Source organism: Phyllobates terribilis, unplaced genomic scaffold (genome assembly GCF_046119375.1).
Source record: "Phyllobates terribilis strain yellow unplaced genomic scaffold, ASM4611937v1 Scaffold_373__1_contigs__length_1865987, whole genome shotgun sequence".
NCBI classification, from domain to species: domain Eukaryota; kingdom Metazoa; phylum Chordata; class Amphibia; order Anura; family Dendrobatidae; genus Phyllobates; species Phyllobates terribilis.
The window spans coordinates 371,046-443,134 of record NW_027363133.1 but is presented as its reverse complement, the minus strand read 5'-3'; positions in this window follow the sequence as shown (position 1 = coordinate 443,134).

The following is a 72,089-nucleotide window of genomic DNA, read 5'->3' as shown; positions in this document are numbered from 1 at the left end:
GTTGCATCCTGCCGACTACGCCAAATGTAATGCAGGTACCGGAATGCAAAGCACAGAGACACAAGGCGAGAACAGTCAGATGTTTGTAAACAGTTTTATACAACAGGTATACTGAAACAAGGGATTAGCAACAAGGGTAATGAACAGTGGTTTGAAACATCAGAAAAATACGAAATCTCTTAAAATAAGGCGCAGTCTCTTAAAATAAGGCGCAGTCTCTTAAAATAAGGCGCAGTCTCTTAAAGTAAGGTGATGCCCTCAAGCATGAGAAGCACCACACAAGTTCTTTAACCGTGAATTTGGCCCTAGCGGGGGTCACCGGTTATTCCCGCTAGGCCGTGAGTCTCTTTCCGGATGAATTCAATTAAATCACGTTGTGCTACTTTAGCCCCAACCGTCCCCCTCCCAACCTGAGTGCTTAAACCCAATTGTCCCCGGTACTGTGGGTGAGCAATGGAAGTGACGGCCCTGCTCACATATGCAGCTCCTCTCTTCTTGGCTGTTGGGGGCAGCCTTAAATAGGGGGGTCCAGGCCTCGTCTGTCGGTGGCTGACGTCGGGTTCCGCGAACTCACTCAGCACCGCGATCAGGTTCCTAGTATCCTCAGCAGGCACAGCACTCGAGTCACAACTGTGAGGGATCCGGAGCTCTTTTACCGGTGCCCGGCTGGAGCACCTCTCAGGCCTCTGGATTTGGCCTGTCACGCGGGGTTTCTCAGGACGCAGGGAGCACGTCTGCTCCTCTCTGCTGCTTGGCGCCAAAGACCCCTCAGGTTTGGCGCGCTGGCCCCTTATCTCTCTGAACTCCTTCCTGGAAGTCACCTGATTGGGTCCAGCATCTGAATCTGCCCTCCCTGCAACTTCCTTTGTATATTTTGGTTCTGCTTGACTGTCTCTGGCCAGTAGATGGCAGTCTCGCTCCATCCTTGAAACGTCATGTTGAAGTTCTTTTACAAGCTTTTTTGCTCGTTCTACACCTATGCGCTGTTGAGCAGTCACCTGCGAGACTATTGGAACGTTTCCACTAAACTTACAGTGGAGTCTCTATCATCATCCACAGGAGCGCCTCCGGTAATCTCTTGTCACAAACCCACGTGGAGGCAACCTGTCAGGCCAGGACAAGGTGTGCAACCATGGCTTTTGGATGAGCGGCAGACCATTGGTGGAGACCCTGTAAAACATTTTATTAAATCTTTACTAGAGTTGTGCCTGGATCTGCACAACCCACAAAGGTGAGCCTCTCCAGTTACCTTTTCAAAATTCTATATGTGATGTTATTTACTGCGCTCAGATAGCGCTCCTTTCTTTTCCCAGTTTTCATCTTTCTCACTGCCCAGATTTTCTCATTCTTTATAAAATTGATCCACAATTCTGGAGGGTCTACTGGGGTACCTGAATGACTTTGGAGATGTGTTCTCGAAAAAAGAGGGAGAGATATTACCTCCCCATCGTCCTTATGACCGCACTATTAATCTTAACTGTAATGCTAAATTACTAGTGTTGAGCGAGCATGCTCGACACTGCTCTGTACTCGCCCGAGCATCACGCTACTTGGGATGTTCGGCGAGCACCGAGCATTTCTGGGTTACTCGGGCGGGAGCTCGGGTGTCCGCCGTGCATGTTTGGAGCTCTTTACAGAGCCAATGAACATGCAGGGATTGCCAGCCAGTCACTGTAATGCCGCAGCCATGCTGTTTGTGGGCATTACAGTGATTGGCTGGCCGCACAGCGTCACCTCGAGTATTTAAAACCGGGCGCCACCATCTTGGACACAGTCGCTCCGGATCAGACAGTGTAGGGACAGCGCTGCTGATTTAGGGAGAGATATATCCTACGAAATAGTTAGTGTAGGGTCTGTAAAGGCTGCCAGATCAAACAAACAGTCCTTCTCAGGACTAATATCCATCCCAGATATCAGGCAGGCAGGCTGTATAGGAGAGGCTGGTTATACCAGCAAACGCTGCATTACAGTCCTGTGTGCTCCTGTTGCTGAAATTGCTGGACTTAGCTCCAGGTGTCGGGGGCCAGGAAAAATCCTACTTTTTTCATCTAAATCCTCTTTTTTTTTCCCTCCTTCACACTGTACAAATATCCGTCTTATTAACCTTTTGGTGCCCCCCTCTCCAAAAAAAAAAAAAAGAAGTGTGTCTCCTGATTGTTCAAACACAAATATATCTGTTGAAAATAGTCTGGTGTAGGCCAGAGAAACAGAAGTGTGGTTTTGCAGTTCCACGGTTCAAACCTTTGTGTTATCCACTTTTGGGCCGTTTGTATCTAAAAAAAAACTGTTTAAGTGTGTCGCTCACTGTTCAGCCGCAAATATATATATTTAAAAAAGCTTGGTATACACCAGTAAATTATAACTGTGGTTTTGCTGTTCCACGGTAAAAAATCTCTATTATCCTGCTTTTGGCATTTTTTGCCGTAAAAAAAAAATAATAGTGTCTCCTGATTGTTCAGACACAAATATATCTGTTGAAAATAGTCTGGTGTAGGCCCGAGAAATACAAGTGTGGTTTTGCAGTTCCACGGGTCAAATATCTGTATTATCCTGCTTTTTTGCATTTTTTGCTGTAAAGAAAAACAGTAGTGTCTCCTGATTGTTCAGACACAAATATATCTGTTGAAAATAGTCTGGTGTAGGCCCGAGAAATACAAGTGTGGTTTTGCAGTTCCACGGGTCAAATCTCTGTATTATCCAGCTTTTTTGCATTTTTTGACGTAAAGAAAAACAGTAGTGTCTCCTGATTGTTCAGACACAAATATATCTATTGAAAATAGTCTGGTGTAGGGTAGGGAAACAGAAGTGTAGTTTTGCAGTTCCACGGTTCAAACCTCTGTATTATCCACTTTTGGGCCTTTTATATCTAAAAAAAACAGTTTGAGTGTGTCGCTCACTGTTCAGCCGCAAATATATCTATTTAAAATTGTCTGGTATACTCCAGTAAACAATAACTGTGGTTTTGCCATTCCACGGTAAAAATCTCTATTATTCAGCTTTTGGTATTTTTTCCGTAAAGAAAAACAGTAATAGTTTCTCCCTGATTGTTCAGATTTTTTAAAACAGTCGGGTGTAGGCCAGAGAAATAGAACTGTGGTTTTCCTTTTCCACGGTTCTAATCTACTTTTTATTACCATTTTTCCATTGATAGTGAGAGTGTAAGCTATTTTACTTCCTTCACAATGGGCAAGGCGCGAGGCAAGGGACGTGGAACTGGACGTTCTTGTGATGGTGTGTGCAGAGGACGGGGCCATGGCCAAGGTGAAAATGTGCCACAACCAACAGCCACATCTTCTCGCTCCCACTTCTTGACCGAATTACTAGGGAAGCACAGAACAACACCAGTATTGCGAACTGATCAGTGTGAACAGAGGTTATTAATTGGATAGCAGATAATACTTCCAGTTACCTGGGCACCACCACCTCCGGTCTGTCTTCCACACGGTCAACTCTTAGTAGCCATGAATGTCGACCGCATACTCCTCCTCGCCCTGATGCTCCTTCCTCCCACCATGCCGAGTGTCGTCAGACAGCAACTGATCCCACACTTGGACACTCTGAAGAGCTGTTCACTGGTCCATTTCCAGATTTGTGCCCCTCGCCTGCTCCGCTTGAAGTGGTGGAAGATGAGATCCCATGTAGCGATGCCCAAATATTTGAACAGCCACGGCCACAGGAAGTCAACGCTGGAAATTTGTCACAAGAGGTGGACGATGACGAGACACAATTGCCAGGAAGTGAGGATTAGGATCGTGGTGCGCAAGTGGAAGAGGAGGAGGTGGTGGTTGATCTAGTAACTGACCTAATGTGGCAAGAGAATATGCAGAGCGAGGCCAGCAGCACACAGGGTGAGGGAGGCAGAGTACCCCAACAGGTAGGAAGAAGCAGTGTGGTGGCCGCACACAGAAGGCGGGCAACAGTTCCCCGTAACACTAACACGATGGACATTGCCAGTACAACCGGTAGGTCTTCCAGAGTCTGGAATTTTTTTAAAGACTCTGCTGATAACCCCAAAAAGGCCATTTGTACCACCTACCATGCCAGCATCAGCAGGGGTGACAAAACCACCAGCCTGACCACCAGCAGCATGATCAGGCACAAGGCAGCAAAGCACCCGACTTTGTGGGGCGAACCCCAGGGTCCACGACCAGTGTCAGCGGGTGTCACCACTGCTTCTTCAGCTGTTGTGCGTGCAATAGAACCTCCTGTTGTGTGTGCAAGGCAATCCCCTGTCCATACTGCATGCAAAGATGCCCCCTCCTCTCAGTCTTCACTTGTTATGGCAGTTTCTCAAGAAACAGCATCAACGTCCATGTCCCACCGCAGCGTTCAATTGTCCATATCCCAGACCTTTGAACGAAAGCAGAAATTCGCAGCTAACGCCCCACAGGCCACAGTGCTAAATTCGCACATTTCACGACTGCTTGCGTTGGAAATGCTGCCTTTTAAGCTGGTGGAGACGGAATCCTTCCGCAACCTTATGGCTGCGGCCGTCCCTCGGTACTCGGTTCCCAGCCGACACTATTTTGCCCGGTGTGCCATCCCTGCACTACACAAGCACGTGTCCCAAAACATCTGCCGTGCCCTCAACAACGCAGTTACTGGGAGAGTCCACCTGACAACGGACACGTGGACAAGTGCTTGTGGCCAGGGACGGTACATCTCCCTGACGGCACACTGGGTAAACATACTAGAAGCCGGGACCCAGTCGGACCTTGGGGCGGAACACATCCTCCCCACAGGATTGCGGGCCCTATGTCAGTCAGAGTTGCCCCCACAGTGTACAGCTCCTGTGCATCATCCTCCTTCTCCTCCTCATATTCAGTCTCCATCTCAGATATCACCACAACGGTTACAAGCTGGAAGCACTGCAGTACTGCCTCCGCCAAGCGGCAACAGGCTGTGCTAAAACTCATAAGCTTAGGTGAGAAACCTCACAGTGCTTGTGAGTTGTGGACAGCTGTGAAAGAGCAGGCAGATCTGTGGCTGAGACCGCTGAACCTACATCCAGGCATGGTTGTGTGTGACAATGGCCATAACCTGGTGGCGGCTCTGAGGCGAGGCAAGATCACACACGTACCATGCCTGGCTCATGTGCTTAACCTCGTGGTTCAGTGGTTTCATAAATCGTACCCCGAGTTGCCAGATCTGCTCATGAAAGTATGCCACCTGTCAGCTCATTTTCGACACTTGTAGACCCCCGCTACATGGAGAACTTTCACTCTCTTATTCCTGAGGTGGAGAGGTCTACAAAAATGGGGCAGTACCAGAAGTCCCTTGCTGCAGAACTGTTAAAAAAATTCCCATCTGAACACGCTAGAGGCAGAGGTCACAGTTCGTTGACCAACCAAGGCACACAAGCAAGAGAGAGGCAATTCCAATCCAGCAGAGGCAGGGGAATACTGTCAACATTCTGGGACAGTTTTCTGAGACCCGCCCAGCTTACAGGCCCTGAGGCGCGGGGTACTCTCACTAGGAGTGGAAAGTTTCAAAAGATGGTAAGGGAGTACCTTGCCGACCATACCAGCGTCCTCCGTGATTCCTCTGTGCCTTTTAATAATTGGGTATCCAAGCTGGACACTTGGAATGAACTCGCTCTGTATGCCTTGGAGGTCCTGGCCTGCCCTGCCACTAGTGTGTTATCAGAGGGTGTTTTTAGTGCCCCTGGGGAAATTATAACTGATAAGCACACTTGCCTGTCAACTGACAATGCTGACAAGCTGACCCTTATCAAAATGAGCAAGGGCTGGATTGGGCCAGACTTCTCATCACCACCAAATGACAGCAGAGTAACATAAAGTCAAATACACTGTGTTGTTTCGGGAGGTGTATTCACATGCAAAGCTTCACACCCACACATGGGTATACGCTTCCTCATATCGGCTGTTTTATGTTCTTCTCCATATCCTCAGCCTCCACCACCACTATACCACCAGGGTGACCGTGGTCCGTGTTGCCATTATTGAAAGTTCCTCCGTCCTTATTTTTGTCAGCTTTTGCTTGGAAGGCATAAGCAAAGACTGTGGGAGACCCACTCCCCAGTAATGGGAATAATATTTTTAAGATGCTGTACTGTATGGCTCTTGTAAGGGGCATTAAAAGCTTCTTGTTAAGCTACTGGGACCTCCACGTCTCTTCCAAGGGGCATTCAAACCGTCTTGTTAAGCTACTGTGACCTCCACTACTTTTCCAAGGGGCATTAAAACCGTCTTGTTAAGCTACTGGGACCTCCACGTCTCTTCTGAGGGGCATTAAAAGTGTCTTGTTATGCTACTGTGACCACCACTTTTCCGAGGGGCATTAAAAGCGTCTTGTTAAACCACTCTGAACTCCACAGCTCTTCCAAGGGGCATTGAAATGTTGTTTTTAATTAACTCTAACCTCAGCGACTCTTCGAACGGGCATTGCATTTCCTCCTAATTTTTGGCAGCTTTTGCTTGGAAGGCATAAGCAAATACTATGGGAGACACACTCCCCAATAATGGGAATAATGTTTGTAATATGCTGTACTGCATGGCTCTTGTAAGGGGCATTGCAAGTTCCTCCATCCTAATTTTTGGCAGCTTTTGCTTGGAAGGCATAAGCAAATACTATGGGAGACCCACTTCCCAATAATGGGAATAATGTTTGTAATATGCTGTGCTGCATGGCTCTTGTAAGGGGCATTGCAAATTCCTCCGTCCTAATTTTTGGCAGCTTTTTCTTGGAAGGCATAAGCAAAGACTATGGGAGACCCACTCCCCAATAATGGGAATAATGTTTTTAAGATGCTGTACTGTATGGCTCTTGTAAGGGGCATTAAAAGCGTCTTGTTAAGCTACTGAGACCTCCACGTCTCTTCCAAAGGGCAATCAAACTGTCTTGTTAAGCTACTGCGACCTCCACGTCTCTTCAAAGGGGCATTAAAAGAATCTTCTTAAGTCACTCTGAACTCCACAGCTCTTCCAAGGGGCATTGAAATGTTGTTTTTAATTACCTCTAACCTCCACGACTCTTCCAACGGTCATTGCATTTCCTCCTAATTTTAGTCAGCTTTTGCTTTTCAATGCAAAGGCGAAAACTAAGGGAGATCCACTTCCCAATAATGGGTAGAAGGTTTTTAGTATGCTGTAATCCAGGTCTGTTTCAAGGGGCATTGCAGTTCCTCATAATTTTTGGAAAGCCTTCCATTCACTGCTTAGGCCAACAGTGTACAGGAGACCCAGTTGCTATAAATGGAAAAAACGGTTTAGTTAAGGCCCTCTTACCTCCATGTCATTTTGAAAGGGGCATTGGAGTGCCTCAAAATTTTTGGTAGGCATTGCACTCACTGTATGCCCTATAACTGTGTAGCCGAACCGCTCCTTTTGTTACAGAAACATATCCTAAAAGACATATGTGGTTGACTGGCCTGATATTGATGTGAATGGTCCCTGTTCCTCCTGCTCTTTCTCTTTTGCCACTACCTCATCCATTATTTATCACCTGAAGCTTTGTTTTATTGGGAGTCATAGAACTGGGATAGTAGCAGGAAAACATCCAGCAATCCTCGGAGGAGGTAGGATATGCGCCAAAACGCTGATCTCCTCAGGCCTAGCCGCTACTACATACATGCGCTTGCATTCCAAGAAAACAAAGCAGATGCTAACTTCTACCATCATCATCATGCTCCTCACCTTGGCACTCTCAACTCCCCTGATGGAGAAGCCAGGGCCCACCAGAGGAGTCTGGTTCTCTGGTGGGCTCGTCCAATGCTGCCCTAAAGCAGGCCAGGCTAAGAAAAGTGGGTGGGGGGAAGTTGACAGTAAAAATAGGGGTGGCTTGGGACCGTTTATGGACACCCGGCTGCCCCCAAGCGGCTGGGGACAGTGTGTGGACACCCGGCCGCGGGGTGGCTGGGGACCAAGTATGGACACCCGGCCGCGGGGCGGCTGGGGACCGAGTATGGACACCCGGCCACCTCGTGGTGGCTGGGGACCGAGTGTGGACAACCGGCCGCCGGGCGGCTGGGGACTGAGTATGGATACCAGGCCGCCAACGCAGCCATGACGTGGTGGCCAGATTCCGCCTCCACATTCCTAAAAGGCCCAATTTCAAGTGCAAGCAAGCAGTATGGTATTGCAGCCTGGGGGTGGGTGGCAGGCTGCATATTTGCGCTTGCATTGCAAGGAATGGGGGAGGTACAATTGAACACTGCCCTGGGACAAGAACTTGTACGGGGATAGTTGGAAGTCTGCATCTTCTGATGCAGCAAGGATGACTTCTGATGGGCACACTTTTAGGCAGTGACCTGGGTGTCAGAGATGCTTCCAGGGGTCTTCCTCATGCTGTTCCCATGTCTTTTCAGCACTGTATGCATGTGTCACACAGCACATAGCCAGATAAGGTTGTAAAATGTTAAAATGACATTCCCGGTGAATGCATTTGTCACGGTTGAAAGCAATACAAAAGTGCAAAAACGCATAAAAAATGCTACTTGTGAACATAGCCCAAGGTGTGGAGGAGTATTTTTTTGGGGGTTATTTATTTTACCATATACACAAGTCTTTACCCTGGAAAGGAACTTCCTTAACATATTTCACAGGAAAGCAGGTTCAGTTTCGTTTTTGAACGTTTTATTGTGAGCCCTCAAATGTGACTTAATACCTCTGACCACGTTGTTGACAGCAGTGCCCTGGGTGTCAGAAATGCTTCCTGGGGCGATCCCCATGCTGTCCCCATGTCATTTGAGCACTGTCACTATCGTTTTGGGCTTTTAAAAGACTGCCGGGGTTGCTGCCGCAAAAATGCTCGGGTCTCCCATAGACTAACATTGGGCTCGTTGCTCGGATCGAGCACCCGAGTATCACGGCGAGCTCGGCCCGAGCTTCGAGCACTCGAGCATTTTAGTGCTCGCTCAACACTACAAATTACCTAAAGTTCGTCTGTATAATTTTCGGGTCCTGAACATACCACCAAGAAAGAATATGTGAATGAAAGTTTACAGAAGGGTCATATCCTTCCTTCCTCCTTGCCTGTAGCGACTGGATTTTTCTTTGTTTAAAAGAAAGAAGGGCAGTCTCTGTCCGTGCCTCGATTTCTGTGAGTTAAAAATACATACCCATTTCCAGGGCTGCCACAAGGAATTTCGGGGCCCCATACTGGCAGCATTTTGGGACCCCTTTGACACTCCACCCAGGCTCCACCCCAGCTCCATCTCCACCCCTTGAACCTTACACAGTCCCACCACCCACTCTTGGAAAAACTCCATTTCTGCACCACGTCCTCACCAATCACACATTAACAGTTCCCATTAAACACCATATCACAGAGTAACCACAGCATGTATCACCCATATCTGCTAATAAAAGTCCACATTTACATCTCCGGGCTAAAAATGGAGCAAGTTGAATAATAGAGTTGAAGCAGCGCTCCAGTGGAAATAAGTGATAAAGGCCGAATCCTTCCAGATCAGATGGGGGAGTAAAGTCTGTATCACTTATTTTCATTGAAGTGTTGTTTCCATTCTATTTTTTCCTAAATTGAAGGTTTTTGGCTGGTTGCTGATATTTTTCCATATATCTCTCTATATCTATAGCAAAAAATACGACAGACAGCACTCCAAAAGTTCTTTAAAAAAATATGGACTTTATTAGCCCAGTGTGGCTAATAAACCTTCATCACTGCTTGACCGCAACCGAAACGTCGCCACGCCGGGATAACAAAATCCATATTTTTTCAAAGAACTTTTGGAGTGCTGTCTGTCGTTTTTTTTGCTATACTGTCTATACTTATGGATATCTGTTTGGGGGCCTTGCACCCGATATTTTGAAGATATGGTGGTGTTCCAATTTTGGCTCTCTCTATATCAATAGATTTACACTGTGTTCCAAATTATTATGCAAATAATATTTTCTCAGATTTTCACAAATTACCTATATGAATTACAGTCATTGTAATTTTCCAGTCAAATAACTATTAGAGTACAATTGAAAGGTTTTTGTACAAACTACATATGATAACAGTATATTTTTAAAAAAATAAAAAACTCAAACTGCACTCAAAATGCACGTTCCAAATTATTATGCACAGCAGAGTTTTCAACCTTTTCATTTTAATAAAGAACAAAAAAATGGTCATTTTTGAAATTATAAGCATTAGCAGGTTATTACAAACTAAAATCAAACAGTTTTCAACTCAAAACTTTATTCTAGGTGATGTTACATTTGCACATAGGACCGCTTGTTCGAAAGGAGCTTCTGAACTCTCTCATTCATTGAATTTTTCAGGTTTTGGATGGTTTCTGCTTCAATTGTTTTGCATGAGGACAGAATACCCTCCCAGAACTGTTGCTTAGATGTGAACTGCCTCCCGCCATCATAGACACTCCTTTTGATGATGCTCCAAAGGTTCTCAATGGGGTTGAGGTCAGGGGAGCATGGGGGCCACACCATAAGTTTGTCCTCTTTTATGCTCATAGCAGCCAGAGATGCAGATGTGTTATGTGCAGCATGAGACGGTGCATTATCATGCATGAAAATGATCTTGCTGCGGAATGCACGGTTCTTCTTCTTGAACCATGGCAGGAAGTGCTGTTTGAGAAACTCAACATACATTATGGAGTTCATCTTTACCCCTTCAGGGATCCTAAAAGGGCCGACAATCTCTCTCCCCATGATTCCAGCCCAAAACATTACTCCACCTACTCCTTGTCAGCGCCGTAGCCGTATTTGCATGGGGTGTCCATCAACCAGCCATCCTCCACTCCATCCATCTGGACCATCGAGATCATTTCATGCATGATAATGCCCCGTCTCATGCTGCACATAACACATCTTCATCTCTGGCTGCTATGGGCATAAAAGGGGACAAACTTATGGTGTGGCACCCATGTTCCCCTGACCTCAACCCCATTGAGAACCTCTGGAGCATCATCAAAAGGAGTGTCTATGATGGCGGGAGGCAGTTCACATCTAAGCAACAGCTCTGGGAGGGTATTCTGTCCTCATGCAAAACAATTGAAGCAGAAACCATCCAAAACCTGACAAATTCAATGGACGAGAGAGTTCAGAAGCTCCTTTCGGACAATGGGTCCTATGTGCAAATGTAACATCACCTAGAAAAAAGTTTTGAGTTGAAAACTGTTTGATTTCAGTTTGTAATAACCTGCTAATGCTTATAATTTCAAAAATGACCATTTTTTTGTTCTTTATTAAAATGAAAAGGTTGAAAACTCTGCTGTGCATAATAATTTGGAACATGCATTTTGAGTGCAGTTTGAGTTTTTTATTTTTTTAAAAATATACTGTTATCATAGGCAGTTTGTACAAAAACCTTTCAATTGTACTCAAATAGTTATTTGACTGGAAAATTACAATGACTACAATTCATATAGGTAATTTGGGAAAATCTGAGAAAATATTATTTGCATAATAATTTGGAACACAGTGTATATATAGCACAACTTTATGTAACTGCATATTATGGTTGAGCCGCTTTGTCTATATACACACACGTATGCTTATATATATAGGGCAGACTGAGGTTCTCGTCCCAAACTGAGAACACCAGCCAAGGGAAGCTTTTAAATGTGTTATCCAGCTTTAGAAACCTCAGTCTGCCCTTATTCACACAAATGGTCAACTTTCACACATGGTAAGGTTTTTAATATTAGACAGAGTAGGTTCTATCCCGAACGGGTTCACCTTGTTGCTGGTGGGATGGCTTTCATACTATTTTTGATCGAAAACAGTGTTACTAAGAACCCTATTTTATTTAAATGCACTTCCTTTTTATTTATTTACAGCAGGGTTTATTTTCATTTTGCTTCTTGTAGGTTTTTCTGATTCATGGCCATTGTGAAACATGCCCTTATGTGCTGCATGTATACTATTTTAAACCAAGCTCAAATTTTGTGTGTTTTTTTTTAAATAGTATACAGTGTATAGTGTCAGTGACATGTCTAGTTAAAGTTCTTCATCTTTGATTATCCTCGTCCAGAGGAGACCACCAACCCTTCTTCCAGCCATGAGTCATCTCTGCAGAAAATAACACAGTTATCTAGAGCACCGCTTCCAGAGCACATTCCCAAATTTTTCCCCAAATTCTACACTACACCAGATCAAGAAAAAAGAGACATTGTGCCGCCCTGCACAGTAACAGGATCTACTCCCTTTGAAAATAGTAACCTCAAAAATAAAATACATCACAGCAGTAGTATTATCTCTAAATTAGACCCTGTAGTAATAATGTCCCACATTCTGGCCCCTTCTGGTAATAATGTCCCACATTCTGACCCCCACGTGTGCGGCTTTTCAGTGCAAGCAAATTAAAAAAAAAATTCTTCTTACCTGGCCGTAGTCCAGTGACATCTTCTTCCTTATTGATATGCGTCAGTTGCCAGCCTCTGATTGGCTGGCGGCTGTTAACCATTGCCGTGCATTAAGCCGGTGGCTTTCTACATGGTAATATATTGAACCGGCCCCACCTACCCCTGCCCCTAGGACCCGGTGAGCTGAAGCAAGAGAGGGGTGGGCCTGGACTGGATGATACACGTGCCCAGCGTGTCTCACCTAATTCAGGCGCCCCCCCCCTTTGCTTCTGTTCACTAGGCCCCATACACCAGTAAGGGTAGTAATGCCCTCAATGCGGCCCTGCCCACTTCCACTAATCCCCGGCCTATATAATCAACTAACTGGTGCTAATTGCTTTTGTAAACTAGATCTTAGAGGGTCTTCTAATTTGATATGTATCTGGAAGGGTGATGAATGGAAAACAGCGTTTTTAATGTCTGAGGGTCTATTTGGAAATCTTGGCATGCCTTTTGGGTTAACCAATGCCCCAGCAGTTTTTCAAAGCAAATACATCACATAGGAGATGCTGGGACTGCTGTATATAAATCACAGGAGACGCTGGGGGCATATATATCACTGGGGAGGGTTGGGGGCCATAGACATCACTGGGAGGCATACACATCACTGAAGAGGCTGGGGGTATAGACATCACTGGTGAAGGGCTACCACTGTTCTCCTCATCTGTGGGACAGGATCGCATTACACGCTAACTCCACCTACTAAGTATGTCCTCACCCTGACACTGGCTCTCCAAATACATTGTTTATTACATAGAATGCCAATTGTGAAAAATAAAATATATAGGTTGAACTACAAGAAAATAAAAAAAGAAAAGAATTGCGGAACATGTTGCAAATATTTTCAACAACAACAGTACATACTCAGGTGCAACAAAACATTTTGTACCTGTTCATAATCACACACATTTTGCGTTTTTTGGCATTGAAGAAGTTGAAAACCCTTGACGTGGTGGAGATTGGTTAAAACAGCTTACTTTGAGAGAATCATATAGGATTTTATGTTTAGATAACAAATTACTACCTAGTGGAATGTCACAATAATGTAGCAGGATTTGCCAGGGCAATGGGCTCCTTCCCTGTCCCTCAAGCTAGTGGGGCCCTTCGCTATTCCTGTTCCCCAGATTACCCCAGATAATGGAGATGCTGGGGCCTTGTACCTTGCTATGCTGCTAAATGCCCTCTGAACTGTTTCATCCCCACCCAAAGGAGGTTTGGGACAGATGTGTATAGGATAGCATAGCAGACAGACAGGGAAAACAGACAAGGATAAAATTAAACTGCAATCATACAAATTCTCTCAAAAAATAAAAAAGTGGAAATCAAGAGAACAGTACGAGGGACCAACCAAATGGGAAGAGGATAAGGATATACACAATACCAAAACCATGCAGATATATCCTTGAAAAAAAATACCAACAGACTGCTACAAATATGGACTACTCCTTCAACACCAAACTTGGCAGTTGTAAACTGTCACCAGCAGAGAACAGAAGCAGGAGTGAGGTTGTAATTGTTTTACTCTGAGATTCTGCTCTAACCAGGGCCCCACATTAGAAAATCTAATTTTTTCTGGCACTACCGTGGTACAGAAACCATGCCACATTTCAGTTTTTAATTATTTTGTGCTAGTATTGTCCTCTAGCTAGAAATCCACATTTCAAAATCTAAATTCTTTGTGCTAATAGTGTGGTCCAGAAACCAGGCCACATTTCAGCCTATAAATATTTTCTGTAATACTGTGCTTCATCCAGGAGTCCCAATTTCTGAATCTAAATTGGTTGTGCTAATAGCATGGTGCTGAAACCAGGCCACATTTCAGCATTGGACACGGCTTAGAGCAGCATTTCTAGCTTAAACTTTGATCAGTAACAGGTGGATGAATGACAGGTGCTCTGAGAGCTGGGCAACACACATGAATGAGACCCCACTTGGAGACCAAACATTTCCAAGAATTATGGGAAGATACCACTAAAGTGAAATCAATTTTTATTTATTTATTTTACTCACTTATATAGCACCATTAATTCCACAGCGCTTTACAGACCTTATCAATTTCCCCAGAATTGAAATAGTATAATGGGGCTCTGACACCCTTCCCCTACAGGAAATCCACCAGATGGAGACCCAACTTGGAGTCTCCACTAGTGATGAGTGAACACTAAAATGCTCGGGTACTCGTTGTTCGAGTCGAGCAAATTGGAATGTTTGAGTGCTCAGACCGAATAACGAGCCCAATGTAAGTCTTTGGGAAACTCGAGCATTTTACCGGCGGCTCCCCTCAGCGGTCTGCACAGGGACTAAAAATTGCCCAAATTAATGGGAACAGTGCTCAAATGACATGGGAACAGCATGGGGAAGACCCCTGGAAGCATTTCTGACCCCCAGGTCACTGCTGTCAACAATGTTGTCAGAGTCTTACGCCACTTTTACGCACTCACAATAAAACATGCAAAAACATGCAAAAATGAAACTAAAATGGATTTTCCTGGGAAATATGTTAAGGAACATCCTTTTCAGGATAATGACTTGTGTATAAGGCAAAATAAATAACCAAAAACAAAAATGGTCCTCTGCACCTTGGGCTATGTTCACACGTAGCATTTTTGATGCATTTTTTTACTTTTGCTTTGCTTTCAATGGTGAAAAAACATTAACTGGTGAAAAAACATTTACCAGTAAATATCATTTTAACATTTTACTACCTTATATGGCCATGTGGTGTGTGACACATCCTGTTTCATTTATGATGGAGGGACTCTGAAAGTCACAAAGACTATTTTTATAGGGCCATCAAGCGGCCCTTACTATTCTTAAAGGGCCAGCAGGCGGCTATACTTTGTTGTTCCCATTATTAACGAGTGGGTCTCCTGTTAGCACCCTCCTGTTTGTTTTTTCCATCTTGTGTTTTGCGGTCACGTGACCACCTGCCTTTATATTCCAGCTCCACCCTTCCGGCTGTGACTTTAGTGTTGTTTGAATGTCTTTCTAGCCAGGTGCTTCGGTGCCTATCTCTGTCAGTTCGCTTGGTCCTTCTAGGACCTCTAGAACCTTTTTGTCTGTTTGTCTTTTTGTGTTCTGCAACAACTTCTCTGTTTAGGAATAGTGTTGAGCGAGCACTAAAATGCTCGGGTGCTCGAAGCTCGGGCCGAGCTCACCGTGATACTCGGGTGCTCGACCCGAGCAACGAGCCCAATGTTAGTCTATGGGAGACCCGAGCATTTTTGCGGCGGCACCCCCGGCAGTCTGTAGAAAGCCTAAAAAGTGCCCAAAACGATAGTGACAGTGCTCAAATAACATGGGGACAGCATGGGGATCGCCACAGGAAGCATTTCTGACCCCCAGGTCACTGCTGTCAACAACGTGGTCAGAGATATTAAGCCACTTTTACGGGCTCACAATAAAACGTTCAAAAACTAAACTGAAAGTGCTTTCCTGTGAAATATGTTAAGGAACATCCTTTCCAGGGTAAAGACTTGTGTATAAGGTAAAATAAATAACCAGAAACAAAAATACTCCTCCACACCTTGGGCTATGTTCACAAGTAGCATTTTTTATGCATTTTTGCACTTTTGTATTGCTTTCAACCGTGACAAATGCATTCACCGGGAAATGTCATTTTAACATTTTACAACCTTATCTGCCCATGTGCTGTGTGACACATGCATACAGTGCTAAAAAGACATGGGAACAGCATGGGGAAGACCCTGGAAGCATCTCTAACACCCAGGTCACTGCCTAAAAGTCTGCCCATCAGAAGTGATACTTGCCGCATCAGACTTGCAAGTACTTGTCCCAGGGCAGTGTTCAATTGTACCTCCCCCATTCCTTGCAATGCCACCCACCCACCCACAGGCTGCAATACCATACTGCTTGCTTGATTGCACTTGAAATTGGGCCTTTTAGGCATGTGGAGGTGGAATCTGGCCACCACGTCATGGCTGTGTCGGCGGCCTGGTATCCATACTCAGTCCCCAGCCGCCCGGCAGCCGGGTGTCCACGCTTGGTCTCCAGCTGCCAGGGGGCGGCCGTGTGTCCATAAACGGTCCCCAGCCGCCCATATTGGAAGGACATCCTAACCACAAAGACGTGGACAAGTGAATGTGGCCAGGGACGGTCCATCTGACTGACACCGTCACACTGGGTTAATGTTGTGGAAGCAGAGACACAGTTGGACACTGGGATGCAACACGTCCTCCAGACATAGACGATTTGCGGGTCCTGGGTCAATCAGGCTTCAACACAAAGTTCAGAAGGTAGACAGCAGCAGTGGTCTGCCTCCTATACAACGAGTAAATTATTCATGATCATGAGTTCATCCATCTCCTTAGCTTTTTGTTCCTTGGAATGCAAGTGCATGTATGTAGTAGCGGCTAGGCCTGAGGTGGTCAGCGTTTTGGCGCATATCCTACCTCCTCCGAGGATTGCTGGATGTTTTCCTGCTACTATCCCAGTTCTATGACTCCCGTTAAAACAAAGCTTCAGGTGATGAATGATGGGTGAGGTGGTGGCAAAGGAGAAAAAGCAGGAGGAACAGGGACCATTCACATCAATATCTGGTCAGTCAACCACACATGTCTTGTAAGATATGTTTCTGCACCAAAAGGAGCGGTTCAGCTACACAGTTATAGGGTATACAGTGAGTGCAATGCCTACCAAAAATTTTGAGGCACTCCAATACCCCTTGGAAGTGAGATGGAGGTCAAAGGGCCCTAACTAAACCGTTTTTTCCATTTATAGTAGCTGGGTCTCCTGTACACTGTTGGCCTAAGCAGTGAATGGAAGGCTTTCCAAAAATTATGAGGAACTTCAATGCCCCTTGAAACAGACCTGGATTACAGCGTACTAAAAACCCAATGCACGTTGGGATGAGATGAGGCTGAGCTGTGTGTAATCGCCCATTAAGGCTTCTTGATCCATCTCATCATACTCTCTTTAATTTTCTGCAGAGAGCGTTGCAAAAGACAGACAAGTGGAAAGCTGACGCTAATGATGGCGTCATCGCCAATCACCATCTTGGTGGACTCCTCAAAGTTTATCAGGATGGTACTCATCCTGAGTCTAATGGACAGACTGAAAGAAAGAACCAGGATGTTGAACAGTTTTTGCGTTGTTTTGTGGCGGACAATCAAGAGGTATGGTCTGAGTTTTTGCCTCTCACAGAATTTGCTCTTAACAATCATACATCCTCCTCTGCTGGGTGTTCTCCCTTTTTTTTGCTGTACTGGGAGACATCCATCTTTTGGTTCGTTCTCCAAATTGGGGTTGGCTGTGCCGGAGGAGGAGAATTTTTCCAGTGATTTGGAGAGAGTTTGGACTAATGTACGTTGCAACCTTCAAGAGGCTAGCAAGAAGTCCAAGAAGTATTTTGACAGAAAACGTAAGGAGGTTTTGTTTACTGTGGGTGACATGGTTTGGTTGTCCTCAAAGAACCTGCGGTTGAGGATTCCCTCTAAAAAACTGGATCCTAAGTTTGTGGGTCCATTTAAAGTGCTTCAGGTTGTTAACCCGTCTGCGGTTAGGTTGGATGTCCCTACTTCCTGGAAGATTAATCCTGTGTTTCATGTTTCCTTGTTGAAAAAGGCTGATGTATCAGATAGGGATTCCACTGTCACAGTTCCTCCTGTGGTGGAAGACGGCGAATATGAAATTTCTCGTATCTTGAATTCTAGATGGCATAGAGGGAGATTACAGTATCTTGTCTCCTGGAAGGGTTTTGGCCCCGAAGATAACTCCTGGGTAAGGGCGGATGATGTCTCTGCTCCTAGGCTTGTTAGAGCTTTCCACAGGAGGTTTCCGGATAGGCCTGGGCCTGGAGGTTCCAGAGGATCCTCTTAAAAGAGGGGGTACTGTTTGAACCCTCCTGTTTGTTTTTTCCATCTTGTGTTTTGTGGTCACGTGACCATCTGCCTTTATATTCCGGCTCCGCCCTTCTGGCTGTGCTGGACTTCAGTGTTGTTTGACTGTCTTTCTAGCCAGGTACTTCGGTGCCTATCTCTGTCAGTTCGCTTGGTCCTTCTGGGACCTCTAGTACCTTTTTGTCTGTTTGTCTTTTTGTGTTCTGCAACAACTTCTCTGTTTAGGAGGTGTCCCATTTTTGTTCCAGTCCTTAGTTCTTTTAGGGACCCCTCCCCTTATGCTATAGGTCTTCGTTCAGACTAGCCGAGGACTAAGGCGGGTCTGTTTGCTAGGAGCAGGCAGCCCACTCCATCGTAGGGATTCGGCTTAGTATTGCTATAGGGACAGCTTTCCCCTGTCTTTCCTTAGTACATGTTGCAGATCATAACATCTTCTATACTGTTATTGCTATGCAGTGACTGCAACTGCTGCCAAAAATTTGGCGGAAATCCAATGCCCCTTGCAAAAGACGTAGAGGTTAGAGGGCTTTCTGAAAACAATGTTCCCATTACTAGGAAGTGTGTCTCCCATACACAGGCCTGTTATTTGCTAATACTATCCTTCACAGATACCTAGTGTAAATAGCTTGACCGACACACTGCAACGGAATGAAAATGGAAGAAATGTCTGATTTTGGAACACTCTTATAGCTGTTATGTCTGACAGAGAACCACGGTTTCAAATAGCAGGCCTGTTATTTGCTAATACTACTGTATACTTCACAGACACCTAGTTTGAATAGCTTAACCGACACACTGCAACAGAATGGAAAAGGAGGCCAATATTCTCAACGTTCAGTTTAAATTTCTTGATTTTATCGCTGAAATATGGAACAGATCTGGCTTTATTCTGCAGTGCGAACAAGCAAATGGAGCAGAAAAATGGTGTACTCTGGATTGCTTTTTAAGCAAATAACCAGGATTAAGATAAAAAAAAATTCCCTGGCCCCTGATATATGGGGCTATGTCTACAAATATCTGTAAGAACAGCAGCAGCAGGAACATTCAGCGGACCCTCTTGCACTATATGCACTGCAGTCTGCCACATACACTGCTTGCCTGCCAAATTCCTGCTGTCACCACTAAATATATGCAGCTGGATTAGTCCTTAAAAGGACTGTTAGTTCAGATGGATATATATACACTGTGTGCAGAATTATTAGCAAATGAGTATTTTGATCACATGATACTTTTTATACATGTTGTCCTACTCCAACCTGCATAGGCTTGAGAGCCAACTACCAATTAAGTAAATCTGGTGATGTGCATCTCTGTAATGAGGAGGGGTGTTGACTAATGACATCAACACCCTCTATAAGGTGTGCTTAATTATTAGGCAACTTCCTTTCCTTTGGCAAAATGGGTCAGAAGAGAAATTTGACGGGCTCTGAAAAGTCCAAAATTGTGAGATGTCTTGCAGAGGGATGCAGCAGTCTTGAAATTTCCAATCTTTTGAAGCATGATCACCGAACAATCAAGCGTTTCATGGCAAATAGCCAACAGGGTCGCAAGAAGCGTGTTGGCCAAAATAGGCGCAAAATAACTGCCCATGAATTGAGGAAAATCAAGCGTGAAGCTGCCAAGATGCCATTCGCCACCAGTTTTGCCATATTTCAGAGCTGCAACGTTACTGAAGTATCAAAAAGCACAAGGTGTGCGGTACTCAGGGACATGGCCAAGGTAAGGAAGGCTGAAAAATGACCATCTTTGAACAAGAAACATAAGATAAAACGTCAAGAATGGGCCAAGAAATATCTTAAGACTGATTTTTCAAAGGTTTTATGAACTGATGAAATGAGAGTGACTCTGGATGGGCCAGATGATTAGGCCAGAAGCTGGATCAGTAAAGGGCAGAGAGCTCCACTCCGACGCTAGCGAGGTGGAGGTGGGGTACTGGTATGGGCTGGTATCATCAAAGATGAACTTGTGGGACCTTTTCAGGTTGAGGATGGAGTGAAGCTCAACTCCCAGACCTACTGCCAGTTTCTGGAAGACAACTTCTTCAAGCAGTGGTACAGGAAGAAGTCGGTATCGTTCAAGAAAAACATGATTTTCATGCAGGACAATGCTCCATCACATGCATCCAACTACTCCACAGCGTGGCTGGCCAGTAAAGGTCTAAAAGAAGAAAAAATAATGACATGGCCCCCTTGTTCACCTGATCTGAACCCCATAGAGAACCTGTGGTCCATCATAAAATGTGAGATCTACAGGGAGAGAAAACAGTACACCTCTCGGAACAGTGTCTGGGAGGCTGTGGTGGCTGCTGCACGCAATGTTGATCAAAAACAGATCAAGCAACTGACAGAATCTATGGATGGAAGGCTGTTGAGTGTCATCATAAAGAAAGGTGGCTATATTGATCACTAATTTTTTTGGTTTTTGTCTTTGCATGTCAGAAATGTTTATTTCTAAATTTTGAGCACTGATATTGGTTTACCTGGTGAAAATAAACAAGTGAGATGGGATTATATTTGGTTTTTATTAAGTTGCCTAATAATTCTGCACATAAAATAGCTACCTGCACAAACAGATATCCTCCTAAGATAGCCAAATCTAAAAAAAAAACCACTCCAACTTCCAAAAATATTAAGCTTGGATATTTATGAGTCTTTTGGGTTGATTGAGAACATAGTTGTTGATCAATAATAAAAATAATCCTCTAAAATACAACTTGCCTAATAATTCTGCACACAGTGTATATATATATACAGTTATATGAAAAAGTTTTGGCACCCCTATTAATCTTAAGCTTAATGTTTTATAAAAATTGGTGTTTTTGCAACAGCTATTTCAGTTTGATATATGTAATAAGTGTTGGACACAGTAATGTTTCTGCCTTGAAATGAGGTTTATTGTACTAACAGAAAATGTGCAATCTGCATTCAAACAAAATTTGACAGGTGCATAAGTATGGGCACCCTTATCATTTTCTTGTTTTAAATACTCTTACCTACTTTTTACTGACTTACTAAAGCACTTTTTTTGGTTTTGAAACCTCATTGAGCTTTGAACTTCATAGCCAGGTGTATGCAATCATGAGAAAAGCTACTTAAAGTGGCCACTTGCAAGTTGTTCTCCTGTTTGAATCTCCTCTGAAGAGTGGCATCATGGGCTCCTCAAAACAACTGTCAAATCACCTGAAAACAAAGATTATTCAACATAGTTGTTCAGGGGAAGGATACAAAAAGCTGTCTCAGAGATTTAATCTGTCAGTTTCCACTGTGAGGCACATAGTAAAGAAATGGAAGAACACAGGGACAGTTCTTGTTAAGGCCAGAAGTGGCAGGCCAAGAAAAACATCAGAAAGGCAGAGAAGAAGAATGGTGAGATCAGTCAAGGACAATCCTCAGACCACCTCCAGAGAGCTGCAGCATCAACTTGCTGCAGATGGTGTCACTGTGCATCGGTCAACTATACAACGCACTTTGCACAAGGAGAAGCTGTATGGGAGAGTGATGCGAAAGAAGCCGTTTCTGCAAGCACGCCACAAACAGAGTCGGCTGAGGTATGCAAAAGCACATTTGGAGAAGCCAATTTCTTTTTGAAAGAAGGTCCTGTGGACTGATGAAACCAAGATTGAGTTGTTTGGTCATACAAAAAGGCGTTATGCATGGTGGCAAAAAAACACAGCATTCCAAGAAAAACACTTGCTACCCACAGTAAAATTTGGTGGAGGTTCCATCATGCTTTGGGGCTGTGTGGCCAATGCCGGCACCGGGAATCTTGTTAAAGTTGAGGAACACATGGATTCCACTCAGTATCAGCAGATTCTTGACAATAATGTTCAAGAATCAGTGATAAAGTTGAAGTTACGCAGGGGATGGATCTTTCAGCAAGACAATGATCCAAAACACCGCTCCAAATCTACTCAGGCATTCATGCAGAGGAACAATTACAATGTTCTGGAATGGCCATCCCAGTCCCCAGACCTGAATATCATTGAACATCTGTGGGATCATTTGAAGAGGGCTGTCCATGCTCGGCGACAATCAAACTTAACTGAACTGGAATTGTTTTGTAAAGAGGAATGGTCAAAAATACCTTCATCCAGGATCCAGGAACTCATTAAAAGCTACAGGAAGCGACTAGAGGCTGTTATTTTTGCAAAAGGAGGATCTACTAAATATTAATGTCACTTTTCTGGTGAGGTGCCCATACTTATGCACCTGTCAAATTTTGTGTGAATGCAGATTGCACATTTTCTGTTAGTACAATAAACCTCATTTCAAGGCAGAAACATTACTGTGTCCAACAGTTATTACATATATCAAACTGAAATAGCTGTTGCAAAAACACCAATTTTTATAAAACAATAAGCTTAAGATTAATAGGGGTGCCCAAACTTTTTCATATAACTGTATATATATATATATATGTTGTGGAATACCTATACTAACAGGATGTTCAATGGACTCTCTTGTGCTGTATCATGCACTACGGTCTGCCACATACACTGCCTGCCTGCCTAACTCCTGCTATCACCACTGAATATATGCAGCTGGATTAGTCCTCAGAAGGACTGTTAGTTCAGTTGGATATATATATATATATATGTTGTGGAATACCTATACTAACTATGAAGAAGCAAATCTCTCCCTGACGCAGCAGCAGCTCTCCCTACTCTGCCTGGTTCTGGAGTAGACTGTGACGAGCATGGCGACTCCCGGTCTTATATACACCTGATGATGCTGTGCGACCATCAAATCACTGTAATGCCCACAACCAAAATGGCTACGACATTACAGTGCATGGCAGGCAATCCCTGAATGTTCATTGGCTCTCTAAAGAGCCCCAAACATGCAGGGAGGTGACCCGAGTTTCCGCCCGAGCAACCCGGAAGTAGTACCGAGCACAATAATAATAATATTTATTTTTATATAGCACTAACATATTTCGCAGTACTTTACATACATTATCGTCGCTGTCCCCATCAGGGCTCACAATCTAGATTCCCTATCAGTATGTCTTTGGAGTGTGGGAGGAAACCCACGCAAACACAAGGAGAACATACAAACTCCTTGCAGATGTTGTCCTTGGTGGGATTTGAACCCAAGACCCCAGCGCTGCAAGGCTGCAGTGCTAACCACTGCGCTACCGTGCCGCACAATCACTCATCACTAGTCTTAACATTTCAAAAATTTTTTAGTAACATCAGCAGCACTAGCAACAAGAGGCACAGAAGCCATGACAAAGGTGTCACAGAACGCAATAACGTGAGATCAATGCAGCACACTAAAAACTGCCCCATCGCCTAGTCTGCCCAGTTTGCAACTGGGGTGCAGAAGTCATTGGGTATCCATGACTTGTTCATCTTGATGAAAGTTAGGCGGTCTACACTACACTCTGCTGGTGCACGGGCTGGTCTAAAAAATGTTTGAAATGACATTTACACTGCTGCTACTTCTAATGTTTTTGCGTTGACAACTCGAATTTCCTGGGGTTGGAAGTCTATAACTGCGATGCACAATGTGTGCCTCACTGCTGTCTTGGGGAAAACTAGTCTCAAGATTGTCTTCAAGCATGTTTTGATACTCCAGCATGGGCGCATCCCTTTCCAGGGGGGAAGCATCTGGCAAAATTTACTCTAGTACCGTAAATCGAACAGGGTGGCAAGCCAGTAGTTAGTACTATTTCTAAACCTAACAATACAGGCAACAATCATGTTGCAGATAGTGCAGCAAGAAGGCGCTCATGGGTCTGTCTCTTCAATGAGGTTCAAGTCCATACTGTGTTGGTGGTGGGATAACACTCAAGTTTGCTACATCCATCCTCTCCCACCAACCACGGAAAACAAAGAGAGGATCATTATCTTCTTCATCTCCTGTTACACGCCCATCCCCTCTTCCTCCTTGTCCTCCTCCATTTGTTCCTTGCCTCCTGAACCTTCACTAACAGTTTCTTTAGTACCATGAGCCCCCCTTAATCACTGCAATCCACCCTCCCATGGCAACCGCCTGTGAGAGGACAGTCAGAAACTTAGAGATATTGTTATCATTCCGCATCCTCCTCTGCTTCCTCCTCTTCCCCTGGGAACAACACCTCCTCCCACAGACTATTTAATGTGTCCTCCAGCAGGTAGATGACAGGAATAGTGATGCTGATATTGGCATTGTCCGCCCTAACCATCTTAGTAGCCATTTCAAAAATGTGCATAAGGGTGCAGAGGTCCTTCATCTGTGTCCACTCCGCAAGTGTGATTTGCACCACATTCATACTGCGTTGACCCAGTGTCACGCAAGGTGTGGGAAAGACTTAGTGCAACACAAAGGGAAGAGGGAAAGGGAGCTCAGACACTACGGAAAGGGGGGAGTGGAGATCTTCTAGTCTGGTCTAGTGTCACCCTGTCTCAACTACCATCCTTATATTGGCTCTTCACCAATCGCCGCACGTGTGCCTCGCCCTGACTTTCCCTGGCGTATGGCTAAGGCTAGGGAAGGAAGGAGATGAGCAACAGCCGATCTCCACTAAACTCTATAGACAACAAGGGTAGACAAACAGGGGGGGAATTGCTTAGCTTTAGACGACGCCAAACAAATACGCACACGGCCTCAAGCTCCAGAGAGGACGAAGTACTACTCTTGCTAAGCCTCACAAGTAGTAATGAATATCGCTGGCACCGACCTCTTCAGCCAGAGGGAGGTAGCAGTTGGGTCCTAGAGACATCCCACCTCTAAAAATATTTTTGTAATGCCAAATGTAGAGATCTACTGCAACCAACTGCAGGGCGACTGTCTGTCACCTCTGACACACCCGTGACACCCAGGCTATGTAAAATGACATAATGAACCAGGGCTTGTAGGTGCTGCCACAATCGCTGCAACATGTGCAGAGTTGAATTAAACCATATCAGCACATCGTATATCAACAGGTTAACCGGTAGGCTGAAAGATCTCTACAGCAATGCAAGTCGATGAACCGCAGATTGCAAATGGCGGAAGTGAGCACACAGAGGCTTCCGCAGCAGCACATCCAGGCCAGGATAGTGGAGGAGAAATTGCTGTACCACCAGGTTGAGGATGTGAGCCAGTGCAAGGCACGTGTATGAGGTTGCCCTGGCGTAGGGCCGCCACTAGGTTCAACCATTATCGCACATGGCCTTCCCTGGCTCCAGGTTCAGTGGAGACAGCCATTGCTCAAACTCGGCCTGGATAGTTGTCTACAACTCTTGAGCTGTATAACTGCGATCTCCAAGGCATATTAATTTAAACACTGCCTGATTGCAGAGAGCCCTGGCTGCACAGTACAGAGGTGGGGGAGATTCTCTCTCCACTGTTGGAATGTTAGTTTAGTTCTCCATCTTCTGGTGTGTAGTGCTTTAGTTCTCCAACACTAGCTATTTAGTAGTTTAGTTCTCCAACCCCTGTTGTCTAGTAGTTTAGTTTTCCATCTTCTGGTGGATAGTGGTTTAGTTCTCCATCCCCAAGCTCCCTGCAAGCCTTGGGGGTTCCAAGACTTGTGGAGCAGCCAATTCCGTGCCTGCCCCCACAGCCAACAGAGTTACCCAGTGCCCAGTCAGTGAGATGTAATTCCCCTGGCCATGCTTGCTTGTCCACGTGTCAGTGGTGAAATGCACCCTGTCAGACATAGATTTTTTCAAAGAATGGTTGATGTCTGCAATATGCTGGCGTAGCGCAGACACATCTTTCATAGAGAAGTAATGGCGACTGGGCAACTGGTACTGGGGGACTGTGACGGCTATCAGCTTTCGGAAAACATCTGTATCCACCAGGCGGAAAGGCAGCATTTCCGTGGCCAACAGATTGGAGATGCTGAAGGTCATGTTCTTTGCTTTGACATGTAGGAGGAAACAATCTTTTACGTGACCACAACTGTGGTACTGGGGATTGGCTGCTGTCCTGAGAGAGGGTGGAGTAGGGTGAACACCACAAACTGCTGGACTGTGAGAAAGGTGCAGGTGGAGATGTTATAGTGTATTGAAAAAGATGTGGTGTGCTCGGTGTCTGAGATCAGTCAAAAACAGCAGGCATGTCCTCTTCCATAACAGCTGAAAGGCTCTCACTCACCCAGTCTGTTGCTAGTAAACAAGTGGAGGTTCTGCGGCCAGTGACCTGGGTGATAACACTTGCCACGGTGACGGAGGAGGAAGAAGCAGCAGTGGCAGATGATGGGGCAGCCGGTGGTTGGCGAGGCCCACTAGTCTGCTTTTTAGAGCAGTGAGATTCCCAGTCTAATGCATGTTGATCGCGCATGTTCCAGTTCATGCATGTAGTAGTCATATTATTGCAATTTTTGCCTATACTCAATCGTTTTTTACAAAGTTGGCAGATAATGTGAGTTGTGTCATCCTTTGCGGTCTCCTAAAAGACCCAGGCTAGGCAACCCTTGCCACCCCTGCGAACTGGAGACCCGTGACAGCTGCTGGCCACAGTTGTCGCTGTGGATACAGTGCTTATTCTGGTTGCATCACTCAGTGTTTGTGCAGGAAGCCGCAATGTAACCTCTTCGTCTTCCTCCTCCTCCACCTCCTCTGCTGAGCTAATCAGCTTCGTGCCTCTGGGTTCACACCAAGTGAGATCTACAACCTCATCATCATCCTATTTGTTCTCCCACTCCTGGCCCTGAGAGTCACCCTCCTCCTCTAACTGCACTGACAGCACAGTATGGTCCGTGTGCGTTTCAGGTATCTGAGTCTCATCAGTATCACCGAATTCATCATCTTTCCACCTTCTCATTCAACCCCCTCAACTGAGCTATCCATAAAAGTCAATGGCTGCCCTCTCTCCCTATTCCCGCAACTTGACTCTGATCTCTTCTTCAAACCTGAGATCCAAGCCCTTTCCACTTCCTGCCGACTCCAACTCCAAAATATCTCCCAGATCCGCACATTCCTCAACCATGAATCTGCAGAAACACCATCTCCCACCTACTGCAACCTCCTGCTTTGTGGCCTCCCTTCTAACACTTTCACACCCCTCCAATCTATCCAAAACTTTGCTGGCCGACTAATACACCTGTCACTCTGCTATTCCCCGGCTTCTCCCCTCTGTCAATCCCTGCACTGGCTCCCTGTTGCCCAGAGACTCCAGTTCAAAACCTTAACTTTGGCATACAAAGCCATCCAAAACCTGTCTCCTCCATACATCTGTGACCTAGTCTCCCAGTACTTACCTGCGCGCAACCTCCGATCCTCACAAAATCTCCTTCTCTACTCCCCTCTTATCTCCTCCTCCCACAATCGCATACAAGATTTCTCCCGTGCATTCCCCCTACTCTGGAACTCTCTACCCCAACGTATCAGACTCTCGCCTACCATGGGAAACTTCAAAAGGAACCTGAAGACCCACCTCTTCCGACAAGCGTACAACCTGCAGTAACCCTAGCTCCACCATACCGCTGCATGACCAGATGTACCCTCACCTACTGTATCCTTACTCATCCCTTGTAGGTTGTTGTGAGCCCTTGCGGCAGGGCCAGATCCAGGTTTTGTGGGCCCTGGGCGAAAGATTCTCAGTGGGCCCCTTTAACACATACCACGTCTCATGATGCACAGATACCGCAGAGAAATGTATATATATAGTGCAAGGCCAAAGATTTCACTTCTTACATTACATGAGTGATATCTATTGTAAATTCTACAATAGCTCAGAAACCGGTGAATCGCTCCATACAGGATACTGGACCCCATATAACGCTCCATACAGGATACTGGCCCCCATATAACGCTCCATACAGGATACTGGCCCCCATATAACGCTGCATACAGGATAGTGAGCCCCATATAACGCTCCATACAGGATATTGGCCCCCATATAACGCTCCATAAAGAATACTGGCCCCCATATAACGCTCCATGCAGGATGCACCCCCACATAATGCTCCATGCAGGCTGTTCCCTCCACATAATGCCTCATGCAGGCTGTTCCCCACGCAGGCTGTTCCCCCCACATAATGGCCCACACACGCTGTTCCCCCCACATTTCACCCCCTCTTATAATGCCCCATTCAGGATGTCACACACACCCCCTCACTTATAATGCCCCATGCAGGATGTCACCCCCCTCGCTTATAATGCCCCATGCAGGATGTCACACCCCCTCCCTTATAATGCCCCATGCAGGATGCCACCCCCCCTCCCTTATTATTCCCCATGCAGGATGTCACACACACCCCCTCCCTTATAATGCCCCATGCAGGATGTCACACTCCCCCCTCCTTTAAAATGCCCCCTGCAGGATGTCACCCCCCCTTATAATGCCCCATGCAGGATGTCATCCCCCCCCTTATAATGCCCAATGTAGGATGCTACATACCCCCACCCTACCCCACCCCACCATATAATGCCCCATGCCTCCATACAATTAAAAAAATAAAAATCAAATATTCACCTCGCTCCTCACCTGCTGCCGCTGCTCCGGACTCCTCATGCGCACTGGCGTCTTCCCGCTCTGTGCTGTGACTTCTCAGGAGAGCGCGCGGTGGAAAGACGTCACCGCGCCCTCTGACCTGAGATGTCACTGTGCAGCAGCCGCGGAAAAGACAGGACCTGCTGCGGAGGCATGGGGAGAGGTAAGTATTGCGCCGGCTGCCGGGGCCCTGAGAAAGCGGGGGGGGCGGCGCTGGCACCGCTCTCCTCCGCTCACGGATCCCATAGCGCGGCGGGGTGCCCGGCGGCGAGTGGGCCCTCCCGCCTGCTCAGGGCCCCGGCACTTGCCCGGGTGCTGACGCCGGCCCTGCCTCGCGGGCAGGGTCCTCTTTACTCCTCCTGTACCAGTCAGTGACCCCTTTTCACTTGTAAAGTGCCATAAAATAAATGGCTCTTTAATAAATAATAACAATAATTATACTATTTGTACACTGTGGGTTAATTGATACCACTTTTTCCGGTGTCTGCCCTCAATTTGAGCTGCTTTGGAACTTTTTGGCCCCCTTTGAAGGTGTTGTCTATGAGTTTGGTTTTGCCTCCGATTGAATGCAATGGGATTCGGATATTTTTGTCAAACTGTACGACGAATTGTTTGGAGAATATGGGGAAGTTCGCTGATCTGAACCGAATTGAACCTTGAGAGGTTCGGACATCTCTAGTTACAACCTACAGTGCCTTGTGAAAGTATTTGGCCCCCTTGAACTTTTCTACCTTTTGCCACATTTCTGGCTTCAAACATAAAGATATAAAATTCTAATTATTTTGGGAAGAATCAACAACAAGTTGGACACAATCGTGAAGTGGAACGAAATTTATTGGATATTTTAGACTTTTTTAACAAATGAAAAACTGAAAAGAGGGGCGTGCAATATTATTCGGCCCCATTGAGTTAATACTTTGTAGCGCCACCTTTTGCTGCGATTACGGCTGCAAGTCGCTTGGGGTATATCTCTATCAGTTTTGCACATCGAATGGCTGAAATTCTTGCCCATTCTTCCTTGCAAAACAGCTCGAGCTCAGTGAGGTTGGATGGAGAGCGTTTGTGAACAGCAGTTTTCAGCTCTTTCCACAGATTCTCGATTTGGATTCAGGTCTTGACTTTGACTTGGCCATTCTAACACCTGGATACGTTTATTTTTGAACCATTCCAATGTAGATTTTGCTTTATGTTTAGGATCATTATGTTTGGGATCTTCCAGAATGGTCCTGTATTTGGCTCCGTCTATCTTCTCATCAATTTTAACCATCTACCCTGTCCCTGTTGAAGAAAAGCAGTCCAAACCATGATGCTGCCACCACCATGTTTGACAGTGAGGATGGTGTTTTGAGGGTGATGAGCTGTGTTGCTTTTACGCCAAACATATCGTTTTGCATTGTGTCCAAAAAGTTCGAATTTGGTTTCATCTGAGCAGAGCACTTTATTCCACATGTCTGATGTGTCTCCCAGGTGGCTTGTGGCAAACTTCAAACAAGACTTTTTATGGATATCTTTGAGAAATGGCTTTCTTCTTGCCACTCTTCCATAAAGGCCAGATTTGTGCAGTGTATGACTGATTGTTGTCCTATGGTCAGACTCTCCCACCTCAGCTGTAGATCTCTGCAGTTCATCCAGAGTGATCATGGGCCTTTTGGCTGCATCTCTGTTCAGTCTTCTCCTTGTTCGAGATGAAAGTTTAGAGGGACGTCCGGGTCTTGGTAGATTTGCAGTGGTCTGATACTCCTTCCATTTCAATATGATCGCTTGCACAGTGCTCCTTGAGATGTTTAAAACTTGGGAAATCTTTTTGTATCCAAATCCGGCTTTAAACTTCGCCACAACAGTATCTCGGACCTGCCTGGTGTGTTCCTTGGTCTTCATGATGCTCTCTGCACTTGAAACAGAACCCTGAGACTATCACAGAGCAGGTGCATTTATACGGAGACTTGATTACACACAGGTGGATTCTATTTATCATTACCAGTCATTTAGGAGAACATTGGATCATTCAGAGATCCTCACTGAACTTCTGGAGTGAGTTTGCTGCACTGAAAGTTAAGGGGCCGAATAATATTGCACGCCCCACTTTTCAGTTTTTAATTTTTTTAAAAAGTTTAAAATATCCAATAAATTTTGTTCCACTTCACGATTGTGTCCCACTTGTTGTTGATTCTTCCCCAAAAAATAGAATTTTATATCTTTATGTTTGAAGCCAGAAATGTGCCAAAAGGTAGAAAAGTTCAAGGGGGACAAATACTTTCACAAGGCACTGTACATGTGAAAATAATAATCATTATTACCTGTTTGCTACAATTGATTACTTATACACCTGACTATATTTCTAGAAAGTCCCTGACTTTGTACAAGTGAACCTAGAAAGATGTCTTTTCTTTATTCACTTTGCACTTTGTTAATTAATAAAAATAAACTATTAACACTTCTGTATGTGATTGCTTTCTTACTTTGCAACATTTTTTTCACACCTAAACATTTTGCACAGCACTGTATATATATATATATATATATATATATAAAATAGGTGTTCTTTGTGCGGCCGTCTATATCAGGGGACCTCAAACTACGGCCCGTGGGCCACATGAGGCCCGCGGAGGATTTTTATCCGACCCGCCAGGCTGTGGGCGGAGGAGAGCGGTGTCAGCGCCCGCTCCCTCCTGCTTGCTCAGGGCCCCGGCAGCCGGATACTTACCTCTCCCCGTGCCTCTGTAGATCCGCTGTCTTCCTGCTGTGCGCTCCCTGTGACGTCTCAGGTCAGAGGGTGCGGTGACGTCTTTACACCGCGCCCTACCCTGAGCCATCACAGGCAGCGCAGAGCAGGATGAGGCCAGCGAAGATGGAGTCCGGACCTTAGCAGCTGCGGCAGGTGAGGAGGAGTGAGGTGAGTATTTGATTTATTTATTTTTTTAATGTATGGAGGCATGGGACATAATATTAGAGGTGACATCCTGCATGGGGCATTATAAAGACAGGGGAGTGATATCCTGCATGGGGGTTTATATGGGGGGTGACATCCTGAATGGTACATTATAACGACAGGGGAGTCATATCCTGCATGGGGCATTATATGGGGGGGTGACATCCTGCATGGGGCATTATAAAGACAGGGGAGTGATATCATGCTTGGGGCATTATATGGGGGGTGACATGCTGCATGGGGCATTATATGGGGTGGTGACATGCTGCATGGGGCATTATATGGGGGGTGACAGGCTGCATGGGGCATTATATGGGGGGGTGACATCCTGAATGGGGCATTATAACGACAGGGGAGTGATATCCTGCATGGGGCATTATATGGGGGCGTGACATCCTGCATGGGGCATTATAAAGACAGGGGAGTGATATCCTGCATGGGGCATTATATGGGGGGTGACATCCTGAATGGGGCATTATATGGGGGGGTGACATGCTGCATGGGGCATTATTTGGGGGGTGACATCCAGCATGGGGCATTATATGGGGGGGGTGACATCCTGAATGGGGCATTATAAAGACAGGGGAGTGATATCTTGCATGGGGCATTATATGGTGGGAGAAAGGGACATCCTGCATGGGGCATTATATGGGGGGTGACAGCCTGCATGGGGCATTATAAGGGGGAAACAGCCTGCATGGGGCATTATAAGGGGGGAACAGCCTGCATGGGGCATTATAAGGGTGGAACAGCCTGCATAGGGCATTATAAGGGGGAAACAGCCTGCCTATTGAGGACCTATGCTGCCTATTGGGGACATTTACTTGCCCATTGAGGACCTATGCTGCCTATCGGGGACATTTACCTCCCCACTGAGGACCTATGCTGCCTATTGGGGATATTTACCTGCCTATTGGGGACATTTACCTGCCTATTGGGGACCTATGCTGCCTATTGGGGACATTTACTTGCCCATTAAGGACCTATGCTGCCTATTGGGGACATTTACCTGCCTATTGAGGACCTATGCTGCCTATTGGGGACATTTACCTGCCTATTGGGGACCTATGCTGCCTATTGGGGACATTTACCTGCCCATTAAGGACCTATGCTGCCTATTGGGGACATTTACCTGCTTATTGGGGACCTATGCTGCCTATTGGGGACATTTACCTGCCCATTATGGACCTATGCTGCCTATTGGGGACATTTACCTGCCTATTGGGGACCTATGCTGCCTATTGGGGACATTTACCTGCCCATTATGGACCTATGCTGCCTATTGGGGACATTTACCTGCCTATTGGGGACCTATGCTGCCTATTGGGGACCTATGCTGCCTATTGGAGACATTTAACTGCCTATTGAGGACCTATGCTGCCTATTGGGGACATTTACCTGCCTATTGAGGACCTATGCTGCCTATTGGGGACATTTACCTGCCTATTGGGGACCTATGCTGCCTATTGGGGACATTTACCTGCCCATTAAGGACCTATTCTGCCTATTGGGGACATTTACCTGCTTATTGGGGACCTATGCTGCCTATTGGGGACATTTACCTGCCCATTATGGACCTATGCTGCCTATTGGGGACATTTACCTGCCTATTGGGGACCTATGCTGCCTATTGGGGACCTACGCTGCCTATTGGAGACATTTAACTGCCTATTGAGGACCTATGCTGCCTATTGGGGACATTTCCCTGCCTTTTGGGGACCTATGCTGGCTATTGGGGACATTTACCTGCCCATTATGGACCTATGCTGCCTATTGGGGACATTTACCTGCCTATTGGGGACCTATGCTGCCTATTGGGGACCTATGCTGCCTATTGGAGACATTTAACTGCCTATTGAGGACCTATGCTGTCTATTGGGGACATTTCCCTGCCTTTTGGGGACCTATGCTGCCTATTGGGGACATTTACCTGCCTATTGGGGACCTATGCTGCCTATTGGGGATATTTACCTGCCTTTTGGGGACCTATGTTGCCTAATGGGGACATTTACCTGCCTATTGAAATACCGGTTGATTTAACTTTACTTGTTCTTCATTTTAAACATTGTATTTGTTCCTGTATTGTTTTTTTTACTTCAAAATAAGATATGTGCAGTGTGCATAGGAATTTGTTCATAGTTTTTTTTAAAAACTATATTCCGGCCCTCCAATGGTCTGAGGGACAGTGAACTGGCCCCCTATTTAAAAAGTTTGAGGACCCCTGGTCTACATCATCTGGGTGATCAGGGATCAGCTCTAGCGGCCATGTCACAATATATTCGACAAACACGGAAATTCATCTAGGAGAAGAATGATGTACAGCAGGTAAATGATCAGCCCATGAATCACACTGGTCACAGGATATGATTCTCTGGTTGGGAAGAGAGACTGTTCTGTCGCCGGCTCCTCCCAGGTGCAGACAGTTAATTTGCATAACCAGCGACAAAGCTTTAAAAGTCTTTATTCTACAATCTGTTGATACATTTAGGATTATAGTAACACGCTGGTGATGCCTGTCTCATGACGTATACCCTACTGGGGGCAGTTCAGAAGGCATAAACCATATGACATGTTTCCTTTAAATATCATTACTCCATCTACTGCTACTTATTCAGACGACATCACTGATGACATCAGCACAGCTGGCAGCACTGACCCTGTGCGACATCACTGATGACATCAGCACAGCTGGCAGTACTGACCCTGTGCGACATCACTGATGACATCAGCGCAGCTGGCAGTACTGACCCTGTGTGACATCACTGATGACATCAGCACAGCTAGCAGTACTGACCCTGTGTAACATCACTGATGACATCAGCACAGCTGGCAGTACTGACCCTGTGTAACATCACTGATGACATCAGCACAGCTGGCAGTACTGACACTGTGCAACATCACTGATGACATCAGCACAGCTGGCAGTACTGACCCTGTGTAACATCACTGATGACATCAGCACAGCTGGCAGTACTGACCCTGAGCGACATCACTGATGACACCAGCACAGCTGGCAGTACTGACCCTGTGTGACATCACTGATGACATCAGCACAGCTGGCAGTACTGACCCTGTGTAACATCACTGATGACATCAGCACAGCTGGCAGTACTGACCCTGTGTGACATCACTGATGACATCAGCACAGCTGGCAGTACTGACCCTGTGTAACATCACTGATGACATCAGCACAGCTGGCAGTACTGACCCTGTGTAACATCACTGATGACATCAGCACAGCTAGCAGTACTGACCCTGTGTAACATCACTGATGACATCAGCACAGCTGGCAGTACTGACCCTGTGTAACATCACTGATGACATCAGCACAGCTGGCAGTACTGACCCTGTGTGACATCACTGATGACATCAGCGCAGCTGGCAGTTCTGACCCTGTGTGACATCACAATGCAGGCCTCAGTGATCTATGCGATGGAGGACACTGGAGTCTTTTGAGGGTTTGATGTTGGAGAAAATGGATTTGCGGAGCATTGCTGTAGTGCTGTTCACAATTGTTTTCTATTGTGTAGAAGGGAGACCTGTTGAAACACCAGAGGGTAAGAGACATTGATAAATGAGGATTATATATTGTATTTTTTTCTATATGTTGATGGGTATTGGTTATAAAATAGTTGTGTGTGATATTGCATTTTATCGCCATTCTCTTGAAAGTCATAGAAGTGCAATACCGGACACGGGTCATGGGCAGAAGTGGTGCTGTGGTATGAAAAAACTAGCCATTATTCTATAATTTAAGAATTCCCTTTTATAGAATAAAATGGGAATGTCTGAAGCCACCACTAGAGGGAGCTCACTGAATGCTGACTTCTATTGAGTTGAGTGTATACTTGTGTGTAGTAGTTCCCATATTCTCTAGTGGTGGCAGACAGAATTGTGTCATTTACCTCTATGGCTATACAGGCCATTGTGAGCTCCGTATGAGAAAACTCAGCTCTGACCATTATAAAGAAGTATGAGGATATTAATCAGTGAGACATTTTGAACATATTTACATCCTGAATCTTATTTATGGGAGAACATTTACTGTCAGCTGATGATACAATGTATTTAATGTCTCTACGGCTTTTCATAGAGGTAAATGGAGGTAGAATCCACTGTACATATGATATTCCCATATAATGGCCATCAGTCCGGTCGTGTCTCTGATGACATCAGCAGCGTTCAGCAGCCCTGCCCCCACACTATAGCATTCTGACACTGTGACATCACAGCGCTGGGCCCAGTGCTCTATGTGTTGGGTCTTTTGAGGGTTAATTTTGTACCATATAAAAATGGAGAAAATTGTTCTATATGTTTGTTAATTTGCTCATGTTTAGTTAAGAAAGTTCTAATGATATAAGCAGGTAATGGACATTATCACTGGGGACTGTGTTTGTAGGGTTCAGTTAAAGGAGTCTTCTGTCCCCTTCATGTTATTGGGGTCACTTGCTGCTATCATGGGGTTCATGTCTTCATTTTCCTTCTTTCTCTTATGGACAGTGGTTTCCCAGAGATCATGGGCTGTGATATTCCCCAGCTTGAACTTGAGGATCAGCGACGATAATAACAGTGAGTAGTCAATTCCTTCATCTCCTGATTCTACTCCCATCATCCTATACCAACTCCTGCCTGCACTCATATATATAATGTGACGCCCCTGATCCTGACAATGTCTTCTAGAATATTCCGCCTGGGATAGGAATTAATAACCGGCATCTTGTTTCTTTATTCCCAGTCATTGGTCGCTATGTCCAGCCCGTGTGTCTGATGATAATGTTTACGTTCTTGGTCGGGATCTGGATCTGCTGGTGAGTTTCCATCTTCTCCTCTACATATCACATTATTCGTTTCCCATATAAATAGGCAGTATGGTGGCTCAGTGGTTAGTACTGTAGTCTTGCAGCACTGGGTCCTGGGTTCAAATCCCACCAAGGACAACATCTGCAATGAGTTTGCATATCCTCCCCGTGATTGCGTGGGTTTTCTCCGGGTTCTCCGGTTTCCTCCCACACTATAAAATCATACTGATAGGGAGTTTAGAATGTGAGCCACAACAATGTGGGTTTCTCTGGGTAGTCCGAGTTTCATCTTACACTTCAAAGACATAGTGAATCTAGATTGTGAGCCCCAGTGGGCACAGAGCCAATGATGTCTGTAAAGAGCTGTGGAATTAATGGCGCTATATAAGTAAGGAAAATAAATAAATAAAAAATACCTACAGGGGGCGCAGTAACTACAGCAGCCGGGCAATACTACTGGACTGTGTGGACTGTGTGGACTGTGTGGACTGTGTGGACTGTGTGGACTGTGTGGACTGTGTGGACTGTGATATAATCAGTAGCTGCCGTTCTCCTGGTCCTGGTGCTGTATAATGATGTAATATATACTAGGACTGGTATACGCTGTACCTTTATATCTCACCCTCTGTAGTGGGGGAGGGGCAGGGGCATATTCTTGTGGATAACTGAATATTATCTTATGTACTAGTTTATATTAATACATTTCTCTGTGTCACAGTTACCTGTATGGCGTCCGGAGACATCGGGGCATACTGGAGGAATCAGACCTGACCGAAGTTGCTGTGGTCCTGGAGCCAGGTAACTATTAATATAAAACCCAGGTACAAGCAAAGCCTATGTCATCCGGGCTCTTCAATGCTAACACAGTAATGTCCAAGTGATCTCAACCTATCTGGATAGGGAAAAATGAATGGCGACCATCTCACAATCCAAGAGGAACACTGTCTGTGACACAAACTTTAGTTTAGGGATTTTTGTTTAGTAGCAAAATTAGAACAGAGGGGTATTCAACTGCCCTCCTTGTCTCAGTGCGTGAGGAAGAAAAAGAGTGCTGCTATTAAGGTGCTGTTACCACCCGTGTGCACAGCGCTGTCCCAGCTCTGACCCTGCGCTGTCTCCCCTGTACAAGAAGTCACAAGATTGTCCCCATCTTGGCTGCCATCCTGTAATAACGTCCTCCATCCTGGTACCTATTCTGTAAGGATGTCTATCATCCTGCCCCATCCTGTAATAACGTCCTCCATCCTGGAACCTATTCTGTAATAATGTCTATCATCCTGCCCCATCCTGTAATATTGTCCCCCTTCTTGGCCCTTATCCTGAAATAATGTCTATCGTCCTGCCCCATCCTGTAATATTGTCTCCCTTCCTGGCCCCTATCCTGTAATAATGTCTATCGTCCTGCCCCATCCTGTAATATTGTCTCCCTTCCTGGCCCCTATCCTGTAATAATGTCTATCGTCCTGCCCCATCCTGTAATATTGTCTCCCTTCCTGGCCCCTATCCTGTAGTAATGTCTATCGACCTGCCCCATCCTGTAATATTGTCTCCCTTCCTGGCCCCTATCCTGTAATAATGTCTATCGTCCTGCCCCATCCTGTAATATTGTCTCCCTTCCTGGCCCCTATCCTGTAATAATGTCTATCGTCCTGCCCCATCCTGTAATATTGTCTCCCTTCCTGGCCCCTATCCTGTAGTAATGTCTATCGTCCTGCCCCATCCTGTAATATTGTCTCCCTTCCTGGCCCCTATCCTGTAATAATGTCTATCGTCCTGCCCCATCCAGTAATATTGTCTCCCTTCTTGGCCCTTATCCTGTAATAATGTCTATCGTCCGGCCTCCTCATCCTGCAATATTGTCCCCCTTCTTGGCCCCTATCCTGTAGCAATGTCTATTGTCTTGGCCCCATCCTATAGTAATGTCCCCCGTCCTGGCTTCTTCCTGTAATGTCCCATGTACTGGCACCCATTATGTAATTAAGTCCCCTGTCCTGTAATAATGTTCTCCGTCTGGGCCCCTGTGCTGATAATGTCCCTAATCCTGGCCCCTTCCAGTATTAATGTCCCCTATTCTGGCCCCTTCGTGTACCCTATCCTGGGGTTCTTTTCCAGCACATTAAAAAAAATGAATCAAAGGATTATTCTTACCTCCCCCCGCTCCGACAGCCAGCAGTGTCTCTTTCTGCTCTGTCGCTAGCACTGTCTCATAGCAAGTGACCTCATGTGCCATCCGCGATGGGCATGCCTCTGATTGCCCGGCGGCCTGTATAGATGTTGTGGTGTAGGGAGCAGGCGGCTCTCTGTGCCACAATACTTTTCAGCTGAATGTGCGTACTCGGACACACATATAGCTAAAAAAGATGGTGCGTCGGCGGGCTCCCTGACTCCACAGGTCTGCTCATGGTCACACCTTCTACAACTGTGTTTTTACTCCCCTGATAGTGAATAAGTACTCAAAATGTATTTTCAACATTTGGTTAGGAATATTCATGATGTCCTTCTCAATTCAGATACAAATGTGATTTATGAATTTCTTCTCATGTTGAATCACATTGACTAAAGTTGGCCTCAGTGCAGTTTACTGTAGCAGAATGGGATCATTTTTCCCATGTACATATAGGGATGTACTGAATACTTTATTAGCATTTGTTTCTTTGATGTTGAGCCTCAATCATTGCTATTGCAATATGCTAAAAAGAGATTTATGTTTTTTTTGCTCCCGCAGATCTGAAAATACCAACTTCAGATAATGATTTGGACAATACCACCAGGTAGGACATCCATCTTCTCCATTACTAGAGACTTTATGGGGATTAATGATTAGTGGTGGGCTCACATTTTGTTACATTTATTTCACAGCTCCAATGACGACATCACTATTAGTGATAATGGGACTTCTAATAGTGGAGAAACTTCCACAGATAAAAGTAAGTAATAATTTCAAGATGAAATTCAGGTTTATGTTATTGTAGAAAGAACAATTCTTAGTTTTTTGTGGTGGACACTTCCATACTGGCAAAACAACTGACCGCCATGTTGACTTATGGCCACCGTTGTCTTTACAGAATTTCTTACATCAATGCAATAAATTTGCGTGGGTTTTGCTGTAAGTCCCATACACATCGATAGCATCCTATAAAAGTGCTCCCACATCTCCATTAAAACCCATGGACACTACCATGACACATCAATTAAGGTCACGGGATGTCTATTTTCATGTTAAATGGAGGCCCCACTGGACAGACCTTTCCTTTTGATCTGCCATAAATAACTAATATGACAGTATTATCTGTGCAGAAGATATTAAGTGACTTAACTTTTCATAACTAGTTGGAAATCATCTAATCTCAGCATCCATTTATTTCCTGACAACCCTTGTTAGAATGGTTGAGATTGTTGAGGGTCCACACTCCGGTCCTAATGTTGGATCCTGTGGATCTCTGGTAGTCTGGTCAGTGATGTATTCTGCTCTGGTTTGAACCTACATTTGTAGTCTTTTTGGCTTTCCAGACTCCAGACTGTCTAGTATGGACCTGTATACTGACATACTTTATCAGCAAAATCATCAGTTTTGAGCCTAAAACTTTGAAAAATCTTTTCACTCTTCCATATTTCTGTACAGAAAATGAACCATCTGATAATCAGGAGAGCCCTGGCACAGAAGAGAGGTGAGTTATGTTGTATATAAATATCTCTATATAAACCATGAACTAGGTAAGAAATGTTTCCTGTGAATTTATAGATGATTCCTTATTTTTCCCAGAATGCCAATGTGCAAAATCCCTGGTTGTTTCCTGGAAGACATCATATTACCAAGTTCCATCTACGTGACAAACTTCCAGGAGAATAAAGAGGAGCTAGTGAAACGACTGTATCGGCTGTATAATGAAACCGTCTTCGGGAATCTGGTATACCATCATCAGTATCTGGGTTATACATGAAAACAAGAAAAGCGGCTTTAGCTTTCTGGAGGGCACCCTAACACCTTTGTTACTGTTCTGTAATTTAGTTATTGAGAATCTCAGGAAAACCCTCTTCTTATCTATGGAATGAGTGGAGACCATACAGGAGATCCACCATACATAGACATAGAGAATCTCACATTTTATCTTGATGTTCAAAGGATTTTTACACTTGTATATAAATCCATCTAGTTGACATTTGAACATTTTATATTGAGTTTATTTTTGTTTTTGCTCTCACAATTTGGACTTCTCACAATACCCCATGTCCAATATAAGGATACCAGTAAAGTAAATTACATATGAGGGTGGGAAGTTTGCTAGATTGGGAGCTAAGAGTTTACAGATTTAATGGGAATTGTTTCCTCTTTTTAGCTTCCTGACGAAATGAAAATTGAGTGGAATAACAAGTTGACCACAACATCTGGTCAAACCTATAGCCTGGGGAACAACAACGATAGTTATTGCATTATAGAACTTTCCGATAAAGTCTTGAATTCTGCCGGTAGGTTTCACATCACTTCCACCAGCTTCATAAGATAATGTGTATACATGGTAAAAAGCTGCTACTTGGTTGTAATATATCTTATATACTCATTGTACATTCAATCATGAGAAGAACTAAGTACACCCTCTTTGAATTCTATGGATTTACATATCAGGACAAAATAAAAAAGCATTTGGTCCTTAGAACGTCTTAAAATTAGGTAAATACAACCTCAGAAAACAACACCTCCTGATCAATAACTCTGACATTATGTATTTGACAAAAATTCAGCCAACATAGAAAAGCAGTGTGTGAAAAATGAAGTACGCCTTATCTGATTTAAAAGGAATTAACAGGGGAAGTGTCTGCCATAGCTGCTAATAATATGGACCTAAAGAGAACCTGTCAGGTCCGATAATGCTATTAGCCTGCAGATATAGGGTTATTGTGTAGGGTAATAGTGTTACGAGGGAGCCCGGCCGCAGTACTGAATGTACAGCACCCGGGAGAAAATGAACTTTACTTCATCCGGGAGCTGCCGGCTTTCAGTGATGCAGGTGTGCCCGGAGCAATTACAGTCACCGGTGAGCACACCCCGGCACTGACTGATAGCCAGCTCGACAGTGCGCAGTTCAGTGTGCCTCTCAGTCAGAGTGTTTTTACAGCCACCGATTTCAGTGCCCTAAGTGGCAACTGTATTGCTCCAGGGATGCCTGTATTTCCCTTCTTTGAAGATCTTCTAATAATCAGATATTTTCTTATTATGTCCTGATATGTAAAGCAAAAAAATTCAAACCAGGTGTACTTAGTTAATCTCATGCCTAATAAATTATTTTCTTTTCAGAGCGATTACGATCCACACTTGCACACGAGATGTGCCATGCTGCCTGCTGGTTAATCGAGGATGTAATGGACAAGCATGGTCCGTTATGGCAGGCTTATGCAAAAAGGGTCAATTCTATCCATCCTGAGCTGCCAGAGGTGAAGAAATATCACAATTATACTTTATGATATAACTTCTACTGTCGATGTACTTTGTGATAACAGGTAAGTAAATTTGATGACTCTATACCTCATGAAACGCAATCACTGTGGAATGACACCGGTGCGGCTCTGTTGGTATTATGCTTTTATATTTTATTTCTATCAGAGTAGACTGACATCTGGAAGCTTTAGGGTTAAGGATGCTACATTATATTATATATATTATATATATTTTGTTGTCTACAGACAGTTCTTCATATATTTTTTTACAATTTGTTCCTTTTGATACAATCCATGGTACTAACCAACATTAATGCCAGTCTGTTAACCAATATTCCTTCTATCTTTCTAGATTCAGGCATTTTAGAAAAGTAGCCAAGAATAAATGTTGTTGCCGCCGCTGTGGAGGTCGAGTACATCAATTGGCCACCATGTAAGGATGTGACAGCAACAAGAGCAACTCAGGGTGAAGAGACAAGGTGGACAGCTCTCCTCCCTATACAGTACAAGGCTGAACAAGCGATGGATGAATCTGTTGTATGGAAACAACTTGTCTGAATTACATTTGGGGCATCGCGGTGGCTCAGTGGTTAGCACTGCAGGCTTGCAGCACTGGTGTCCTGGTTTCAAATCCCACTAAGGACAACATCTGCAAGGAGTTTGTATGTTCTCCCCATGATTGCGTGGGTTTCCTCCAGGTACTCCAGTTTCCTCCCACACTATAAAAACAGACGGATAGGGAGTTTAGAATGTGAGCCACAACAATATCAATAATTAGATTGTGAGCCATTATAATAATTAATACATGAAATAAAGTTTAACATCTCAGCTGAATAAAGTATTAATGACCTGATTCATTGCTTTTCCACCCATCTCATGATGATTAGAGCTCTCCAGTTTCAGATAATAGGTGACAAGCAGAAAATGTATCACTTACAAGAGTCATTTCTCATTTAAATTTTTCAGAACCTGGTGCTCTACAAATTACCAATCTTCAGGGGTCTTACCCCAAATATTTCAGGACCAATGCTTAGGTCTGCCTCAGCCTCATTTATAATTCCATTGGTTGCACAGCTCCAATATATTAGGATTAGTGATGATCCAGCACTAAATACTCTAGTGCTCAAATCAAGCATGTTGAACGCTCGGACGGGCTCTACTTGAGTACCGTGTATAATCTAAGTCAATGGGAAACTCGCACATTTTTCCGGAAGACCTTAACAGGAGGGTTGGGGAGGCAGGGAAAAAAATTGCTGAAATGGGTGAAAGCAGTGCTCACATGGAATGGAAACAGCATGGGGAAGATGCCTGGACTCATCTCTGACTCCAAAGTCGATGTTGGGGACAATGTTGTCAAGAGTTTTCCTCCACTTTTATAGACTGACAATTAAACATACAAAACTGAAGATAAAATGGATTTTACAGGAAAAAAATGTTCAAAACCATTCCTTCCTGTATAATGACTAGCATATAAGGCAGAATTAAAAAGAGAAAATAAAAAAGCCTCCTCCGTCCCTTAATAGCCGGGCCATCTCACACCGTATTTCCCCGTTGCCTATGACTACAGTTGATGACTTTAAACTGGTTTCTTTCCCCCGAATATTTATATGGGAAGGTCACTATGGGTTCGGGGGAGACCCCCTGAAAGTCATAAGGTGTAGACATCACAATCTCTGCTGGCAGCGAAGAGCTATGGGGAGTTTTCCTAAAGCTAGTCATCTGGCCCTGCAATTGGGACTGAGAAGATTCAAGAATTTAGTGTCTCTCAGCCAGATCTTGAATCTCCAGAAACAGGTTCGTCACGTGATCACCAAGAGTGTGCATGGGATCCATGCTGGTGAAAAAAAGGAAACGGTCAACTGTAATGTGACTCTGAGAAGCCATGAGAAAAGGTAGTCAGTAGGTCCAAGGTCAGGAGCTCCAAGGTCAATAGGTCCAAGGTCAGAGGGCTCGAGGTACAGAGAGGAAAGACAAGTGGCATGGCCAGGAGATAGTCCAGGGTCAAATGCCAGGAGAGTACATCAAGACAAAAGAGTAAGTTAAATGGATAGTCAGAGGCCAAGTCCAGGGTCAGGTATCATTACCAGAGGTAGCTTTCATTGATTGTAGGTCTGTTGCTAACTTCATAGATTCAGGACTAGTCCTCAGATTAGGATTTGGGACAGTTGTTGCCATTGACTTGACACTGTTACTCCAGAACTTTGTCCAGCTGATAATGGTGGAATTCACAATTAAAGTGGGAACAATTCACTCTGAGTCCATCTCCTGCTATGTTTTGGATAATTTGCCTGCTGGGTTGTTATTGGGGTTTCCATGGCTGCGCATTCATTATTCTGTTATTGATTGGTGATTGAAGAATATTGTTTTAAGTGGAGCCTCAACTGTCATAAGAAATGTTTTATTTCTTTAAGAATTTTTACCGGAGGCGCTCCTGTGGATAATGTTAGAGACTCCACTGTAAGCTTAGTGGAAACGCTCCAATAGGCTCGCAGGTAACTGCTCAAAATCGCATAGATTCAAGATAAAAATTATTTTGAATTAAAACCACTCAAGGGAGGAGTGGTTGGCATATAGTAGCATATAATGGCACAACGCGTTTCTGCTCTCAAGGAGCCTTCACCAGGTGCATGTTGAGCTATACAATATACAAGCTGTAAATACCCTATTTGTATAGTAAGGGGTGGGGCTCTGTACCCCGGCATTAAGCTGAACTTCATTATATCAAACAGTCTACACCTTCCCACCCGCACACAGGCTGCGAGAACACTACACCATCCCAACTACATTTAAAAAAAGAAAAAAGCCTGCCAGTATCCTAAAAATGACCGCCATACACATGAAATACACAATTGATTGAAAGGATTCTATACACAAATAAAACCAAGAGAACAACCAAGGAGAAAATGAGATTCTCACAAAGAAATATAATGTATTGGATTGTAAAATAGATCTCTAAAGGAACCATTTTTGATTTTTAGCCTTACATTTGCATTCCCCATTTACTTCATATTCATTCATAAATAGATTCATGTTTTGTATAGTTGGCCTTTAGATATGCAGAAAAATATATGTAAGTATTATAAATAAAGGGACGGTAGTAAATAAAAAGAAAATATATATATATTTTTTGCAATAGAATAAATATATTAAAATGGCACGACCCTCCTCAAGTCCGAAAACCTTTCTTCCGATGTGAATTCAAACCATAGGCTATATTTGTATATATTTTATATATTCCATCTGTGAATAAAGAACATTGCAAATTTGAAACTGTTTTTGCTTTAATAATCGCTAGTAAATAACCGTTTGATAACACTACGTTTGTATAGTTAATTGTCATCTTGAGATTGGAAAAAATAAATAAATTGTATATATAAAAAACACTAAGAAAACAAAAAAAGCTGAAAAAAAACCAAAAACCCCAAAAAAACACACACAATTTTTTTTATGTAAAAAAAATAAATAAAAATAATATTAAAAAAAATAAAAAAAAAATAGAAATAAATAAGGAAAGCCCTACTAGAATTGCAATAAATTACCAATCACAAGTGCGAAGTATATGCACCTACTGTATATCTGAAACGAAGAGGATTTTTATTTTGGCTGTGGGTGATTGATTCCATCTACTATTAACCGGTTCGCGACGGCCCACTGTAGATAAACGTCGGCGCTAGCTGGGCTCCGTGCAACGCCGACGTTTAAAAATGGTGGGTGGTCTCGCAGCGCTCAGGACCCCCAGGGTCCTGCAAGCGCTACGATTCCGGTGCAGAGCGTTAGCTCTGACAGGGAACATCATCGGGACCTGATAGGATCAGGTCCCAGTGATGTTAACCCTATGCTATGTTCTATATGCCGCGATCTATAGTGATCGCGGCATATAGAAGATAGACAGAGGAGAGGGGGTCGTCTTACTTACCTCTCTGACGACCCCTGATACCTTCCAGGACCTGGGGTTGCTATGGCAGCTGGAGGTCACATGACCGCCTCCAGATCTGCCATATATGAAGCCAGGCAGGAGACTCTGACTGTGAAACAGTCAGCGAAGATCTCATGTAATGTAATATATGTCTATTACATTACATGAGATCAGTGATCAGAAAAATAAAAATTAATGTCCCATACAGGGACTAAGTAAAATGTAAAAAAAAATGTTTTTAAACTGTTAAAAAAAAATCACAAAATAAATAAATATAAATAAATAAAATATTAAACCAATAAATCCGTACATTTTTACAAAACCAAAAAAAGTACACATATTTGGTATCGCCGCGTCCGAAACAACCCGAGCTATAAAACTGTCATACTAATTAACTCCTTCTGTGCACACCGTAATAAAAATAAATAAAAAACGGAGCAAAAAAATATGCTTTTTCATCATATTGCCAAACAAAAAGTGGAAAAAAATGCGATCAAAAAGCAAAATAGAAATAAAAATGGTACCGCTGGAAACGTCATCTTGTTCCGCAAAAAAAAGCCTCCATACAGCTCCATCAGCCGAAAAATAAAAAAGTTATAGCGCTCAGAATAAAGCAATGCAAAAAAATATTTTTTTCTATAAAATTGTTTTATTGTGTAAAAGCGCCAAAACATAAAAAAAAATACAGTAAGTGTAGTATCACTGTAAACGTACTGACCCGAAGAATAACGCTGCCTGATCACTTTTACCACACGCAGAACGGCATAAAAAAAACCTAAAAAACAATTCCTGAATTGTTGGTTTTTGCTAATGTTACCTCACAAAAAATGGAATAGAAAGCGATCAAAAAATGTCACGTACCCAAAAATGGTACCAATAAAAATGTCAACTCGTCCCGCAAAAAACAAGCCATAGTATGACTCTGTCGGCCGAAATATGGAAAAATTATAGCTCTCAAAATATGGTGATGCAAAAACTAGATTTTGCAAAAAAAAGCGTCTTTTAGTGTGTGACAGCTGTCAGGCATAAAAACCCGTTATGAATCTGGTATCTCTGTAATCGCACCGACCCGAAGAATAAAGTAATCTAATCAGTTATATCACACTAGGAACGGCGTAAAAAATTAATAAAACCAATTCTTCACCTGCTACTGATTTGTTTATTATGTCTCCCAAAGATCGCAGTAAGGCTCTGCCCACATTTATCCTGCGCTCTGCGCTAAGCGCTTATACCAGAGTTTCCGTGTAAATCTCTGAAATACGTGATTCAGCCGGAACCCATGATGGAAGATTCCCTGTAATGAGGCAGATATAGGCCACTGTGGACGCCGTCTAGCCTGGGATCCCACGGTGTCATTTGTTTTAGGTGTGCATAAAAGTGCCGTTGGCCACAGTTTTGTGCACTTCTGAAAAAAAGGACACCGCTAAACAGAGGCCAGACGGAGTCCAGAGTAACTCTGCTGCCTCATTACAGTGAATGGATCCCGCAGGGGTTTCATCTGAATTACATCACTTGGAAATTTAGATGGAAACCCCGATGTAAGTGCTCAGCCTAGAGCGCCGGATAAATGTTACGTAAAATGTTCCCAATAAACGCTTCAACTCAGTCCTCAAAAAAAGCTAGTCCCCACTCAGGTCCATCATCTGTTAAAAATATAAGGGACTTCCAAGTTACTGGAAGCAGAAAGGCTCTGGAAAAGCGAAATGGCCCTTGCCCCCCAAAAGAAATTCAGAAAATTTTGTGCTCCCAAATCCAAATGCCTATTCTACAATAATTTGTTCTCCAATTGTCAAATAGCGCTCCGTCCCCCCCAGATCTCGCCGTATGGCTAAGCGGTACGATACAGCCACATATGGGGTATTGCCACTTTTAGAAGAAATTGTGTGACACATTTCGGCACCATTTTTACCCATTTCCCTGTGTGAAAATGTAAAATCTGAGGGTAAAACATTTTTTTGTGGTAAAAATATAATTCTGCTTTTTTCACTGCGCAATGGTATAAATTTAAAAATTAAAAAATACTCACTACTTCCCTAGATGAATTCCTTGAGAGGTGTAGTTTACAAAATGGGGTCACTTGTGGGGGTCTCTTTCTCTTCCGAACCCTGCCGTACACCAAAGCAGTGGATTTCCCCCACATATGGGGTATCCGCGTACTCAGGAGAAATTGCACAACAAATTTCATGGTGCAATTTATCCTGTTATCCTTATGATAATGCAAAATTAGGGAATGAAAAACATTTTTTGTGGGAAAAATGTGAAAATTTTATTTTTACGGCTCAATATTATAAACTTCTGTGAAGCAGCTGGGGGTGCAAGGTGCTCACCACACATCTAGATAAGTTCCCTAAGGGGTCTAGTTTCCAAAATGGTGGCACTTGTGGGGGGTTTCCACTGTTTAGGCACATCAGGGGCTCCCCAAATGCAACATGGCGTCCGCTATTTATTCAAACAAATTTTACATTCAAAAAGTCAAATGGCGCTCCTTCCCTTTCAAACCCTGCCGTGCGCCCAAACAGGGGTTTACCTCCACATTTGGGGTATCAGCGTGTTCAGGAGAAATTGCACAACAAATTTCATGTTGCAATTTTTCCTATTACCCTTATGATAATGCAAAATTAAGGGATGAAAAACGTTTTTGTGGGAAAAATGTGAAAATTTTATTTTTACAGCTCAATATTATAAACTTCTGTGAAGCACCTTGGGGTTCAAGGTGCTCACCACACATCTAGATAAGTTCCCTAAGGGGTCTAGTTTCCAAAATGGTGTCACTTGTGGGGGGTTTCCACTGTTTAGGCACATCAGGAGCTCTCCAAACGCAACATGGCGTCTGCTAATTATTCAGACAAATTTTACATTCAAAAAGTCTAATTGCGCTCCTTCCCTTCTGAACCCTGCATTGCGCCCAAACAGTGGTTTTACCTCACATATGGGGTATCAGCACGCTCAAGAGAAATTGCACAAAAAAATTTGTGGTCCATTTTTTCCTGTTACCCCTGGGAAAATAAAAAAAATTGGGTCTAAAGTAACATTTTTGTGAAAAAAGTTAAATGTTCATTTTTTTCTTCCACATTCCAAAAATTCCTGTGAAGCACCTGAAGGGTTAATAAAGTTCTTGAATGTGGTTTTCAGCACCTTGAGGGGTGCAGCTTTTAGAATGGTGTCACTTTTGGGTATTTTCTGTCATAAAGACCCCTCAAAGTGACTTCAAATATGATGTGGTCCCTAAAAAAATGTTTATGTAAATTTTGTTGGAAAAATGAGAAATCGCTGGTCAACTTTTAACCCTTATAGCTCCCTAACAAAAAAAAATTTTGTTCCAAAATTGTGCTGATGTAAACTAGACCTGTGGGAAATGTTATTTATTAACTATTTTGTGTGACATATCTCTCTGATTTAAGGGCATGAAAATTCAAAGTTTGAAAATTGCAAAATTTTCAAAATTTTCGCCAAATTTCCGATTTTTTCACAAATAAACGCAAGTTATATCGAAGAAATTTTACCACTATCATGAAATACAGTATGTCATAAAAAATATTCTCAGAATCAGGGGAATACGTTGAAGCGTTCCAGAGTAATTACTTCATAAAGTGACAGTGGTCAGAATTGAAAAAATTGTCCCGGTCAAAAACAGGCTCTGGTGCGAAGTGGTTGAAGGATGGTGTTAGACGAACTCTACAACCTCATTTAAACCGTCCGGATGGAGGCTCCCAAGCTTAAAAATCCAGAAGGATTCTTTGGAATTAAGGGTGGCTCTTCTATTTCTGATACCTGCAGGGATCTGTTCAAGTGGTGTGACTACTACAGAATCAAAATTTTTATTATGCACTAATGTGATGTGCTTGGATAGACTTTTCTTCAGATAGCCTGTTTTGGCATTATGCCTGTGGCCGTTCTCACGATTCCGCAAGGTCTGAACTGTACGTCCCACATAATTGAGCCCACAGTTACATGTGACTGCATATATAAGAAATTCAGAACCACATGTGAACTCATATGTAGGCTTTGCAGTAACCTGAGCTATTTTATCGTTTGGGGCTCTCTTGTCAAAGTTGATGATTCTACAACAATAACACTTTTTCTTCCTGAATTTAAAGATTCCCACTTTTTCTTTATCAGGCCTCTGTACAGTATAAATATTTTCATTCCTCAATAGACTGGGCTCTAAACTATTTTTTATAGTTTTGCCCCTTCTAAACACCATATTGGGTCTCGGGGGGACTAGATATTTTAAAATGGGGTCCTTCCTAACAAGATACCAATATTTATTTAATATTTTACGAATGATGTGGTTTCCTTTATTATATACTGTAATGAAACTATGTTTCCAGTCGGATTTGCTCTTCTCTGGATTGCTTGGCGGTTTCTGAATCAAACAATCGTTTTGAGTGAGCGCTAGATTATTTTGATAGGAGGATGCCATTAATGCTCTAGGGTAACCCTTCTCTTTGAATCTTGTGATCAATGTGTTTGATTGTGCCTGGTGATCTGCTGTTGCGGTACAGTTACGCATAATGCATCAGAATTGACTAGAAGGGATATTTTTCTTCCACTTGGGGTAATGTGCGCTTGAGTAATCAAGGTATCCATTTGTGTCTACCAATTTGAAATATGTTCTACTTTGGATTTTTTGTCCTACAGTATATAGTTCAAGATCCAAATAAATAATTTTTCCTTTAGATGTATTGCTAGCGAACGATAAGCCCCAATCATTTTGGTTTAACTCTTTCACAAAGGACTCTGCTTCGCTTGTTGTGCCCCTCCATATTATGATTAAATCATCGATATATTTGCGATAATATGGAATGTGATCCTTGTATTTGGGGGCTGTGAGTGGTGACAGGGACTCAAATCGCCCCATGAATGAATTTGTGAAACTGGGTGCGACCCGAGTCCCCATCGCAGTCCTGAACTGCTGCAGGTACAGTGTGTTTTGGAACCAAAAAATATTATGTTCGAGTATAAATCTCAGGCTTTTGAGCAGAAAGATTTTTTGTTCCATCAACACCGCTGCGTCGTTTGATAAATAATAATCTATAGATTCGATACCCTGGTTGTGATCTATATTTGAATACAGCGCACAAACGTCAAGGGTGAAAAAAAGAAAATCGGTCTCCCATTCTATATCTATAGCTTCCAATATCAATTGCGTGGAATCTTTAAGATATGAGGGTAATTTTGATACATAATCCTGTCAGAGTAAATCAACATAATGGGACAGGGAGCTGATTAAGGAACCAAATGAGTCTTCCCAGATTTTTTTTATTGTCTTTATGAATTTTGGGTAAATGGTAAAATATTGCCGGATTAGAATTATTATTGGTTAGGAACCGTTTTTCTTTTTTGTTGAGTACTTTTGCTTGATACGCTTCATTTATCAGGATGTTGTATTCTTTTTCATAGGATTTGGTAGGATCTACTGTAACAATTTTGTAGTATTTATTATCAGAAAGAATATTTAGTGCTTCCTTGATATAATCATCTCGATCTTGTACAACCACCCCCCCTCCCTTGTCAGCTTGTCTAATGACAATTTTGGTGTTATTTTGTAGACGTTTTAAAGCCAAACGTTCCCCTTTTCGTAAATTGTATGTACTTATTTTAGTTTTATTAATATTTTCGAACTCCCCCATGACAAGGTTATAAAAGGTTCCAAAAAAGTGTCCTCTATGATGCAGAGGATAAAATTGAAATTTTGGTGCAACTGGTTGATGTATATACACACGTGGTCAAAATTGTTGGTACCCCACGTTTAATGAAAGAAAAACCCATAATGGTCACAGAAATAACTTGAATCTGACAAAAGTAATTATAAATTAAAAATCTTTGAAAATGAACCAATGAAAGTCAGACATTGCTTTTCAACCCTGCTTCCACAGAATTTTTAAAGAAATTAAACTCATGAAATAGGCCTGGACAGAAATGATGGTACTCTTAACTTAATATTTTGTTGAACAACCTTTTGAGGCAATCACTGCAATCAAACGATTCCTGTAACTGTCAATGAGACTTCTGCACCTCTCAACAGGTATTTTGGCCTACTCCTCATGAGCAAACTGCTCCAGTTGTCTCGTGTTTGAAGGTTGCCTTTTCCGGACGGCATGTTTCAGCTCTTTTCAAAGATGCTAAATAGGATTTAGGTCAGGGCTTATAGAAGGCCACTTCAGAACAGTCCAATGGTTTCCCCTTAGCCATTCTTGGGTGTTTTTAGCTGTGTGTTTTGGGTCATTATCCTGTTGCAAGACCCATGACCTGCGACTGAGACCAAGCGTTCTGACACTGGGCAGCACATTTCTCTCTAGAATCCCTTGATAATCTTGAGATTTCATTGTACCCTGCACAGATTCAAGACACCCTGTGCCAGATGCAGCAAAGCAGCCCCAGAACATAACAGAGCCTCCACCATGTTTCACAGTAGGGACAGTGTTATTTTTTTGAAATGCTTTATTTTTCCGTCTGTGAACATAGAGCTGATGTGCCTTGCCAAAAACTTCTATTTTTGTCTCATTTGTCCATAGGACATTCTCTCAGAAGCTTTGCAGCTTGTCAACATGTAGTTTGGCAAATTCCAGTCTGTTTTTATATGATATATTTCAACAATGGTGTTCTCCTTGGCCATCTCTCATGAAGTCCACTTTGGATCAAACAATGACGGATGGGGCGATCTGACACTGATGTTCCTTGAGCTTGAAGGTCACCTTTAATCTCTTTAGAAGTTTTCTGAGCTCTTTTGTTACCATTCGTATTATCCGTCTCTTTGATTTGTCATCAATTTTCCTCCTGCGGCCACGTCCAGGGAGGTTGGCTACAGTCCCATGGATCTTACATTTCTGAATAATATGTGCAACTGTAGTCACAGGAACATCAAGCTGCTTGGAGATGGTCTTATAACCTTTACCTTTAACATGCTTGTCTATAATTTTCCTTCTAATCTCCTGAGACAACTCTTTCCTTTGCTTCCTCTGGTCCATGTTGAGTGTGGTACACACCATGTCACCAAACCTCACAGTGAGTATCTCCAGCCCTATATACAGGCCCACTGACTGATTACAAGATTGTAGACACCTGAGATGCTAATTAGTGGACACAACTTGATTTAACATGTCCCTTTTGTCACATTATTTTCACGGGTACTATCATTTCTGTCCAGGCCAATTTCATGAGTTTAATTTCTTTAAAAATTCTATGGAAGCAGGGTTGCAAAGCAATGTCTGACTTTCATTTGTTCATTTTCATGGATTTTTAATCTAGTATTACTTTTGTCAGATTCAAGTTATTTCTGTGACCATTGTGGGCTTTTCTTTCATTAAACGAATGCTACCAACAATTTTGACCATGTGTGTATACAACTGACTCTAAAGCCAAAGGTTCAGATTTCACTTTGGTTTTTTCAATCTGGAAGTGTCTATCTAGGGTAAGTTTGCGAACTAACCTATTTAAATCCAGGAATAGTTGATATTCACTTGCTTGTTGTGAGGGGCAAAATTTTTATCCTTTGGCCAGGACATTAATTTCAAAGTTATCGAGTGTATGTTGTGATAAGTTGAAAATCTTTACAGCTTGGGAGCATTTTTTGTGGGGTGTATTTTGGGGTACTGTTGGTGTTTTCTTCCTCCTCGTTTTCCCCGCAATGTTCTTTTCTTTTTCGAGATGATTTGAGTGGTGGAAAGAACTTTGTTATGGAGTGTGACCAGAGGGATAGAGGAGGAGGGAGGGTAGTGGCGGGGCATATGTGCCCTGGAAATGTCAAGGACAGGCATGTGGGGCCCAATCCGAAAAAAGAAATATCGTAGTAGAGAGAAGATTTCCCTTTTTCGGCGCTTCCAGAGGATAAGGATCGTTACAGATGAATTCTTTTTCTCAAAATCAGATTTATTCGGACACTATATTAACACTAGAACTACTGATGGAGTCATTTTGACTCCTTTCATTTTTTATTTCTCTTCTGTGACTACATTTTTCAGAATTCCGGCTTGAAACTCGGTGACTTTTCCTCAAATATGATGTGAAAAAAGATTTTGTGAGAATAAATAATTTTGGTGAAAAATTTGCGCGTTTTTTTCAAAATTTACCAAGAACTACTGAAGGGAGTCATTTTGACTCCCTACTATATTTTGAGGTCCTTTTGTCACTAAATGTTGCTATAAAGTTTTGTGCATAATTTTTTCACTCTGTCTTATTTACCCTGATGTTCATATAGATGTAGTTCAATTTACATGTCAACTTTTCACATTTTCCTTGTGTTTTACCTGCTTGTATTACTGTGTAATGCTGAACAAACTCTATCTGATGAGGAGCTAGATGCATTCATTGCGTTATTCTATGCTCGTGGAATATCTGGCACAAACCGTCACTCGATTAGCAGTATTTGGTGTAATGACTGGGGAATGGGGAATACCGTTTTGCAAAGCGACAATGTCTAGGGACCGCTTTGTTGAAATTATGAGGTTTCTCAGATTTGATGAGAAATCTACTCGATCGGAGAGACTGCAAACGGACAAGTTTGCTCTATTTTCTACTGTGTGGGACAGGTTTATTGAAAATTGTATTGCGTGTTACAAACCTGGCCCATACATAATGGTGGATGAGCAACTTTTCCCAAGCAAAACTAGGTGTCCATTCACGCAGTACATGCCTTCCAAACCAGATAAATATGGCCACAAATATTGGCTAGCTGTTGATAAGAGGAGCAAATATCTGGCAAATGGCTTCCCTTATCTAGGCAAAGATGACACACGCCGTGCTGAGGACGGTTTAGCTGACCATGTGGTAATGAAGTTATTGGACCCGTTTTTGAAAAAAGGTCGCAATGTTACAACCGATAATTATTTTACTTCAGTAAAATTAGCTAAACAGCTAAAAAGCAAAGGAACAACCATCGTGGGAACACTGAACAAGATAAGGCGAGAAGTGCCTTAAGAAATAAAATCCATGAAAGAGGAATTGTACAACACTAAAGTGTTTAGAAATGAAGACAATTTTACACTTACAGTATATCAAGGAAAGCCCAACAAAAATGTTGTCATTTTGAGTTCCGTCCATCCAGATGTTGTTGTTGCGTCTGATTCCGCTAAAAAAAACTCCAGAAACGGTAAAGTTTTACAATGAAACAAAATATGGAGTAGATGTAGTGGATCAGATGGCACGAAAATATACCACACGAACATGCACAAGGAGATGGCCTGTTCATGCATTTGAAAATGCCTTAGACTTTGCGGGTATAAATGCATGGATAATATTCAAGGAGATTACCCACCAAAAAATGTCACGCAAGGCATTTTTGCAAACGCTTGTGAGAGAGTTGAGTGGTCCTTATGTCACAGATAGGGAAAAGGGTTCCACGTCCCAAGTTTCTACATGCTCAGAAGTGATGGTTCAAACAAAATTTTGCCAGATCAAAGAAAAGTGCAAGAAAAATAGATCTGTCGGAAATTGTAAGACTTGTGGTAAGTCTTTGTGTGGGCAATGTACTGCCATAAATCAAAGGCAATGCCTAAAATGCAAAACACCAAATGTTTAGAAGGTGAATTCTGCGCCATATTTTCATTTTTATGCTCCTCCACCTACATTTTCTCTGCTTTTTGTTCTTCAGTTGTTGTTTATATGTGTGCACTTGAATAAAAAAAAATGTTTGAAAAACGTCTATTATAATTATTGTTATTTTCTGTAGAAAAATAAGAAAAGCAGAAAAAAAAACAATCAAAAGCATTACTGTTGGATCTCACAATAATAATACATTACAAAAAATATAATTATTAATAAATAACCACAAATGAAACTCTAAAAATAAACGAAAACAAGCAAGGAGCCAAAATGACTCCTTTCAGTAGTTCTAGGCGGGGTCACGAGTCCAGTACTCCTAGTGTTAAGAACAAACAACGCGTTTCTGCCAGCAACGGCCTTCATCAGGTATAATATGCACTTGTAGGACTTTAAGGGAAGACAATCTTTATAGACTGGTTACTCTTAAGATGTAGTGTTTTTTTTTTTTTTTCTCCTTTCCTTGACTTGGTTGAATTGATTAGGATTGACACCACACCCCAATTAAGTTAGGAGAGTGGGTAGTTGTTCAGCATTACATTCTATCACCATTCGGTGTACTAGAATGGTATATTTTTTGATATTAGAATGAACATATATATAATAAAATTCCTTTCTCTTATCGTTTCCTTCACTTTCCCCTCCTTATATATATAGAAAGAGAAAGTGATATATAATAGTAATTTTAGAATACATAGTTGTGATTAAAATATACCTGGTGATGGATATATATATATATATATATATATATATATATATATATATATAAAGAAATAAATAAATAAATTACATAGTACTGATCATAAAAATACATAATTGTTAGTCTAGTATATAAATAAATTCATAAAATATAACAGTTATTTTTACAGAAATGAGATCTTGCAATAAAATAAATATATTTTTTCTCAGTATTGGTAAATAGGGCTGTGCATTATTAAATATACACTTTTTTTTTTTTTTTCCTCTTCTTTTTCCCCCTCACACATTTTCCACTATATCATTAAGACCATCTGGATATAGGGTTTTCAATCTAAAGATCCAATAAGACTCTTTTCTGTTTAGTTTCTGGATCCTATTTATGTCATTCTGTGGTATTTGTTCAACAGGAGTTACCTTTATGTCAAATTGTTTGTGGTGTTTAACTAAAAGGTGTCTGGACAAACTGTGTTTTAAAAAACCTTTTTTGGTGTTGTGTCTGTGGCCATTCATACGCGACCGCAGTGTCTGTGTAGTGCGGCCCACGTATTGAAGACCACAGGCACAATTGATCACGTAGATAGCGTGATCACTCTCACAAGTAAGGTGCTGGTTTATATTTATTGTCTCTCCTGTGCTTCTTGATGTGATACATTTTTGTTTGTGACTAATGATATTGCAGCAATGACATTTTTTTGATCCACATCTAAAAACTCCAAGGGGATTTTGTATAGGAGTCTTTTTTGGTCTTAAAGGAGAGAGGGGTTTCCCTAAGATACTAGGCGCAATAATGTTCCCAATAGTAACCCCCCTCCGGAATGTGATACCAGGATTCTCCGGTAGCCACTTTTTGAGAAAGGAATCCCTTCTTAGAATGTACCAATACTTTTTTAAAATCTGTCTTACTTTCACACTTCCCTGATTAAAAGCAGTAATAAAATTATATTGCCATCTTGTAATATTTTCTTTATCTCTCTTTTTGTATGTATTTGTTTGTTCATTGTCTATAACAGAGCACTGTTGTTTTTCTATGAGTTTTTCATACAGACATTCATTTTGAGTTTTTTTTAGGTTGGTTTCATAGGCTTCTGCTATCAATTTTTGGGGGTATTTTTTATCCAAGAATTTTTGAGTCAGAATTTTGGATTGTTCCACATAATCTTGGTCTTTCGTATTGTTCTTTCGGATGCGCAGGTATTGGCTGAACGGTATGTTCTGCTTCCATTTAGGATAATGTGCGCTCCGAAAGTCCAAAAATCCATTAGAATCCGTTTTTTTTAAAAAAGGTTTTAGTTATAATTTTATTATTAGAGTGACTGATTTCCAGGTCCAGATAATGGATTTTTTCTTTATCCATGTTATATGTGAATGAAATACCCCAACTATTTTTGTTAAGTTCCTCTATAAGAAAAATAGCTTGTTTTTCTGTGCCCTTCCAGAAGATGATTAAATCATCTATATAGCGCCTGTATAGCAATATGTGTTCCTTATATGGTGTTTGGCTGATGGGCAATGAGGACTCGAATCGCCCCATTAAAAGATTAGCGAAACTTGGCGCGACCCGAGTCCCCATCGCGGTGCCAAACTGCTGCAGGAACAATTCACCCTGGAATTCAAAAACATTATGCTCCAATATAAACTTTAAGCCTGTTAGAAGGAAATCTCTCTGGGCCGACGGCATATTTGGAATCTCAGATAAATAGTGTGATACTGCTTCAACTCCCATATTATGTTCTATATTGGAGTACAGAGCATTCACGTCCAGTGTAATGAAAAGATAATCAATTTCCCAGTTTAAAGAACTACATTCATTTATAAGTTGGTTAGAATCATGGAGGAAAGACGGTAGCTTTTTTACAAGGTCCTGAAGATGTAAGTCTATATAGTGAGATAACTGACTAGTTAGAGATCCAATACCGGAAATAATCGGTCTACCTGGTGGTACTACAGGGTTTTTGTGGATCTTTGGTAAATGATAAAAAATTGCTGTGTTTGGGTTTTTGCTTGTCAGGAAACGTTTTTCTTTTTTATTGATAATATTTTGTGAATATGCTACATCTATGAACATGTGGTATTCTGATTTAAATGTTTTTGCAGGATCTGTATCTAATTTTTTATAGTATTTTTTATCTGCTAGGATATTGTGAGCTTCCTGCAGATATGTTTCCCTGTCCTGAATGACCACTCCACCTCCTTTATCAGCTAGTCTGATGACTATTTTTTTATTATTTTTCAATTGTTTGAGAGCTAACTTCTCTGATTTTGAAATATTGTCTTTGGTATTGAATGATATTTTTTCAGTATTTTTGTATTTATTTAGAACCTTTTTTTTCCTCTTTGTTAGCTTTAGATTTTTGTTTAGAATCTCTGTTTTTTTTTAAATTTTTCAATGAATTTAAATTGCGAAATTCATCGGCTACTAATGTGTAGAATGTGTTCAAATTGCTCCCCCTGTGGTGTACAGGGTTAAAATTGGATTTCGGTTGGACTTCTTTATGAATGCAATTATTGTTTGGAACTGTGAATTCTTTATCTGGAGGTTGTTTTATTTCTGCTGTTCGCTCCTGAATTTCGAAATGGCGTTTTAGGGTGAGTTTTCGTACAAATTCATTTAGATCCAGAAACAAATCGAACTCCTTAACTTTTTGTGAGGGGCAATAATTTAAACCCTTGGATAGGATTTTTTGTTCCATTGTAGTGAGAGTATGTCTAGATAAATTAAATATTTTTATTGTATTGTTTTTATCAGATTTTTCACTATCTTTGATATTTTTAAAACAATCTGATAGAATTGTTTTTGTCTTGATTTTTATAAATTTACCAGTTCTATTTCCATCGATGAATTCCAGGGTGAATTGTTCCTGCAGCAGTTTGGCACCGCGATGGGGACTCGGGTCGCGCCAAGTTTCGCTAATCTTTTTATGGGGCGATTCGAGTCCTCATCGCCCATCAGCCAAACACCATATAAGGAACACATATTGCTATACAGGCGCTATATAGATGATTTAATCATCTTCTGGAAGGGCACAGAAAAACAAGCTATTTCTCTTATAGAGGAACTTAACAAAAATAGTTGGGGTATTTCATTCACATATAACATGGATAAAGAAAAAATCCATTATCTGGACCTGGAAATCAGTCACTCTAATAATAAAATTATAACTAAAACCTTTTTTAAAAAAACGGATTCTAATGGATTTTTGGACTTTCGGAGCGCACATTATCCAAAATGGAAGCAGAACATACCGTTCAGCCAATACCTGCGCATCCGAAAGAACAATACGAAAGACCAAGATTATGTGGAACAATCCAAAATTCTGACTCAAAAATTCTTGGATAAAAAATACCCCAAAAAATTGATAGCAGAAGCCTATGAAACCAACCTGAAAAAAACTCAAAATGAATGTCTGTATGAAAAACTCACAGAAAAACAACAGTGCTCTGTTATAGACAATGAACAAACAAATACATACAAAAAGAGAGATAAAGAAAATATTACAAGATGGCAATATAATTTTATTACTGCTTTTAATCAGGGAAGTGTGAAAGTAAGACAGATTTTAAAAAAGTATTGGTACATTCTAAGAAGGGATTCCTTTCTCAAAAAGTGGCTACCGGAGAATCCTGGTATCACATTCCGGAGGGGGGTTACTATTGGGAACATTATTGCGCCTAGTATCTTAGGGAAACCCCTCTCTCCTTTAAGACCAAAAAAGACTCCTATACAAAATCCCCTTGGAGTTTTTAGATGTGGATCAAAAAAATGTCATTGCTGCAATATCATTAGTCACAAACAAAAATGTATCACATCAAGAAGCACAGGAGAGACAATAAATATAAACCAGCACCTTACTTGTGAGAGTGATCACGCTATCTACGTGATCAATTGTGCCTGTGGTCTTCAATACGTGGGCCGCACTACACAGACACTGCAGTCGCGTATGAATGGCCACAGACACAACACCAAAAAAGGTTTTTTAAAACACAGTTTGTCCAGACACCTTTTAGTTAAACACCACAAACAATTTGACATAAAGGTAACTCCTGTTGAACAAATACCACAGAATGACATAAATAGGATCCAGAAACTAAACAGAAAAGAGTCTTATTGGATCTTTAGATTGAAAACCCTATATCCAGATGGTCTTAATGATATAGTGGAAAATGTGTGAGGGGGAAAAAGAAGAGGAAAAAAAGAAAAAAAAAAAGAAAAAAGTGTATATTTAATAATGCACAGCCCTATTTACCAATACTGAGAAAAAAAAATATTTGTTTTATTGTAAGATCTCATTTCTGTAAAAATAACTGTTATATTTTATGAATTTTTTTATATACTAGACTAACAATTATGTATTTTTATGATCAGTACTATGTAATGTATTTATTTATTTATTTTATATATATATATATATATATATATATATATATATCCATCACCAGGTATATTTTAATCACAACTATGTATTCTAAAATTACTATTATATATCACTTTCTCTTTCTATATATATAAGGAGGGGAAAGTGAAGGAAACGATAAGAGAAAGGAATTTTATTATATATATGTTCATATCAAAAAATCTACCATTCTAGTACACCGAATGGTGATAGAATGTAATGCTGAACAACTACCCACTCTCCTAACTTAATTGGGGTGTGGTGTCAATCCTAATCAATTCAACCAAGTCAAGGAAAGGAGAAAAAAACAAACAAAAAAAAAACAAACAAACCACTACATCTTAAGAGTAACCAGTCTATAAAGATTGTCTTCCCTTAAAGTCCTACAAGTGCATATTATACCTGATGAAGGCCGTTGCTGGCAGAAACGCGTTGTTTGTTCTTAATATAGTGTCCGAATAAATCTGATTTTGAGAAAAAGAATTCATCTGTAACGATCCTTATCCTCTGGAAGCGCCGAAAAAGGGAAATCTTCTCTCTACTACAATATCCAACATGCAAGCCTTATACCAGGGCTGACATAGTTCCCACATTTGTGCTGCAGACCAGAGGATTGGAAAGAGCTGATCCACTATACGGATCATTTGAGTGAAAATACAAGACATCTAAAAGGTGAGTGCAAAAAACAAATATTGTTGTGGCAAATGCACATATTCATCTACACTTAGACTCTGCGCCCCTTGTCTCCCCTTTTATTCTTTTTTTATATCACTGTGAAAAAAGAAATATCGGATGCGTTGCTGAATGTGGATGCGACTGAGGACGAAGATGATTTGGGAAACCAGGAGGATGGAGTCGTGATATTCATGGGAACTATGGTGTTTTGTAAAAAAGAATTGTCTGAAGTGTCATAAACAGAGATATTGCGGAGGTTAATAGGAGATAGAGCATCAGATCCAGAAGGTAAGGGGGTATCTCCTTTTTTAATAGTCCTGAATTCTGGTAAATTTGGATTGAGTGTGGGATAGCTGGAGGGATCCACAACCACCAGTGGAATGGTTTATAACAGGGTGGGATGGAGGAACAGGTGGGGTGTCAACCGGGGGGGCCGGTAAGGTATTGTCTAAGGGACTGAGTGAATGTCTATTAAATATCAGAAATAGAAGAGCCACCCTTAATTCCAAAGAATCCTTCTGGATTTTTAGGCTTGGGAGCCTCCATCCGGACGGTTTAAATGAGGTCGTAGAGTAGGTCTAACACCATCCTTTAATAGTAGAAGGAATCAATCACCCACAGCCAACATAAAAATCCTGTTCGTTTCAGATATAGGTGCGTATATTTCGCACTTGTGATTGGTAATTTATTGCAACTCTAGTATGGCTTTCCTTATGAAATAAATGAGATGAGTCCCCTATGTATTTCTATTTTCTTTTTTTTATATATATATATATATATATATATATATATATATTATTATTTATTTTTTTACATACATTTTCTTTTTTTAGTGTTTTTTTTTTAGATATTTTTTTTATTATTTATTTACTTTTTCAATCTCAAGTTGACAATAAACTATACAAACTATGAACTATAGTGTTATCAAACGGTTATTTACTAGCCATTATCAAAGCAAAAACAGTTTCACATTTGCAATGTTCTTTATTCACAGATGGAATATATAAAATATATACAAATATAGCCTATGGTTTGAATTCACATAGGAAGAAAGGTTTTCGGACTTGAGGAGGGTCGTGCAAGTTTAATATATTTATTCTATTGCAAATTTTTTTTTTATTTTTTTATTTACTATCGTCCCTTTATTTATAATACTTACATATATTTTTCTACATATCTAAAGGCCAACTATACAAAACAGGAATCTATTTATGAATGAATATGAAGTAAATGGGGAATGCAAATGTAAGACTAAAAATCAAAAATGGTTCCTTTAGAGATCTATTTTACAATCCAATACATCATATTTCTTTGTGAGAATCTCATTTTCTCCTTGGTTGTTCTCTTGGTTTTATTTGTGTATAGAATCCTTTCAATCAATTGTGTATTTCATGTGTATGGCGGTCATTTTTTGGATACTGGCAGGCTTTTTTTTTTAAATGTGGTTGGGATGGAGTGTTCTTGCAGCCTGTGTGCGGGTGGGATGATGTAGACTGTTTGATATAATGAAGTTCAGCTCAATGTAGGGGGAGAGAGCCCCACCCCTTACTATACAAATAGGGTATTTACAGCTTGTATATTGTATAGCTCAACATGCACCTGATGAAGGCTCCTTGAGAGCAGAAACGCATTGTGCCATTATATGCTACTATATGCCAACCACTCATCCCTTGAGTGGTTTTTAATTCAAAATAAATTTTTATCTTGAACCTATGTAATGCAGGTACCGGAATGCAACGCACAGAGACACAAGGCGAGAATAGTCAGAGATGTTTGTAAACAGTTTTATACAACAGGTATACTGAAACAAGGGATTAGCAACAAGGGTAATGGACAGTGGTTTGAAACATCAGAAAAATACGAAATTTCTCAAAGTAAGGCGCAGTCTCTTAAAATAAGGCGCAGTCTCTTAAAGTAAGGTGATGCCCTCAAGCATGTGAAGCACCACACAAGTTCTTTAACCGTGAATTTGGCCCTAGCGGGGGTCACCGGTTATTCCCACTAGGCCGTGAGTCTCTTTCCGGATGAATTCAATTAAATCACGTTGTGCTACTTTAGTCCCAACCGTCCCCCTCCCAACCTGAGTACTTAAACCCAATTGTCCCCGGTACCGTGGGTGAGCAGTGGAAGTGACGGCCCTGCTCACGTATGCAGCTCCTCTCTGCTTGGCTGTTGGGGGCAGTCTCTCGAGCCTTGGATAGGGGGGTCCAGGCCTCGTCTGTCGGCGGCTGACGTCGGGTTCCGCGAACTCACTCAGCACCGCGATCAGGTTCCTAGTATCCTCAGCAGGCACAGCACTCGAGTCACAACTGTGAGGGATCCGGAGCTCTTTTACCGGTGCCCGGCTGGAGCACCTCTCAGGCCTCTGGATTTGGCCTGTCACGCGGGGTTTCTCAGGACGCAGGGAGCACGTCTGCTCCTCTCTGCTGCTTGGCGCCAAAGACCCCTCAGGTTTGGCGCGCTGGCCCCTTATCTCTCTGAACTCCTTCCTGGAAGTCACCTGATTGGGTCCAGCCTCTGAATCTGCCCTCCCTGCAACTTCCTTTGTATATTTTGGTTCTGCTTGACTGTCTCTGGCCAGTAGATGGCAGTCTCGCTCCATCCTTGAAACGTCATGTTGAAGTTCTTTTACAAGCTTTTTTGCTCGTTCTACATTCCTCCCTCCTTTTTGCTCGCCAGTCCTCAGGCGAGTGGACTCCTCGCAGAATTGATGTCTCCTTCCAGGCAGTGCAAGCTCAGACAGGAGTTGGGCACACTCCTGCGTTTTCTGTTGGATTCGAGACCAGATAAACTCTTCCTGAGCATACCGGTTAGGAGGAATTCCGGCATTAGCCCGCTCAGTTCTGCGGGGCTCTTCTTGCGGAGGAGACTCCGGGAGATCTGAGGAATCAACTACTGGGGATTGCAAATCATTTCCTGACTCATTCTGACTTCCACTCGGGAGTGGTACCAACGGTTCTGACGGGCCCAACTGCATTGTGGCCCACCCTTCTTCATCCCCCAAGGTTCCGGTATGTGGCACTTCAGTCAACACATCTGAGGGCCCAGCCCTGTTACAGACTTCTGCTTCAGAGGAGCAAGGTCGCAACATATTACGGTGCAACACCCTGGATGTCGCGGCGTCATCCCCTTCGGGCCTAACCTCGTAGACGGGGTTGTCTGGGTGAACCTTCTTCACCACCAGATATGGTATTGCCTCCCAACGATGGTCCAGCTTACTTCCAAATCGTTTAGCCCTCACCAGCACTCGGTCTCCTGGCTGAAGCGATCCACCTGTGGTCGGGGGCCGAACTGCATGCTCTACTTCCTGAAACTTCTGAGCAACCAGTCTTCACACGGTATGGAGTAGACGCTGGTGTTCTCGAATCCAGGTACTTGGGCTACTGCCTGGACCGGGGTCTTCTGAGTCTAGCTCCAGTTCGGTGATTTCTCGGCCACTTCTTCCAAACAGCAACATGTAGGGGGTGTAGCCGGTGGTTGCATGAACTCGATTATTATACACCCACACCAGCTCGGACACGAATTCGGGCCACTTCATCTTTTTGTCCGCTTCCAGTGTTCGCAACATTTGCAACAGGGTTCGGTTAAAGCGCTCGCATGCACCGTTCCCTTGCGGGTGGTAGGGCGTTGTCCGGGAACGGTCAATCCCATAGACGCGGTATAGCTCATCCATCACTCGTCCTTGGAAGCAGGCCCCCTGGTCAGAATGTATTCGCTTCGGGCACCCATAAATCCGGATGAAATCTTGACAGATGGCCTTGGCTGCGGCTTCTGCCGTCTGATCTTTAGTGGGCGTCACTACTGCAAACTTGGTGAAGTGATCAGTCATGACTAAACAGTGTCCATAACCGTTGTATTAAGTTCCTACCATCAAGTAGTCAATCATCAAGACTTCCAAGAGGACAGAAGTTCGGATGGTCTGAATGGGAGCTCTTTGCTCCGGGGGCTTGTTCAACTCACACTGGCGACATGTTCGGCAGACCCCCTCGACTTCTTGTCGCAGTTGAGGCCAATACACCAGCCGTTGCAACCACCGGAAGGTCTTTTCTACTCTGAAGTGAGCACCTCTTCTATGTGCTTCTTGGGCTAGCAGTGTTACTAGCGCTCCTGGAACTACCACTTGCCAGGTAACATCAAACTCTCGAGGCAGCTGGATTCTTCGGCATAGCAAGCCGTCCTTCAGGAGGAGCCTCTCCCACTGGCCTAGGATTTGTAGGGTAGTTGGAAGTGAAGCGGCTCTGGTTTCCTGGTCGGGTCTCTGATTAAGGGCGACCCATTCTCTCAACTTTGCTAGCTCCAGGTCGGATTGCTGCAGATGTATCCATTCGTCTCTTGAACGGCCCAGAATCTGAGTGGGCCTCGGCTCCCCTCTGGTCTCTTGGGCGTCGACCACAGCAGCGGCGAACTGGCTGAAATCTGGGATCTCGTCGCCTTCGAGCTCCTCATCTCTGTCCTTCTTCGGCCCCGCCTGAGTGACCCGGGACAGGGCATCTGCATGTGTGTTCAGGGCCTTGGACCGATAGGCGATTTTATACTGGAATTTGGACATCCTTGCGACCCACCGCTGTTCTAACGCGCCCAGTTTGGCGTTCTCCAAGTGGGCCAAAGGGTTGTTATCTGTCCGCACTTGCACTTCTGACCCTGACAGGTACTCAGCAAACTTCTCGGTCATGGCCCACACCAGTGCCAGTAGCTCCAGCTTAAACGAACTGTAGTTGTCCGGATTCTTCTCCGTATCTCGGAGTGACCTGCTGGCATACGCGATCACTCGCTCTTTCCCTCCTTGTACTTGAGCCAGCACTGCTCCCAGCCCATGCAAGCTTCCATCAGTGTACAACATGAACGGCTGCGAAAAGTCAGCGTAGGCCAGAATCGGGGCATCTGTTAGCGCCATTTTCAATGCTCGGAATGCCTCTTCTTGTCGTGGGCCCCACTAAATGGGCTGCCGCTTGGCTCCCCCGGCTGTTCCTCTCAGCAATTCATTGAGCGGGTTCGCAATCTTAGCGAAGTCTTTAATGAATCTGCGGTAGAATCCAGCGAGCCCCAGGAATGCCCTTAGTTCCCTTAGATTGGCGGGCATGGGCCACTTCTGCACGGCAGCTACTTTCTCCGCAGTGGGGTGCACCCCTGCACTGGACACAGTGTGCCCCAGATATTCAATTTCTCGTTTGAAGAGACGACACTTACGAGGCTTAATTTTCAGGCCGTGCCTTTGTAGCCGTTCTAACACTTGTTCCAATCGGCGGAGATAATCCTCAAACGTTGCGGAATAGATAATTATATCGTCCAGATATATTAAAGTGGCTTCAAAGTTGAGGTCCCCCAAGCATCTCTCCATCAGCCATTGGAAGGTTCCTGGCGCATTTGTTAGTCCGAACGGCATTTGATTGAACTCAAACAGGCCCATAGGGAGAACAAAAGCTGTCTTCGGACGATCCTTCTCAGCTACTGGGACCTGCCAATAGCCACTGGCCAGGTCGAGGGAGGAGAAGAATTTGGCGCTCCCTAGTGCAGATAGAGACTCTTCGATTCGGGGGAGTGGATAGGAGTCCCGTACTGTACAGGCATTCAGCTTCCGATAGTCTACGCAGAATCTCAGGGTACCGTCCTTCTTTCGGACCAGCACGATCGGAGCGGCCCAGGGGCTCTGGCTTTCACGGATCACACCGTTCCGCAACATGTGGGCCAACAGCTCTTTCACCTCCTGGTACATTTGAGGCGGGATCTGCCGATATCTCTCTCTGATGGGAGAAGTATTTCCGGTGGGTATTTCGTGCTGAATGTCCCGAGTGCACCCGAAATCATCTTCATACTGTGCAAACACTCCCTGATATCGCTGTAGAAGTTGTTCGATCTGCCTTACTTGTCCAGCAGAAAACTCAGTCAGGTTAGCTTCCATTTCTTCCAGGAGGTGGCGTCCAGCCAACGGTTCTCTTCCATGTTCATGGCTATTGAGGGACACCTCTAGGGTCCATGGTTTTCCTTCCACAGGTGCCAGCCCTATAGCGTCAGCTCTAGTAAGGGCCTCCGGCATTACGCACACTCGGGCCACCTCTTGTCGGGGCAACAACTGTAAACTGGTGCCAGTTAAATTGATGCAGCGCACGGGTACTCGACCGTGCCGCACGGTGGCCAGAGTTCGAGCAATCAGGAGTCCAGAGGGCGCTTCTTCTCCCTCCATTGGTTCAACTTGAATGTCCACGCCCTCTAAGGACACATGTGCCAGCACCGGCAAAGTGAGTACAGTCTGTCCCACCGGCAGTGTCATTGTGGCTTCGGGCGGTATCGATACCTTACCAAGGTACTGGGAGGTAGTGGGCAACTTTTGAATCTGACTGACCCGCACGAGGAGCTGGAACACTCTCTTGTTAGCTGGGCCTCGAGTGGGCGGGTCCAGTTGTTTTTGCTACAGCCCTCAGCCAGGAACTGTCCGACTTCTTTCAGCACATTCATGCCCAGGGTTACAATGGGCCCATCGCCTCCGGGCCCGGTGGTCAGTACAATCCCTTTTCGACCGAGGTCCTTTCCACATGCCCGCACGGACATCCATACTACTCCCGCTACTGGGATAGGTAGTTGATTAGCCGCCACCAGTTTGACAGTGGGTTCTCAGCAGGAACGAGCGACTTCAGGAAAGTGACTTTGGAAGTACGTCTCAGGCATAGTGGTCACTTGAGACCCGGTGTCCATCAAACAGCGGATCCGCTGCCCATTGAATTCAGCCCAGATAATGGGCCTCTCGGAGACAATGTCTTCAGAGCTCCCTCTTCTACTCTCTGAAGCTCGAGACCCCACGGTATGCTCCACAACCGTGGGGCATTTTAGTTTAACGGCTGTCCCCTCCTCCTCCTTTCTCAGTTGGGACAGTCTTTGGAGATATGCCCCCTACCTCCGCAGGTCCAGCACTCCGGTCCTCGTTCTGCCGATAGGTCGGGTACATGTCGTGCTGGGGCCGGATAGGAACGTCTTTCTCGTTCTGGTCTCCGTCCGCGTTGAGCAGTACGGTCCGTCGGCAAGGGGGCAGTAGGAGTCTTCCTAATAGAATTCAGCTCACCCCGAATGTCTAGAATTTCCTGACGTATTTCCCGTACCCAATCAGGCTCTTGGTTGGTGAATCCAGGAGCAATTGCCTCATGACTTCTAACTGTGGCTTTGAGAACAGGAACTTCTCTTTCCAGGACTCTAGCTTCAGCCCCTACCTCCAGGAAGCCCATATCAGGGCTCAATCGCAGCCGCTCCTTCAGGATCTGCCTCAGGGAAGGGTCTTTCAAGCCAGCAATCATTTGGTCACGCAACACCTCATCCAATGGTCCCAGCCCTCGGTTCCCATCTCGAGTTTTCTTAGTGATATGAGCCGTCACTTCCTGTAATGCATTAACATACTGATTTACTGTCTCATTTTCCCCTTGGACCCGCTGAAACAACCGTAAGCGCAAGTGTCCCAAATCTGTAGTGTCACCGTGCATGGCCTCTAGAATTTTTATCACTTTATCCACGGTGTCACGGTCCCCAGGTGGGCGGTACATCACAGTCTGTCGGGCCTCTCCATCAACGGTTAGGAAGGCCAGCTCCGCCTGGGCTAGAGGGTCAAGGGGATACATACGTAGCATACTTCTCAGTCTTTCTGCCCAGTCCCAAAGTGACATGCCATCCACTGTAAACTTTGGAAGATTACTGAGCATAGCCCCCAGGGGTATACGGCTTCGGCCGGACCCAGTCACAGACTGATCCGCCATCTCTGCGTCTGAATGTTGCATCCTGCCGACTACGCCAAATGTAATGCAGGTACCGAAATGCAAAGCACAGAGACACAGGGCGAGAACAGTCAGAGATGTTTGTAAACAGTTTTATACAACAGGTATACTGAAACAAGGGATTAGCAACAAGGGTAATGAACAGTGGTTTGAAACATCAGAAAAATACGAAATCTCTTAAAATAAGGCGCAGTCTCTTAAAATAAGGCGCAGTCTCTTAAAGTAAGGTGATGCCCTCAAGCATGAGAAGCACCACACAAGTTCTTTAACCGTGAATTTGGCCCTAGCGGGGGTCACCGGTTATTCCCGCTAGGCCGTGAGTCTCTTTCCGGATGAATTCAATTAAATCACGTTGTGCTACTTTAGCCCCAACCGTTCCCCTCCCAACCTGAGTACTTAAACCCAATTGTCCCCGGTACCGTGGGTGAGCAATGGAAGTGACGGCCCTGCTCACGTATGCAGCTCCTCTCTTCTTGGCTGTTGGGGGCAGCCTTAAATAGGGGGGTCCAGGCCTCGTCTGTCGGCGGCTGATGTCGGGTTCCGCGAACTCAATCAGCACCGCGATCAGGTTCCTAGTATCCTCAGCAGGCACAGCACTCGAGTCACAACTGTGAGGGATCCGGAGCTCTTTTACCGGTGCCCGGCTGGAGCACCTCTCAGGCCTCTGGATTTGGCCTGTCACGCGGGGTTTCTCAGGACGCAGGGAGCACGTCTGCTCCTCTCTGCTGCTTGGCGCCAAAGACCCCTCAGGTTTGGTGCGCTGGCCCCTTATCTCTCTGAACTCCTTCCTGGAAGTCACCTGATTGGGTCCAGCATCTGAATCTGCCCTCCCTGCAACTTCCTTTGTATATTTTGGTTCTGCTTGACTGTCTCTGGCCAGTAGATGGCAGTCTCGCTCCATCCTTGAAACGTCATGTTGAAGTTCTTTTACAAGCTTTTTTGCTCTTTCTACACCTATGCGCTGTTGAGCAGTCACCTGCAAGACTATTGGAACGTTTCCACTAAACTTACAGTGGAGTCTCTATCATCATCCACAGGAGCGCCTCCGGTAATCTCTTGTCACAAACCCACGTGGAGGCAACCTGTCAGGCCAGGACAAGGTGTGGAACCATGGCTTTTGGATGAGCGGCAGACCATTGGTGGAGACCCTGTAAAACATTTTATTAAATCTTTACTAGAGTTGTGCCTGGATCTGCACAACCCACAAAGGTGAGCCTCTCCAGTTACCTTTTCAAAATTCTATATGTGATGTTATTTATAGAGATGAGCGTTGTTCTACTCGAACTGTTCGCCAATCTCAAATTCGAGCTGTTTTGGGCGGTGTTCGAGCCGTTCGGCGAACACGAACAATTTGAGAAAAATTCGGCTGTTCGAGGTTATGTTCGATAACTGTTCGAGCACCAAAATCATAACTGGATTTTTTCTCAGTAATGATGAAAATTAATGTTAATACGCAGTTTGAGTGTACAGCGGGGTGGGGGGAGGGGCAGGGGATGGATCTCTGCAGGAACAATGAAGATCTCCATTTTTTTTTCTCTTTCCCGCATTTACAGTGGGGAGGTGCAATCTGTCAGCCTATCAGCAGCGCACACACGGAGCGAAGTGCTTTTTTTCACACAAGCAAGGGCATGTGTCATTGGCAGTGTATGTCACATGTCCTTGCCCTATAAGACCAAGCCATTTTCCCCGTCGCCACCATTTTCTCACTGCTGCAGCTGCGTGTTAGACGGCACCGCTGTTGCTGTGTGCGCTATACCTTGTTAATTTCAAGCCAATTTTCGCACAAATATACAGATAGCTTGGGAGTAGGGAATAGTTGTGATTGCAGTCCTTTTAAGGACTAGGTTACAGCATTTCCTACGACTTTTATCAGGGAGGTCTGTGCTCTTAAATAGATAGGTTGTGGGAGTAAAAACTAATTGTAATTGCAGTCCTTTTCAGGACTAGGTTACATGAGTTCCTATCAGTTTTTGCCAGGCAGGTCTGTGCCAGTGCTGTGCAAGTTTTTTTCACAGCATTTGGCTGAATCTAGCAAAGCTAATCCTTTTTGGCCTATTGCAGAGTGTGTTAGTCAGTGGAGTAGCCTATCTGTGTTGCAAGATATACCACCTGTGTATAGAATACCAATTTTTTTACTGCACCTAGTGAAGTAAAATCTTTTGGGCATAGCATCATTCTATTAGTCCATCTATACTGACCTCCATCAGGTTGCAAATTAAAACTAATTTTTATCTGCATCTACAGTACCTCTGAAAAAATATTTGGGCTTCTAGCAGTGTGTGGGACTTGTTCTATTAGTCCATCTATACTGACCTCCATCAGGTTGCAAACTGAATATATTTTTTTCTGCATCTACCTCTGAAAAAATATTGGGCTTCTAGCTGTGTGTGGGTCTTGTTCTATTAATCCATCTATACTGACCTCCATCAGGTTGCAAACTGAATATATTTTTTTCTGCATCTACCTCTGAAAAAATATTTGGCCTTCTAGTAGTGTGTCGGACTTTCTCTATTAGTCCATCTATACTGACCTCCATCAGGTTGCAAATTAAAACTAATTTTTATCTGCATCTACAGTACCTCTGAAAAAATATTTGGGCTTCTAGCAGTGTGTGGGACTTGTTCTATTAGTCCATCTATACTGACCTCCATCAGGTTGCAAACTGAATATATTTTTTTCTGCATCTACCTCTGAAAAAATATTGGGCTTCTAGCTGTGTGTGGGTCTTGTTCTATTAATCCATCTATACTGACCTCCATCAGGTTGCAAACTGAATATATTTTTTTCTGCATCTACCTCTGAAAAAATATTTGGCCTTCTAGTAGTGTGTCGGACTTTCTCTATTAGTCCATCTATACTGACCTCCATCAGGTTGCAAATTAAAACTAATTTTTATCTGCATCTACAGTACCTCTGAAAAAATATTTGGGCTTCTAGCAGTGTGTGGGACTTGTTCTATTAGTCCATCTATACTGACCTCCATCAGGTTGCAAACTGAATATAGTTTTTTCTGCATCTACCTCTGAAAAAATATTGGGCTTCTAGCTGTGTGTGGGTCTTGTTCTATTAATCCATCTATACTGACCTCCATCAGGTTGCAAACTGAATATATTTTTTTCTGCATCTACCTCTGAAAAAATATTTGGCCTTCTAGTAGTGTGTCGGACTTTCTCTATTAGTCCATCTATACTGACCTCCATCAGGTTGCAAATTCAAAATAATTTTTTTCTGCATCTAACCCAGCCAATAGTTTTGGCCTAATACCACAGTTTGGCCACTCAGCTCTGCTCGGTTACCATCCATTGTTTTTTTGTGCAAACAACTCCAGAGTTGTGAATTAGTTAACCACCAAAATGAGTGG